The following is a 72,089-nucleotide window of genomic DNA, read 5'->3' as shown; positions in this document are numbered from 1 at the left end:
CATTTAAAAAGTTATGCTCCATAGCGTATTGTTTAGCGTGTCCATAACAAGAAATAATGTTTGCATCCGTGTTATGTACAGAAAATAATGTTTATGTTGTCAGTAGTGTTTACACGTGTATACAGTATAGGGCCTCACTTAAGTTTGTTGGTCTTCAGATATGAAAGTGATTAGGATTTAGAATACCGACGGGCAACCATTAATAGTGCAATACTGACCTCTAGGGGACATTTTTTGTAATTTACTATTTGTATTGTTTATACCAGAGGTTCTCAGTGTCGGTCCTGGGGGCCCACTGTGGCTGCAGGTTTTTGTTCCAACCAGCTTCTATTTTTATTTGGACTCCTGGACTAATTAAGTGAACTGTTATTTGTCAAATTCTGTGTTTTGGGAAAAATGTAGAAATTAGAAAACTAAGTTTGGTATATTAAAATGTACCAAGCAGTTATATTAGAATAATGTTTTTTATTTTCTTTTTAACAATATTTTCATCTTGATTTTCATTCTGTTTTTTGCAGTGTTCTAATTGTTTAATTAATTAATTAATTTCTAATTAGTGGGTCTAACGCTGAAGTAGTTGCAGCCTTTGATTATTCATTGTTGTTAACCTGGCTGTCTGCTGCTCTGCTGGTTGTCATTATTAAGATACAATGAAGGGAGCAAACTACACAAAGAAGGGGCAAAATATAATGAAATCATATAATGCTATAATTAAATCTATAGCAAAAATGGAAATATTCCTAAATGTCTTATTAATGAAAAAATCATGCTGTGGTGCTTTCTTAATGTAGAATAAGATACGAGAAATAAACAGCTAATTAAATGAGATCAGTGTTGTCTGGTGTTGTCACTGACTATGAATCTGGTTGGAACAAAAACCTTAAGCCACAGTGGGCCCCCGGGACCAACTTTGAGAACCTCTGGTTTATACCAGCGGTTCTCAACCTGTGGGGCGCGAATGTTTCTATATGTGGCATAATAGTGACATAAAAGTGACAATGACAATAAAGATCTATCTTCAATTTCGTTGTTCCTTTGTAAAAGTGACAATGACAATAAAGATCTATCTATAATAAATCCATCCATCCATTTTCCAACCCACTGAATCCGAACACAGGGTCACGGGGGGCATAATAAATTCGTAGGGAAATTTTAAACTTGTAGCGGTGTATCGACAGCAAAAAATATATGAATACATTTTATCAGGGTTTCAAAAAAACGTTAGGGGGGCGCGATTAAAACTGTTATGAAAACTCGGGTCGCAAATACTTAAAGGTTGAGAAACGCTGCTTTATACAGTATAACCTGCTTAATTGTGACCACTCAAGGGACAGACCTAAAATGGTCCCCTTAGGCAGGTGGTCACCTTAACCAAAGAAGGACATATGGAAGGAAAAATCAAGACTCTACGGAATAAAAATTCGAAGGGAAGCATGAAAACATTATTTATTACTTACAACAAGGAAAAACATAAAAGTACTTACTTTGAAGAAAAAATTGGAATTTTCCATTATACAGGGAAAATTTCGAGAAACCGTATTGAACAAATCTTATGTATTATGAATTCAATATGTATGTGACTGGTAGTAATAACAATTATTAAAAAGATTAAATATTAGCGGGGTGGTGCAGTGGTAGCGCTGCTGCTTCGCAGTAAGGAGACCCGTCTGGGTTTGCTTCCCGGGTCCTCTCTCCGTGGAGTTTGCGTGTTGTCTGCGTGGGTTTCCTCCCACAGTCCAAAGACATGCAGGTTAGGTGCATTAGCGATCCTAAATTGTCCCGTGTGTGTGTGGTGGTCTGGCGCCCTGCCCAGGGTTTGTTCCTGCCTTGCGCCCTGTGTTGGCTGGGATTGGCTGCAGCAGACCCCCGTGACCATGTGAGTTAGGCTATAAAGCGGGTTGGATAATGGATGGATGGATTAAATATTAGGTGCAACAAACAAAGAAAAAATATTTAAATTTTAATTCTTTTTTTAGTGAAAAGTCAAGCAAAATGACGCCTTTTATTGGCTAATTAAAAAGATTACAATATGCAAGCTTTTGAGGCAACTCAGGCCCCTTCTTCAGGAAATTTTTGTTTGAAATAAAATAAAACATTCAAACAATATTTAAAAAAGAAAGAATGCACAAGTCCAAATCAGGTCACAGAAGCCTGTGATGGCACTGTCCGGGAAAGATACGATCCTGGTGTGTCACATTCTAGGAAGCTTGCAGCAGGGAAGTCCAAAAAAGGGAAATGTTCACTAGGTACCTACATATCATGATGAGGATCTAGGAAATTAATGTTCATAATTATTAAAAACTGTCATCACGTGCCTATATACATTTTACTTACACTAGTGCTTCTTTACAACAAACGTGTCCATGGTTAATTGTCTGAATGGTTTTGTATTGTAAGAAGAGAGGCGGGGAGTTAGGGCTATTCCAGATGTTTCCTGGAAACCTATCCCTTCCAGAAGCTGATTTATTACACCTACAGAGAATAAAGGGACCAAATTTTTATGCTTTCCCAAATTATTATTTTTTTATCTGGTCATTATAGCCAAGATGATTTTCTTCCTAGGGATCAAGGAGAGGTGGTCACGTTATACAAACATTTTGCCGTATAAAACTCTGTTTCTGAAGGGACCAAGGAAAAGTGGTCACCTTGACCAGTCGGTTACCTTACACGGGCGGTCACATTAGCAGGTTTTAATGTACAGTATTTTATTTGCAGAGGACACGCGCATAAATCTGATTAGCTCTAATCAAGTTCTTCTTGTCTACCATTCGGTAAATCCTCCTCGCGTCCCTCCTGAACTGCTGTGTCGAGTCCTCCGAATCCTCGTCAATTATTCTGACTGACGCCACGAGTCCTGCATTCCCCGGAAAGTGTGCAAATCCCTCTTCATCACCTGTGTGGATCCGAAAAATAAGTCCTTAGACCAAAACACTTTGGGTAGATATATTTTGATACACTCTATGACACTGCCTGCTATAAGAATCCTCCATCGCCCACCTTATCTAATGACATCCTGTAATCACATCAATCCATATATAGAACATTTAATACATTGAATGACCAAAAAATGATAATCCTTTTCGCTTTTTTAAGAAAATGTTCTATATATGGATTGATGTGATAACAAAATTAACAGTTAAGGGGGGGTGTTACTGCAAGCAGTTTCATAGAGTTGATTTTTTTCTTACTCGTGTCTCAAGTAAAATAACCTGAAGTGTCTAGGAGACGGGCTAGTGGGAAGTGACCGTGTGACGTCATCATAAAGCGACGGAAACTAAAGCTACGCTGCCTGGAGTGGAGCTGTGTAGTGGGCGGTCGGGGACGAGAAGAAAGGCTGCTGCCGAGGGAGGTAGGAGGGCGAAAAGGTTTAAAAGAATTCCAATAGCGAGAGTCCTTGGTAAGGGGACGCCACGTTATGGACGCGTATGCTTTCATTCGTTTCCCTCAGAGTAACAGTACGCGACTTGAGTCAGAGGCGAAGAGCAGTAGTCCATGTTCGTCCATCCAAATCGCCGAGCTTTGCTCGGGTGAATCCTTTTGTATCCCGCATGGCTTTGCTGTTTATTGACGAATGCGGTTCACTTGAAGTTTTCGGGTTTCGTTTCAGCTTCAAATTGCCCAAACATCTCGCCGCCACTGCTCATTCCGTCCGTCAGTCGTGTCCTTCTGAAATCGACGAGTTCAGGAAGGCAGACACACACACACACACACACACACACACACCGCTTTAATATATTGTTTCTCTTCTTCATTCCATCGGCGGTTTCCAACATAAAGACGATCGCGGTGTTTGTGTCCATTAAAAGAGTTAAAAGGGTAGCGAGGAGTCTGTCCGGCTTTACGAGTCCAAGTAGTTAGCGAGAGAAGCGAAGTGAAGGAGCTCGAGTCTGTGACCGTGGAAAGAGACGAGCTGAGCACGAATGCAAATGGCGAGAGAAAACTGAAGTGCCACACTGCCGCTCCTTCATTAACTTGACTGTAGACGTATACATGCAGTGTCAATGACTGGAAAAGATTAAACACCACCACCATCATCATCATCAATATGTGTGCATACACTGAACATATAAAATGCTTAATCCGATTTAATCAGCATGCATTTAAATATATTGCTTGGGTGGAATATTATGGATTTTATTTTTTTTTTTCATTAGCATATATCAGATATGGCAGAATCTTACCTTTTGGGGCTAAAGCTCAAAGCAGCAATTCTTCTTAATGAGTAGAAGAGAAGTTAATAACGATTGGAGGTCAGTGTTATTGCCTCAGAGCTTCAGCAGACCAAATTTGAACCTCTGCCTGGTTAAGATCTCTGTTCGGTTGCCTTGTTTGTCTTACTGTTGTTGTTTCTCTCCCCCTTTCTAAAGGTGCACAGGTTTACTGGACGGGCAAATCTAACTTGGTTGGTGTGGTCGTGGACATGAATGAGTGTATACTTATTGATGGCCTATAGTTGGACTCCTGTCCTGTGTAGTTATTATGGTTTTCTTTCCATATCCCAATGACTTCCAGTTGTGCTGGTTTTGTACTGGATTGTGATGGTCATATGGAGGCGGCTACACATGGTATCCCATATGGTGACTGGGTCTCCCCCGCTGTACTATCAGGCACACTTAGGCCGGAGTTATACTTCACGTGACGCATGCTGCAGCGGACGCTCCTGCTACGCAAGCGTTGAAGTGTCTATACTTTTGCGCGTACTTTATGTAAATATGGAGGAATCTGCCAGGTAGCAGTGCGAGATATTATCACGGTGAGAACATGTTCGGCTTCTCTGTGTTGTGAATTGCCTAGAACACCCATTAAATTTCGATGACACCTTACCGCAATATCTCTGAAAATGATGTTTATTGATTAAATCCAGGGAGGTGTCCATTCCAGCAAGCAATGGGGACGAGGCCTCAGCTCGTCGCAAGGTGAGTACAAGCACACGCATACACTGGCATCATTTTAGTGGCACCAAATTCCCAAATCTGCATATCTTTGGAAGGAAACTGGAGCACACTGAGGAAACCCAGCAGGAAACATGTAAACTCCAGGCAGGGAATATCAGCGACGTGACTCCCTGCAAGACACCAGCGCCAACGCTCCACCACTGTCACCCCCATGTGTGTAATTATTAACAGTATTCATTACATAAACGAAATTACCGATTTATCTGTAAAATGTAATATACATACTTTAATGCTTTTCATCATGAAAGTGATATCAAGTATAAATTTAAGGATTCAAAATGTTCAGAGAGTTGGAATTACATACATTTAATGTGCTCAGTTTGGCGATCTATTGCTGGCGATTTGCTGCTGTCAGGAGCAGAGGAGGCCCTAGAAAAAAAAAAGACGGCACAGAAGACGGTATGTGAGAATTTTAAAACATATCGTGTCATTACAATCGGGAATATGCGACGCTTTAATATAAAAGCACCATGAATACATCTGTATGTCGGCATTTTGCTTCACCACATCAAACCATTTATCAAATAGCAAAATGGCTTTCTGTCACATATAGATAGTAAACAGAGACTCTGACATCACATTCCAACTTTTAGCACACTGCGCCCCCCCGACTTTTTGCTGGGATTGCAACTCGCGCACGTGTTGCGTTAAGTTCTGAGGACCTGCTCAGAGGACACATCAAATGAATGCTCAGAATGCGTGGCGGCCATGATGCGGTCTCATACGCATTCTGAGTGTGAAGCATAAATGAGCCCTTAGGTCAGGGGTTCTCAAAGTCGGTCCTGGGAACTCCTTGTCGCTGCAGGTTTTTGTTCCAACCAGCTTCTGTTTTTAATTGAACTCCTGGGCTAATTAAGTGAACTGATATTTCCCAAGTTCTGTGTTTAGGGAACAATAAATTAATTAGAAAACTAAGTTTGCTAAAAAAAAAAATATTAAAATGTACCAAGCAGTTATATAGGAATAATGTATTTTTTTTCTTTTTAACAGTATTTTCATCATGATTTTCATTCTAATTTTCTAGGTATTCTAATTGTTTAATTAATCCATTATTTACTAATTAGTGGGTCTGACGCTAAAGTAGTTGCAGCCTTTGATTATTCAGTGTGTTGTTTGCCTGGGTGTCTGATCTGCTTGTTTTAAGTTGTCATTATTAAGATACAATGAAGGGGGAAAAACTGCACAGAGAAAGGGCAAAGTATAATGAAATCAACAAAAGAAAGTTAAGCATTTAAATCTATAGCAAAAGCAGAAATTTTATAAATGTCTTATAAATGTAAAAGTCATGCTGCTATGCTTTTCTGAATGTCGAATAAAAGAAAAAAAAACATCTAGTTAAATGAGATCAGTGTTATCAGGTGTTATCACTGATTAGGAATCTGGTTGGAACAAAAACCTGCAGCCACAGGGTTTGAGAAACACTGCCTTAGGTGAACACTGCTACAATGTCCGGCATCCCTCTTCCATGCAAAGTCTTCTTTGGTTTAATTAGAATATTCATAAGGGTCAATTATTGGATGCTCTTTGTCTGACCCCCTCTGTTTGGGGGGCTACCCACAGCAAATTGATCAAATTCAAAGCATGTGCACCAATTCAAACAAATACAGCTAGCAAATCCAGATTTTTTATAAAATCTGATACTATGATCAAGTCAGTAGCTAATTTGGAGGGGGGTCTGCTGGGTTTTTACGAGTGGTTTACCAGGGAAAGGTTTCTAACCTACTGACACAAATGGAAGACAGGCATCACCAGTTACACCTGTCAACCTAAGATGGTAAACCCCTTAATTCATTTGCTCTTCTTTTTCTGTTGCAGGCTGAACTATTCAACATTGTTAGGTTCCTCATTCGCCTTCCTGACAGATGTCTGTTTCTTAACACAATCCTGAGGCTCTACTTGTATAAACATTTCTCAACATAACTGATAGCACAATTCTGGGACCCCCAACAGCACTGAATGTTTAATCCCAGTAGATTATTCTGGCCAGCAACTGTGTAAGATGGTCTCTTTGTTTGTGCCTGTTGGACCTTCACTCTCCTTCCGTATGTGTTCTGCATCTGATAATTTGATGTGAGGAGCAATCAGTTACTGTCAGCATGCTATAAACCGACTGACCTTAACTGCGAGGGTGTCACAAAATGAAATTCAAATGTCTTTAGAGCTAAATGATGCCATGTTAATGAAGCTGAATCTCGTTCTTTCCGCAGAGAAACGGAAGAAGCTGCTGTGTGTTGTAATTTCTTAGATGGATGTGAGGCTGACACACACATCATGGACAAAATGACTGTGTGCGTTAAAGAGGAGGACTGTGAATGGGAGTGTGTCCACCCAAAAGAGGAGAAAAGTGAACTGGGGTCAGGGGGCATTAAAGACGAGTCCGAAGAAAAGTCTGTCAGTATTGAGACACACAAACCAAAATGTGTGGACAGTGTCAAGGAAGATGACCTTCATGATGGAGCAGTGACTGGGATGGGCTCTTCTCCGAGCAGACACTCTTCATCTCCAGCCTCAATCAATTTGAAGTCTGAATCTTTACAATGTGAAACAAAGAGGACTGAGGAACTTCCATTTGTTAAAACTCGGGAAAAGCCACCACCACCACCACCACCTACAAATAAGTCTGGGAAAAGTAAGTGTAAAATAAACCTGTGTAAGCTTTAGGGTCTGGTTAATGGGCCTTAAGGTGGGGTGTCTTGTGGGCATTTTAGGAAAAACTTGAGAATGTGCTGAAATTGCTGTTGTTGGATTGAGAATTTAGCTTATGTTAATACTAGCAAAATACCCGCGCTTCGCAGCTGCGAAGTACTGCTTTAAAATTTTAAGTAATAAACTGAGGGAAAATGTACCAATAATTATTTGTTAAGGATCTCTTTGTATACCACGTTGTCAGTTCGCCCCTCCGGTTGTAATATGACCAAGCTGTGCACTGAGCTTACTCTTGAGCATGCAACGTATAGTTGGCCATGTGAAAAGCAATCTTGACTCAAATCAATGCCAACCTTTTGTAGGGTCTGTCCCTGAGACTTATTAATTGTCATTGCGAAGCAGAGCCTTACTGGAAATTGGAGGTGTTTGAATTGAAATGTGAGATCAGAGGGTATAACGGGGATGTGAGGAATAAAAACTCTCTCCCCTGAGCCACCGCAAGTAAAAATAGTTGCCTCAATTAGGTTTTTTGCAGGCATGTGACCTGAAGTCTCGTGCCATTACAAAGTTTCAGTGGCTGTAAGTTTCTCGGCCCCAACCTTCAAAATTATATTATGCTCAGGAGTGCCTGGAAGATTCAGAATGTGGACCAAGCTGCAGGCTATGGACGTATATATGTACGTAAGTAGGATTCAGTTATCGTTGAGAACCCGCGTACCAAATTTCTTGAAGATGGGCCCATTAAGTAACAAAGACTGTTGGAAAGTTCAATATGGTGGCCGACAGTGGTGTCATACCACCGAAATAAGTACGTACATCGGTTTCGGTTAGCGCAGGGAAGCCGCCTACCAAATTTCTTGAAGATGGGGCCATAAATAAAAAAGTTTAACATGGCGGACGTTGTCGACCGTTATGACCGTTACGTGTAGAATTTCGAAATGCAACCTGCTTAACTTTTGTAAGTAAGCTGTAAGGAATGAGCCTGCCAAATGTCAGCCTTCTACCTATACGGGAAGTTGGAGAGTTAGTGATGAGTGAGTCAGTAAGGGCTTTGCCTTTTATTAGTATAGATGTATATGTGTGTGTGTGTGTATAGATATATTCTCTCTCTCTCTCTCTCTCTCTCTCTCTCTCTCTCTCTCTCTCTCTCTCTCTCTCTCTCTCTCTCTCTCTCTCTCTCTCTCTCTCTATCTCTATATATATATATATATATATATATATATATATATATATATATATATATCTAGCTTTGGTGATTTAAAGAAGCCATTTGAATTTATATTTTAGAGTCCAGTGGCTTTAGTGTGAAGTGTGGGGAAAGGTCAGGTCACATTCTGATCATTAAAGGTAAATTTCATGTGCTTGTTATGATGCTCTGTTTTATAAATCAAACTCTCTTCAATGTCTTGATAACCGAGGATCATCACTTTTTACCTCTGCTAATCAAATAAAATAAGAACATAATACATTTTAGTAATATTTGAAGAGTTAGATGACAAAATATCAATGCAATTCATTACAGTGGTTAATAAAATGTGAGCAATAGTCCTGTCAGTTGTCTGTCACACACTGTTTCAACTCCAGTGATTGTGCTCATGTGGTGAGTGATTGTAATTTTCAAGGTAAAATGATCTAATCGAGTGCCTTTCCATGTGCAATAAGTGTTACAATGGCTTACATGTATCAAAGGTTGTTGCTTATTGCAACCAGCATTTATTTAATGTTATTGCTTAAAGTGTATAGAAGGTCGGGGATTGAAAATAAAGCTTGTATTTTTTTCTTTGAATCTTTACACAGGAAACAAATGTCACTGCTGTTCAGAGTGTGGCAAACAATTCTCTCGCAGGAGTCTTCTTCAGAGACATAAAAGAATTCACACGGGAGAAAAGCCATATTGGTGCCATGAATGTGGCAAAACATTCGGTGACAAGAGTACGCTTCAGAGCCACGCTAGAATTCACACAGGAGAGAAGCCATACTGCTGTTCGGAATGTGACAAACAATTCTGTCACAGGAGCCCTTTTCATAGCCATAAAAGAACTCACACAGGAGAGAAGACGTATTGCTGTAACGAATGTGGGAAAAAATTCTGGTACGGGAGTGCTCTTCGGATCCACACTAGAATTCACACCGGAGAGAAGCCGTATTCCTGTAATGACTGTGGCAAGCAGTTTTCACAATTGGGCCATTTTCAGAGCCACAAGAGAATTCACACAGGGGAGAAGCCATATTGCTGTAATGAATGCGGCAAAAATTTCTGTGACAAGAGTACTCTTCAAAAACACACAAGAATTCACACTGGAGAGAAGCCGTATTCCTGTAATGACTGTGGCAAGCAGTTTTCACAATTGGTCCATTTTCAGAACCACAAGAGAATTCACACAGGGGAGAAGCCGTATTGCTGTAATGAATGCGGCAAAAATTTCTGTGACAAGAGTACTCTTCAAAAACACACAAGAATTCACACTGGAGAGAAGCCATTTTGCTGTTTGGAATGTGGTAAACGCTTCTGTCGCAGGAGTACTCTCCAAAGGCACGCTAGTCTTCACATGGGAGAGAAGCACAACGGAACTGTCATTTAATAAAGAGTGAAGCTCACTCCTGTCTTGATAGTAAGCCCACCATGAACATTTGGAGAAATGAACCCATATTGCCGTTCTGAATTTGTAAACGATTCTCACAAACCAGCAGTCTTTCTGGGCCACAAAAGCTTTCACACTGATTACCACCTCTAGATGCCCTGAACAGTACATTAGTGGGGAAATTAGAAAGAGAAGAAGTCAAAATTTGCCCCCTAACTGATCAAGTCTTTGAGTATCTTTTATGTGGTGGGCTTAGTTCGATAAGATATATACCAGGGGTTCTCAAACTTTTTGTCTAGGCATGTCACCCCTAGAATCTAAAACATTCTGAAGTTCAGGAATCTTGTTTAGCTAAATTGTTCAGTACCGAATTGTTATTGGGTATACTAAAGGTGGTGTTTCTTTTTACGCCCAGAAATAATAATACGAAAACTACTTATTTAAATTATTGAACAAAATCTCACTTGCCTCTCTGTTTTGAAAAATGTCCCAGTCTTCCCACAGAAATTGTTCAGAAGCCTTTGACTCACTGAAACAAAAATCGCCAGAATCTCAAGCAGACACCAGAGTGTTGGGCTCCAGCTGCTAGGAGATGATTAAAGATCTCCTTATGGAATATACAAATGCTCTTGTCAGCTATATGTAAGCTCACTTCATGGAACTGTGAGCCAACATGTCCAGCATTAACTCAGATCAATCCCAAGTCAAAAAAAGAGGTACACTTTGCTGCTACTCACCATGTTGATAAACTTGGAGCACTCTACAGAGAGATTGGTACTTTCAAGTTGACTAACCAAAAGGACCTGGGAATTGTAGGACTGCCTGCAAATTCTGAGAAGGACCAGTTCATTTATTTCCTTTCCAAAGTTTGCTTAAAGTGTTTTCCACAATTAACACTAGAATTACCATAGCCTGCGAAAAAACTCGTAAATCTGGCCCACCTTAAATCCCTTCGCACCTCTCCGTCAGCGTCTTTTGTCTTCTAAATGTGTCTAAGCCCAAGCAGCAAGCAGCCTGCTATACCATCTCCCCCACCACCTCAGAACAGGCAAGAAGTTCTCCCAGTTCCTGCGTTGATCGATTATCTGGGAGTGAGCTACCCAGAATTGTAAGGGGAAATAATTTGATGTGTGTTTTGTGTCTACAACAATCTATGTAAACCCATCGTTAAAACGGAAATGTTTTTCATGTTTTAGTAATAAATGATAAAATGTAGGCATGAACTGTATAACGTGTGAAGGCTGATGGCCAAATATCAAATAAACACTTTCACAAATAACCCGTTATAACCCGTAACGGCGGAGTGGTGGCTCTGAGGCTAAGGATCTGCGCTGGTATCCCGAAGGTTGCCGGTTCGAATCCCCGTCACTGCCAAAAGAGATCCTACTCTGCTGGGCCCTTGAGCAAGGCCCTTAACCTGTAATTGCTCCAGGGGCGCTGTACAATGGCTGACCCTGCGCTCTGACCCCAAGGGGTATGCGAAAAACTAACAAATACTGTTGTAAGTCGCTCTGGATAAGAGCGTCTGCTAAATGATGTAAATGTAACGGACATTTTAAGAAAGGGGGCCCAAACCTTTGCATTTCACGGTATCTGTACTCTGCAAGGTTCTTCTAAAAACTGTTACTCATACTACACATGGTGCAATGTTCTCCTCAGTAGTTCTAATACTCCATTTGTTCTTTCTGAATCTAGTGGAGGGTTACTACATGCACACTTACTTGTGCTCCGGTTGATGAGGTGGGGTGACCTGTGCTTGGAGTGCTTTGCTTGCCGTCTCTCTCAAGCTGTTTGGTGTTTATGTTAATTCTAACCTGTTAATTTAGTGCTGACTTTTGTATTTATATTTAATCTTTTGTTTAGCTGTGTTACATAATTGCTTCTCGGTGGAGGTTTGGATGTTCCATGGGTTATTTCTCTTTTGTATAAACCTTTGGTGACCCCTTTGGTCCTGATGTGTGACAGGAGGCTTACATGGAGTGGGTTTTAGGAGGTTGTCCCTGTCATTTTTACTTACTGCCTTGACCCTGAGTGGGATGGCCACACACCCCAGTGACTGCTCCATACTTTCCCTTTATCTGGTTTCCTTTCTTAATTTTTTTTTTGCTTTCTATTTCTCTCACTATATCTTGATGGCTAATCTCTCAGTATCCTTGTAGGACGTCCGAGGTCTGGGATTAAACATTGAGAGGGTGGGTGTCATTGATTACCTGCGGTGGTGCTAAAGAGTGGATGTTGCTTTTTGCAAGAATCCTAAGTTGCTAGAGAGAGATGCAATAATGGAAAAAGTGATGTGTTGTTGGTGCCTTGACAACTACAAGTTCTAAGAAAAAAAGGAGAGTGGTCTTTATGGAATACTAGCCGCGTGAGGTCTTCGGGACAAAAACCAACCCATTGAAGGCCTAGCGGTGTTACTGTATATGTAAACTTGGAGAAGCGTCCGCTAACTCTTAAGAATGAGTGCAGAGGACATGGACCCTCCTGTGCTTGCTGCCCCACTGGCATTCGTAAGAAGACCCTGGCGATGCCATATCTTCGCTGTGTCACTGGCATGAGTCCTATTAATCTTTGTCTGGAGATAGACAATGTTTTTAGTGAAAACGTCAAGCCCTGCCCTCCTTCGCTGAGGTGTTTCACTTGCACGTTGTTAGCAATTGCTTCATTTTTACATTGTCTCTTCATCTGTGTCATTAGCACGACGTTGTTGTTGTGCGGTGGTGTTGGCTGCACATGGGTCTTTCGTAGTGAGGTGCCATCTAGTGGCTGTGGTTAAGCGTGAGCAGAGCCGACTGCTCCACACACACACACAGGTCTTTCATAATGAAATATTGCAAGTGTGGTCTCATTGATTATGTCGATTCTGTTATGCGCTAATAGAGATCAGTGGGAAAAAGTATGTTTGGTGTACTGTTATCAATCATGCTACCTAATGTTCAAAAGTCAAATTCTGACGGTGTGAGATCGTCAGATCATTTTGAGGATGGGCACACATGGCTTTATGGAACCTGCTGCTCAATAAACTCCCACCTGCTATCTGCCACCACGGTTGTCATTCCACCTGTTTGTTGTGCAAGTTTGCCTCTGATCTGAATTTGGTTAATTCCTTCAGTTTACTTAATATTTTTTCTCATCATCATTTTATTTATTCTTTCTTTCGCAGTTGTTGGCTCCTTTCCTCTCTAGAGGAAGTTCACAAGTATCACTGGGTAGCAGTCATCTTAACCTACCGTTGCTTCCCATACATGCCTCCTTACTTTAAAATTCAGAGTTTATCCATGTTGGAAGAGTTCATTGCAATGAACTCTAATCTGGTAGAAAATCTTGCGTATGGATGATGTTAAAGTAGCCATAAGTGACTTTTGTGGAAGTAACCCCTGAGGAAGACAGGAATAGTTCAATCAATCAGTCTTTATTCAGTCAGTGATGAGTACATAGGATTCGTGTGTTACAAGGCAGAAGAGCAAAGTTCCCTTTTTTGCGATCGGCTTTGACTATCTTTCCTCCCTCCTCTTCCCCTTTTTCTTCTTTTGGCTGCTCCCATTAGGGGTTGCCACACCGGATCATCTTCTTCCATATCTTTCTGTCCTCTCCATCTTGTTCTGTTACCCCCATCATCTACATGTCCTCTCTCACCACATCCATAAACCTTCTCTTAAGCCTTTCTCTTTTCATCTTCCCTGGCAGCTCTATCCTTAGCACCCTTCTCCCAGTATACTCAGCATCTTTCCTCTGCACATGTCCAAACCAACACAATCTCGTCTGTCTGACTTTGTCTCCCAACCTGAGCTGACCCTCTAATGTCCTCGTTTCTAATCCTGTCCATCCTCATCACACCCAATGCAAATCTTAGCATCTTAACTCTGCCACCTCCAGCTCTTTCTCCTGCTTTCTGGTCAGTGCCACCGTCTCCAACCCATATAACATAGCTGGTCTCACTACGTCCTGTAGACCTTCCCTTTCACTCTTGCTAATACCCGTCTGTCACAAATTACTCCTGACATTCTTCTCCACCTATTCCACCCTGCCTGCACTCTCTTTTTCACTTCTCTTCCACAATCCCCATTACTCTGTACTGTTGATCCCAAGTATTTAAACTTGTCCATCTTCGCCAACCATCCTCACCATTTCACTGACCTCCCTCTCATTCACACACATGTATTCTGTCTTGTTCCTACTGACCTTCATTCCTCTCCTCTCTAGAGCATATCTCCACCTCTCCAGGGTCTCCTCGACCTGCTCCCTACTATCACTACAGATCACAATGTCATCAGCAAACATCATAGTCCACGGGGACTCCTGTCTTCCCCTTACTTATCTATAAGCATAATATGTTTATCTAAGCCGGGGGGTCCTCAATCACAGCCCTGGAGGGCCGCAGTGGCTGCAGGTTTTTATTCCAACTCGTATCCTAAGTAGAAAGCAGTCCATGCTGATAATGAAACTCGGTGTTGAACCGTTTGGCTTGTTAATGCTTACATTCATCCGAGAGCAATTTGAATGGCACTGTAGAGTTTCTTTCTCTGAGAACATTATCCAAGTGTTTTGTGGACCAGAACAGATTTAAACTTAATGGACCTTCCAATTCCTCTCTTCTTTTATTTTATTTATTTATTATCACAGATACTTCATGGTAAGCACGTGAGCTGCTGGTTTATTGGTTATCTAATGTCTGATTAAGAAAACCAACAACAATTAAAACTTAAATGCAGCTGCTAAAATCTAAAATAGGAAATTAAGAGTTGTGAATGGTAACAGGCAAGAGAACTAAAGTTAAGCCCAAAAATCATTTTGCTTTAGTAGTAAATAAAAGGATTCTAATGAAGAAAATTGGTTTAAAGTGAAAACCTGCAGCCACTGCGGCCCTCCAGGACTGTAATGGAGGACCTCTGATGTACAAAGTAACTAAAACTTGTCTTTGATCAGCGAAGGCACGAACAAGGCATAGAGTCAAACACTAACTATATCAGATAGGACTGAGTTCTAATTAGGACACTGGCTGGAATGAAAGCCTGTAGCCAGTGCGGCCCTCCAGGACCGTGATTGAGGACCCCTGATCTAAGCATTCCATCTTACGTTGCACAAATCAGCTAACCGTTTCTGTTTTGTGTACGTGTCGGATAGACCCTAAAGTGTCTAACAGACGCGTTCCTAAAGAAGGAAGTTGTCCTCGCTCAGCTTCTGACAGACGCCTGTATGAATAACCTGCCGTTAGAACAAAACAGCTTTGCCAGCGTTTAACCCTTAGTAGCTTGCGAGCAGTTCATTTTTGGAAACACTCCGGGCGAAGCTTGTAAGAGCAGCAACGTGAGGCTCATCTCGCATCTTTGGAAGTGGTCCATCCTTTGTGTGGTAGATGTGGAAAATTAATTCCCGATATCTAATACAAGGCCGGAATTAAACTCGCTGCCCTTTTAAAACAAAACTGAATTTGAAACTCGCCACATCAGATCCTGATATTTATGTTTCTAGTGCTATGCCTGGTAAATTATTAGCTTTAAAGCTGCAGAAATATCAAGAATTCATATCTATCCCTTCCATTAAAAGTGAACTCTTTAAATTAATTACTAACGTTTGGAGTTCTACTCTGCTCATTTATCTAGGACTTCTAACAAGTGACTCACTGAGATGAACTCTGTCCTAGACGGACCGTCTCTGCCTGGTGAAACAACAGAGGATGTCTTGTGTCACAGGTGTCTGGTCACACTTACAGGTAATCTAACTTAGACACCATTAAAATATCCGACTACGCCACCCAGTTTTATTAAGAGAGTGGGAACTCCTGAAATTTACCAATAATAGCACACAGGTTTCTTTAAATTGGGCGGTGAGTAAACAAACAATGAAAGACACAACAGTAATTTTAGAAAAAAGCAACAGTAAGTTCTATTACACAAAACAATATAAGGTACATTAAAAAGATAAACGAACATAACAAAAACTAAACATATCAGGAATCAATTTCCCTTTTTTTTAAAAAAAGGAAAATACACAGTCCACCTTCTAAAAGTCTGTTAAAAACAAGAATTGGAGGATACAACCTTTAGTGGTGCAGAGTCCAGTTTGTGCACTGTGTTACCCCAACACTTAATTGTTCAACTGTCCATGGATGCACTCTGTTACCCGGACACTCGTTCCCTTACAGACGTTGTGTCAAATTGTTGAATCCCTGTCAGCGTCTCTTCGTTGTTCCTTGTTCTTCCCCTCTGGGCTCCTTGTGTGGCTGGGACCTAGGCCCGCCTCATTCCTTGTCTGTCAGCTTCGCTTGGTCCTTTCATGCGGATTCCCTCTCTCGCTGAACCCACATCCGGCGTCTCTTTGTAGAACTGTCTCTTCCTCCCTGGAAGTGTTGCCATCCTTGTACCTCACGTCGTGCCAGCCAGGTACCCTTGTCTGCCTGCAAGCCCCAGTGCTCTGTCCGAGTGCCTTGGCAGCGTTTTCTGTGGACTGTCCCCCGTTGCCTTCTGCTGCCCAGGAGTTTTAAATCTTTTCCAGTCCCTGCCATTATCAGTTCTGGACAATCAGATTAAAGAATGGTACATCTGCATTTCCTGGGTTTAACAATTAATGAAAACACAAGTTAAAAAAAGGAATTGTTACCAATCATGAATAAGTACAGATATGCTGATTAGAAACCAATATTTCCAAGTCAGGTAAATACAGACATCCTCCAAGGCCAGACTTCAAAGCGGCGACTCCTTTGCAAGATAGGAAATACTTACACAAACAATCCTGACACAATCAGTAACTGGATTATCCAGGATCCTCCAAGGAAGCAGCAGTTCTGTTATCACACGTGGTATTGTTTGTAAATCTCAACCAGCCATAAACTTCAAAGTGGTGACTCCTTTGCAATACAGCAAATAAATACATCCTGCAGACAGCCTTTTAACTTCTCACCCCCCAGTCCCAACAATGGGTGCCTAATGGAACCACCCAGTGCAGAAAAAAAAATGTCCCCCTCTGACACTTGTCACTGGATTTCCCCATAATGCTGTTGATTCGATGTGTTCAGAAAAGGCCCCCAGTGTGGACGGTTTGCCCCCCATGAACGACTCTCAGATTGTTTTTTCCATCCACTCTGAAAAGTGATGAACTGTGCTAGCTCCACTCCCAAAATGAACCCTTCGATGAACCCTATGATCAAACTCCTATGTAAACGGGGAAAAGATCCTGCAGACGTCTGCAACTGTCGATTCATCTCATTGATAAATTCAAATGCTAAGCATTTGGCCCGACGTCTTCAATGTGTCATGTCCATTCTGATCACTCTGGCTTGATCTTCTTCCATCATGCAGCACATGTCTGGAGACGTCTACCGCATCTTTTTTGACGTAGACCCTACTTTACCTCAATCGGCGGTAATTCTCTCTCCATCGATGCTGAGAAAGCTTTCAATCATATGCATTGGAATTTTCTCTGGTGTATTATATACGTGATGGGTGTTGGTGATCAATTTATCAAAATGGTTAACACTTTATAGTCTTTCTCCACAGCATCAGTCCTAATTGATTCCAATGCATCTCGAACTCTTCAGATATTCAAGTTTGCTAGGCAGGGCCTGTTCGCTTTCTCTATTACTTTTTTAACTAGCTCTTGAACCTTAGTCATCGCCTTCCATTCTCAAGGTTTGATTTCTTCTGTTGCAGCCCGTGAATCTCGACATAAAATTTCTCTTTGCGCTAACAATATTTTGCTCTTTCTTGTGAATTAAACCCTTCTGATTTCCCACATGTGCTTCGGTTTTTTCCTGGTCATTTGAACATCTTTCCGGTTATAAAATAGACAGGGTCTAAATTTGCTGTTCTTCCCCTTTAAATCTTCTTGATTTTCTGGTCTGTTTCTATTAAATATCTCGGTGTGGATGTCTATTCTCTACGACAGTGCACCAAAAAAAATCAAATTATTATCAGATGTTTAAAACTGTTAAGGAGTCTCTCACATCTTGGTCATCTTTCCGTTGATCAGTGTGGACCAGACTAGAAATCATTAAAATGAATGTTGGTTCTTCATTAAATTCTATTAGTTTGATGGCACCCCTCTCCCCTCCTACTAGATACCAGGCTGATGTCAGGCCCTTAGGATGATGCTTCTTGTGGAACAAAAATACCTTCCATGAAACACCAATCTCTAATTCATAACATATCTTTGCTAGACCAGTAATGATATCATTGGGCATTTACACTTCTCCCAATTTGGACCTAGTTAGACCCCTCCAGAAAATCCCACCCCTTGAACTTCCATAACACAGAAGCTTCTTGCTCCCTCACTGGTCTTCCCTTTTCTATTGTTAAACTGAAGTCAAGATTGAAATTTGTCCTCATTATACACTTTGAGGACATGGCACAGGGTTGGGGGGCCATCATGGCTGATGCCCTACTTGGTGCTCACATACTCCTGTTTTCCACAATTCAGCTCTGTGTATTGGTGGTAGCCTCATCACTTTCCCACTTTGAATACGTCCAGGTATTCTCATTCTTGGGGTTATTTATGTCGACACTGGGATGTGGACTAGTCATGGAGGACCTGGTGTAGTATTCCCTGTTCCTCTTTTCTTTCTTCTATTTACAACTCAGATTTGTCCTTAACGTGACTGGTGTACCTCCATCATCCTCTCCACTTCCTTCCCTCCTTCTCTAGAAACTTCCTTTCTTCACTTTTCTCCACCATGAAGCCACAGGCTGTGATTCTTTTATATGGAATCTCACAGGTCCTTACCCAGTCCGGCAGCACAATCTCCTCTATCGCATGGAAATCGTTTTTTAATCAGATTACTAAGAACCCAAGCTACCAACATGCTGAGTTCAAACATGTATATTGTTGACATTTGACCCCTCTTAAGCAATACGTGGGCAGCACGGTGGCGCAGTGGGTAGCGCTGCCGCCTCACAGTGAGGAGACCTGGGTTTGCTTACCGGGTCCTCCCTGCGAGAAGTTTGCATGTGTCTGTGTGGGTTTCCTCCCACAGTCCAAAGACATCATGCAGGTTAGGTGGCAATCCTAAAATTGTCCCTAGTGTGTGGGTGTGAGTGACCTGTGGTGGGCTGGCACCCTGTCCAGGATTTGTTCCTGTGTTGGCTGGGATTGGCTCCAGCAGACCCCTGTGTTTAGATATAGCAGGTTGGACAATGACTGACTGGAGACCCTCACTGTCATCTTTGTTCAGTCTAAGCTGTTGGTACTTTTTTTGCATATGTCCTGGGATGGCCCGCCAGATCATGCTTTCTGGCCTACTGTTTCCAGCTGTCTGTCCTCCATTCTTTTTACCAATATTCCTCCAGTACCTCAAATATTCTTTTTCCTGGACCTCTCTTTTCTTCTCTTCCTCTTACTGTTTTCCAGCAGAGGTTATTCTCTTTAGGAGCAATTTCGGCAACAACAATGTTAGCTTTCTTTTTGTAATTCATTTGTACCTGATCTCTCTACACTGTGGTGGGTTGGCACCCTGCCCGGGATTGGTTCCTGCCTTGTGCCCTGTGTTGGCTGGGATTGGCTCCAGCAGACCCCCGTGACCCTGTGTTCGGATTCAGCGGGTTGGACGATGGATGGATGGATCTCTCTATAGCATTGATCAATGGGTCATCTGACCTCAGTAATGAAAGGTGGGTGGTGGTAGTGAAGTGGGCTCAAGATCAGATGTGGGTGCCCAGCGCACCGACCTCATCCCAAATGCTGGATTTTCTCCTTTTTCAATTTATCCCTTCTCGTTCTTCCCACTCCCTCAGGGTAGCTCAGGCAAAATAGAATTAATCATCTGCTTAAAGCTTCAAGTTCTTACTATATCTGCATCTTCATTCTTCACAAGCTTTTATAAATATTCTGAATTATTCCCTTAGATTCTATAGAGAAGCTTTCCCCTTTCCACAGCATTATTTAAGTAACGTTTATCTCATTGGCTTGTTGGTAGGTAAATGTAACCCCTGCATATGAGGTTCATAGCACCACAATATTTTTCAGACTATCTCAAACCAGACCATGTTCATGGAGAGTACTGGGGCTTATCCCAGCTAGCAGAGGGCACAAGGCAGGAACAAACCTGGACTAGAGCGCCAGTCCACACACAAAGAGCCAATTTCGTTCTGCGAATCCACCTAAACGTGCATGGACAGCGAGAGGTAACCAGATCACCCTGAGGAAACCCACAGAGGTAAAGGAAAAACCCAGGATGCAAACCTTGGCCTCCTTAGTTCTGAGGCCAACAAAGAAAAGTCACCATGTTTATTTGCTATAGTGATTAAAACCTACAGTTCACAGGCCTTATGGAAAAGATCATCCTCATAGTCCATGCCTGGAAAATGGCAAGCGTTTAAAAGGGTTGGAGTTACACTTGGAAATATTGATGACCACTCAAAGTTCAAAATACCTTACATAGAGGCCATTAATATCAGAGGAAAACCCTTTGAGAATAGTTGGGTAGCTCCTTGCAATGGGTTCTTAAGTCTTAAGTACAAGTGCCATATAAAGACTGAAATATGCGCTCGTGTTAAAAGCATCAAGTGTTTATTAAATTATGCACATAAAGGTCACAATTCTATAAATAAATACTAATAACTGAGACCAATGCACACATATTAAGGTCAAGCAGTTCCTGGATTACAGATAATGTATGTTAACGCACCAGAGGCTGGATGGTCAGGTCAAGTTGGAGAGCATGCACTGGTACAGCGTGTTGCAGACACACACACACCACACAATGAAACCACTGGGGATCTTGGTTGGTAACCCCCCATGCAGACACACGGTCCAGTTCCAACCTATGGAAGTGACCTTCTATCTGCCGCAGCCAGGTGTTACATGGCATCCCCGTGGCCTGGTCCAGCCACCTGAGTTCTTAACAATGAGGATTCTGTGAACAGGATCACCCTCTGGGATTCATGACACATGGCCGTGGTGCCGTAACTGACGCTCCCACACAATGCAGGTCATGTGCCTCATTCGGGACTCTGTGAGCAACACAAAGTCAAACCAGTGGTACCCAAGGATTCTCTGTAGAGACACAAGGAGTCCAGTCTTCTGGATGGCGTCCTTATCTCACAACCGTATAGCAAGACAGGAAACACCAGAACTCTAAAGATTTGGACCTTCGTTCTTTGGCAAGGATACCGGGAGTGCCACACCCCCCTTTCTGGTGACCTCATGACCCCCCATGCTCTCCCAATCCGTCTACTGACTTCAGGAAGAGTCACCAGAGACATGAATGTCACTGCCAAGGTAAGTAAACCTCTCAACAAGGTCAACACTCTCTCCGCAAACAGACACACTGCTGATGGCTGTGCCCAAAAGGTCATTAAAGGCCTGGCTCTTGGTTTTTATCAGGACATTCGCAAGCCCAGACCCTCAGACTCCTCACTCAGTCTCTCCAGCTCCCCGATCAGAGCCTCTGTTGACTCCGCGAAGATCACAGCATCGTCAGCAAAGTCAAGATCCGTGAACCTTTCTTCGCCAATAGATGCCCCTGGATGCCATGACCTTGCCCAACACCCAATCCATACAAGCACTGAACAGAGGTGGAGCAGAACACACCGCTGATGAACCCCAGAATCAACTGGGAAACACACAGAGGTTCTGGCTCCACTCTGAACAGCACTCACAGTATCAGCCGGCAACCTCGAGGGGATCCTGTGAAGTCTTAGGATGTCCCATTAATCAAGCTGCTGCCTGGAGAATCTTCTATATAAACGTTTACATGTGGAAGTGTGTGTGTGTCTGTTTGTCCAGCCCGGAAGTGCGAGGCTACAGCATGAAGCTGAAAGAAACTGACTGTCACCAAAGTGAAACCGCAGAGAAAAGAGGAAAGAGAACCTCGCTTAGCCGCTAATGCACAACTGATGCGATTGATTAATTAAAGTGGCAGAATCCATGGTTTCTAGGAGCACGGGACTTTTACAGCAAGGGCTTACACAGCTAGTTTTTAAATAAAAAATTTGTGGATAATCGCACAATAACACAAGACTAGCTATTCATCCTCCAGGTGAGGATCCTCCAGACAATGTCGTGTCTAATCCCGAAGACTTACAGTAAATGATGAAGCCAATGAAACTGCTCATAGAATATCATCTCTCCTGCCTGCTTCTTCTTGTTCCTATTCACCTTTTTCCACCTCTATGCAAGGCTGATGTGCTTGATCAGCCCTCTCCAAACAGCTTGGTCCTGCACCTTCATGCCAGTCAGGCCCTTTTCCTTCAGATCTTCTTTTACTTTATTTATCCACGTCTTCTTTGGCCTCCCTCACTTTCTCTTCCCCTGGACTTCCATTCCCATCACTCTTTTACCCATATCTTCATTGTTTCTCCTCATTACACGTCCATACCACCTCAACCTCCTCCTTTCCTGCACTTTCTTAGATATCGCTCCCATTGTTGTTGAACCTCTGATTGTCTCATTTCTTATTCTTTCCTTTTTTGTATCTCCACACATCCCTCTCAACATTCTCATTACTGCCACATCTGACTTCTTCTCATTTACTGCCCATGTCTCAGCTCCATATGTCACTACTCGTCTTTCCATTGTCTTAAAATCCTCATGTTTAACCTTCTCCTTAATTTTTCAATCACACAGTGCTCCTGACACCTTCTTCCAATTGTCCCATCCACACTGTACTCTATGGATTGTCTCTGCACCCAGTTCTCTATCTTGGGCTACCACTGATCTTAGATCTTTAAACTTCTCTACTCTTTCCAATAGCTCTCCCTGCAGGCTAACTTCTGAATCCTGATCATCATTAAACCTCATATACTATTAATCTTCAATTCTCTATCTTCCAAAGCCCTTCTCCTTTCTTTCCACTTCCTCTTCACTTGCTTCTGGTGCTACACAATGCAATGTCATCAGCAAAAAGCCTCCACCAGGGGGACTGGACTTTTATCTCACAAGTCAACACATCTGTAACCAAACCAAAGAGGTAAGGACTTCAAGAAGATCTCTAATGCAGACCTCCTCTAACTGGGATCATGTCTGTTGCCCTTAATTCGAGTCCTCACTCCCTCATAATTATCCGGAACAATCTTCACACAAGATCCGGCTTCGCTTCCCGGGTCCTCTCTGCGTGGAGTTTGCATGTCCTCTCCATGTGTGTGTGGGTTTCCTCCCACAGTCCAAAGACATGCAGGTTAGGTGCATTGGTGATTCTAAATTGTCCCTAGTGTGTGCTTGGTGTGTGTGTGCCCTGCAGTGGGATGGCACCCTGCCCGAAGTTTGTCTCCTGCCTTGCACCCTGTGTTGGCTGGGATTGGCTCCAGCAGACCCCCGTGACCCTGTAGCTAGGATATAGCGGGTTGGATAATGGATGGATGGATGGATCTTCACACACTTCTCTGGTTTCCTTTGTCTCTCCTGCACCTCTAGACCTCTTGAGGTGGCACTCTATCATAAGCCTTCTCCAAATCAGTAAACACCATATGCAAACATTTCTGCTATTCTCAAAGCTTCTCTATGAAATGTCTCAATGCAAAGACAACATCAGTTGAGTGCTCCTCCTCTATTGTGCTCACTTCCCTAAGCCTTCTTTCTATAACACATTTCCCAAATTTTTATTGTGTGTGACATCAGCTTTACCCCTCTATAATTGCTTGATCCTGAATATCACCCCTCTTCTTATAAACGGGTACAGTCACACTGTTCCTCCACAACTCTGATAGTCTCTTCTACATTAGACCCCACAACACATCTTCTCACTCGTCTCATAAACTCTTCCACACATCCACCGTCTGAAACCCCAACTTGTTAATAATGCAAACAATTTTGAAGTGAACTGAAAATGGAGGGCTTGGCAAAACATTTAGAGAGGCAGCCAAGCAACTTGGTTCCTTGGTTTGTGGTTGCACGATGTTATGTTAGCAGACACAGTGGTATTTAGTGTGCGTAAAACATTGTGGAAACTTTATACCTACAGTCATATGAAAAAGTTTGGGAACCCCACTCAGCCTGCATAATAATTGACTCTCCTTTCAACAAAAAAGATAATAGTGGTATGTCTTTCATTTCCTAGGAACATCTGAGTACTGCGGTGTTTTCTGAACAAAGATTTTTAGTGAAGCAGTATTTAGTTGTATGAAATTAAATCAAATGTGAAAAACTGGCTGTGCACAAATGTGAGTCCCCTTGTCATTTTGCTGATTTGAATGCCTGTCACTGCTCAATGCTGGTTACTTGTAACACCAAATTGGTTGGATGAGCTCATTAAGCCTTGAACTTCATAGACAGGTGTGTCCAATCATGAGATATAAAGATATTTAAGGTGGTCAATTATAAGTTGTGCTTCCTTCCCTGTGACTCTCCTCTGAAGAGTGACAGCATGGGATCCTCAAAGCAACTCTCAGAAGATCTGAAAACAAAGATTGTTGTGTCTCATGGTTTAGGGGAAGGCTACTAAAAGCTATCTCAGATGTTTAAACTGTCAGTTTCAACTGTAAGGACTGGAATCAGGAAATGGAAGGCCACGGGCACAGTTGCTGTTAAACCCAGCAGGTCTGGCAGGCCAAGAAAAATCCAGGAGCGGCATATGCGTAGGATTGTGAGAATGGTTACAGACAACCCACAGATCACCTCCAAAGACCTGCAGGAACATCTTGCTGCAGATGGTGTATCTGTACATTGTTCTCCAATTCAGAGCAATTTGCACAAAGAACATCTGTACGGCAGGGTGATGAGAAAGAAGCCCTTTCTGAACTCACGCCACAAACAGAGTCGTTTGTTGTATGCAAATTCTCATTTAGACAAGCCAGATTCATTTTGGAACAAAGTGCTTTGGACTGATGAGACAAAAATGGAGTTATTTGGTCAGAACAAAAAGCGCTTTGCATGGCAGAAGAAGAACACCACATTCCAAGAAAAACACCTGCTACCTACTGTCAAATTTGGTGGAGGTTCCATCATGCTGTGGTGCTGTGTGGCTAGTTTAGGAACTGGGGCCCTTGTTAAAGTCAAGGGTAGGATGAATTCAACCCAAATTCTTCAGGATAATGTTCAAGCATCAGTCACAAAGTTGAAGTTATGCAGGGGTTGGATATTCCAACAAGACAATGACCCAAAACACAGTTCGAAATCTACAAAGACATTCATGCAGAGGGAGAAGTACAATGTTCTGGAATGGCCATCACAGTCCCTGACTTGAATATCATCGAAAATCTATGGGATGATTAGAAGGAGGCTGTCCATGCTTGACAGCCATCAAATTGAACTGAACTGGAGAGATTTTGTATGAAGAATGGTCAACAATACCTCCATCCAGAATGCAGACACTCAAAGGCTATAGGAGGACAGCGTCTAGAGGCTGTTAGATTAGCAAAAGGAGGCTCAACTAAGTATTGATGTCATATCTCTGTCGGGATGCCCAAATTTATGCACCTGTCTAATTTTGTTATGATACATATTGCATATTTTCTGTTAATCCAATAAACTTAATGTCACTGCTGAAATACTACTGTGTCCATAAGGCATGTCATAAATTAAAAGGAAGTTCAGCCAATGAGAAACAGAAATCCAAAGAATTAAGAGGGGTTCCCAAACTTTTTCATATGACTGTATATCTGCGTTTTATGTTCTTCATCCAAACCTGGTAAATGATGGAATCCAGTCAAATCTCATATGATGGAAGGCTATTTCTTAAGATTACAGGACAAGAGACACTTACTCTACATGGATGCGATGCTCACACTTTAAACTTTGCGATCCTCCATCAAACCTGCTGGACATCCCACATATTAAATTTAATGCAATAAATGAAACACACTTGGTGGATAAAATGTCCACTACACTGCAGTGGCACATCTTTGATCCAATTATCAATGCAATGAACGATACCCGCTCCACTCCTAAATGCTACTTTTTGGAGGGGGCTGGTGGTAGTAAAGCATACTCCCCATATATTGTGTCACAAGGGCATCTTCTAGGGACATCAGCGTTAAATACTACCACACCAGGACACAAGGGGGTGCTGTCGCTGACAGAATCATCTCCTTTTCCTCCCACAGCCCTGAGAACCCACCCACTAAAGAACAACTGACTGCATTCCCCTCCGGACCATCCGCTATAAAGAGAAGGTGCGTCCATCAAGGTGATGTCTCGTACCGAAGAACGGAGCTCCTACCTGAGTACTGATCACTCCTAGTGAACCATGAGTCCTCTTATTTACTCTTTGTTTATGTGCTGCTTTTTGCTTGAGCGTCTGTTTATTTTGAACATTGTAAATATTAAAAAGGGGCGACTGTGATATATAGCGGGTCCACGGCTCCAAACGAATGGGCAATTTTTAATAAACAATCCTTTTCGCCACGACACTTTCTGTTGGCACGCTCGCATAACCACGGGGAGTTGATGAGGTAATTGGGGCGAGACGCACCTGACATGAATGTGCGATTGTTCTCAATTGCTTCATCGGCTTCCTGTGGTGCGTGATTGAGAAGCTGAGCCCACAGAGCCGTACAAATACGAACTGGCACACAGGAGACGTGGAAACAAAAAAGAGAGAACGGAAGTTAGAGAATGAAGAGAGGAAGCCATAAAAGCCGGTGCGGGAGTGAATGAGTGAGAGAAGAGGGTCGATGTAGCAAAGGCAGGCAGCTGGAAGGAGGGCCCTGATAAGTGTGTATGGCCGACACTCGGAGGCGAATGCGTTGGGTCACTCCTACTGAGTTTTTCGGAGGAGCAGGAGTGACCAGGATTATGGACGGCTGTCCATGGAAGGCAGTGGAAGTTGAGAAGGCTTGGGAGGGAGAGCCCCAGCTTAAGTGCCCTGGTTGTGGGGGACCCGAGTCGGCTGTACGTAAGCCAAGGGACGGAAGGCAACTGGACCGGTGGAAGGTCACCTACACCTACAGATATGGCGACTCCCCTGTTGCAAGGCCCTTATAGGATAAGCAGGGGAGCTGCCAGCTAGAATGAAGAAGGTACCTGGTTTTTAAAAAGGGTCAGCTTCCAGCCCGCTGATTTTAGTCTCGTTTTAAAGGATTTATTTGTTGAATTTTAACCTCCACCTATTGCACAGGTTGTTATAGATTATTTATTAAGTTTGTGAAGCAATGCACTGCTTATTTGAATACTGTTATGGTCCTTTTGTTAATAAAAGCACTGGACACTTTTACGCCATCCCCTTTGCTCCAAATGTAATTTGTCTTCATCCGACAGCTCATTCGGTGACATTATTGACAGTGTTGAGTTCTAGAGGCTCCCAAAACTGGGAGAGGGAGCAAGGAGCTGGACCCGCACAAATGGTGGCAGCGGTGGGATGAGTTGGTGATGGGGACTGAAGAGCAGGATCCATGCCATCACCAGCATGTTGCCTTGGCTGACAATTTAAACTGCTCCAAAAAATTAAAGGAATACTTTTTAACGAGAGTATAGCATCAAGTCGTCTGGGCTATTGATCTGGTCAGTTAAGTAGCACAGGGGCTTGTTAATCAGTTTCAGCTGCTTTGGTGTTCATGAAATCCTTGATTTCATTACGATTTGGAGTTGCTGCAATGAAATTTCGGCCAAATGGACTCGCCTGCCTGCCATATCATTTTTTCCTTTTGATTTTTTTGAGGTGTCTTTGAATTCAGCCCTCTGTAGGTTGATCATTTTCATTGCCATCAAACAATGTGGCTGCCATCCTTTTGTTCCTAACACATCACCATATCAGTCCATATCAGTAGAGATAGCCAGCAGCATTTTTTGTTCCCCATTGAGATCTGCTGGGTTTGCAAAGTGTTCCTTTAATTTTTTTGTGAGCAGTTTATGTAAAATGCTAAGGGTTGTCTGTCTGTCATTTAAAACCGGTGAACCACTGGACCTTGAAGCTCAATCTTAGTCTGGATGGAGAGTTTAACATAACACGACCCATGAATTTGAGGTTTGGGTTACCCTTTGCCACATAATCAGTCCTTCTCATGGCTATTGCCAGCATGCCTGACAGGAAAAGATCTCCCATACATCAGTGCCATGTAAAGGACAGGAAAAAAAAAATGCGGTGACAACTGCTGATGGTGAAGCGCATTTCACAGGCCGACTGATCGTTTTTGTCGCACACACGCAAGACAATGCCAATAGTTAATCAGATCATTCAGTAAGGCTCCCTCTTGATTTTACTTACCTTTCTCCGTAGGTGGGGTTTCAGGCCACGAGAGGGATTTGAAGCCCTCTTGCTCTAAGAAACAGAAGAGTACCATTTATTAATAAACACAAGGATTACAGAATATGATAACACAGAAGACGAGACACAAGACAGACAAGACAAAAACATAACACCGAACAGGCCGTCTGCTCTTAGTTCATTTGCAGGCTCTCTTGATTTTCTTGGTTTTGCAAGCTTTTCGGTTTACGGGTCCCCTTTTGAATTTTAATGTGACGTCACAGTCAGCTCAGTCTTGAATGACAGAGGACTAAACCGCTATGTTGAGCGTCAAGGCTTTTGCTTCCAGTTTTGTTAAAAGCTTGTAGAAAAAGAACAATCAGAGGTTTACCGGACACCATCATGAACCTGATAGACAGAGACAACCAGACATGACACTGGTGGTCTTTAGCCGGCTCCTTCCTGGCTATCCAGAATTCCAATTTCTCGTTGGCACAGACTAACAGCTTTATTGATACGCCAGCCTTTAAAGAGGATGTCCGACGTTGTGTGGAGTTACACGTCGTTGCTCCGAGTTCAAGTGGAGGACTTGCACTGGAATGCTAAGTGGTCGCTTTGTCCACGGTGTGGCTTTGCCTTCTCCATCTCACTGTTAAGCTCTTTCTGTACTCCTTTGCGACATTATAGGGGAAAGCGGAACTCCTCCTGGCACAAAAGCTACGATGCTGAAATTCCCTTCTTTAAGGCCTGCTGCTTTTTCGTTGTCTCACACTGGACTCGGTCGCTGCCACACTGCTTGGGCTTGGAAGAGCAGACCTTAGAGCTTATTCAGGGCTTCCAGGCCCTAAGAAAATTCGTAGCTTCTTTGCTTCATGGACACTGGGTGGCTTTCAGCTACAAAGAGGCTGAAGAGATGCATGCAATGTATTTTAAAGGAAGGTGCAACCTTTCATGTTTGGGCTAAAGTCCTCTCCAGTTACAGATCCAGTACTTATTTATCATTTTGCCCCTTTACATTCAGCCACAGTTCAATTTGTGGTTACAAGTCTTTAATGAGTGTCCTTTTCATTTGAAGGAGTTTCTGCTGAGGTGCCAGCTAAACACCGATTAACACCTTTGTCATCAGATGAACTGTGGAGTTCACCAAACTGTTTGGTAGAGCCTTGGTGTAGTGTTCAAAGTGGATTGCTGTTGGAGGGGTAGCCATGTTAAATCAGACATCTGAAACGGCTTTGTGTGCCACTATAAGTCTAGAAAAATGAGCAATGCCCCCTCGGTCCTATCAGGGCTTTAACTGTAGATTAGAACATTAGAACACTCTGGACGAGAACAGGCCATTCAGCCCAACAAAGATCACTAATCCTATCCACTTAATTCTTCTAAAATAACATCAAGTCAAGTTTTGAAAGTCCCTAATGTTTTACTGTCTACCACACTACTTGGTCGCTTATTCCAAGTGTCTATCGTTCTTTGTGTAAAGAAAAACTTCCTAATGTTTGTGTGAAATTTCCCCTTAACAAGTTTACAACTGTGTCCCCGTGTTCTTGATGAACTCATTTTAAAGTCACCATCTCGATCCACTGGACTAATTCCCTTCATAATATTAAACACTTCAGTCAAGTCTCCTGTTAATCTTGTCTCGATGCATGCTCAATAATCCAGGCAAGGAAATTCTAGGAAGTTGATTCAGTTCATCTAGACATAGTTCTTTTCCAGGGAGATACGTTAAGTCACTCATCCAAGTGACTTCCTCAGTCTCAGTTGACTGCAGGTTTCTCCAGCCTCCAACAGTTAAGTGCCAAGAGGATTTGCCGTGAATCATACATCGGGGAAACCAAACAAGCACTGGTGAAGTGGATGGCACAAAACAGAAGAGCTACCTCGTCAGGCCAGGACTCTGCAGTCTATTTACACATACAGGACAGTGGTCACTCTTTCAGTGATGAAGATGTGCGCATCCTGGACAGGGAGGAACGCTGGTTTGAGAGAGGAGTCAAGGAAGCCATTTACATGAAAATGAAACGACCATCTTTGAACTGAGGAGGGGGTCAAAGGGTACATCTTTCACCATCTTACAATGCTGTGATTGTAGCCATTCTCCAACTCTCTGTGAATGGTACTCATGGCCATTGATCAATGGACAATTTGCATATCATTGCTCACACGGCCCATTGTTGTCAATGGTGCTAGTTTTGGTCATTATGCAAAGTTTGGAGAAACCTGCAGTAAAACTGAGACTGAGGAAGTCACTTGGATGAGTGATGTAACGTATCGCCCTGGAAAAGAACTCTGTCCAGATGAACTGAATCATCTTCTTTTGCTTAAACTGTAAAGGCTCAGCTCTTGTCATCTTTCCTCCTAACTCATCCCCTGTAGCCCCTGAATCAGCCTAGTCGCTCTTCTTTGGACCTTCTCTAGTGCTGCTGTGTCCATTTTTGTAGCCAGATGGTGGACAGGTGAGCAGATGAGGTATAGCCTGGTAGTTTTTGCTTTGCTCTGCTGTAAATAGGAATGGCATTCCTGTGGTGCCATTTTGTGGATGTTTCATGTGTTTAGATTCGGCATATCCTGGTGCAGTTCAGTGAGTTGTTTGAGCCAAACATTGTGTGCACCATGTAGACCAGGCATTTTCCAGTTAGAACTGGTTTTGGGAGTGGCTTCTATTTCTTCAATTGTCACCTCAGACCATTCCATTTCTTTGTTTTCCATGTCTCTCCGGAGTTTGCTTAACCAGCTGGTTTCTTTCTTGTGGCTTGGAGCCTCCTCATGTGTGCTTCCACAAAAGGATTTCGATATTTTTTTTTGTGTGTGTGTCTGGTGGTGTAGTTACTTCCAGGGTGACCCAATCCAACATTTATCAAAACCTTTTTGAGTTGTCCCCATATAACTGGAATCTAAAGCTTTTCTAAATCCTTTTTCTTTCTAACTTCTTAATTTTTGAACTTTTTCCAGGATTTTGAGTTTATTTGCCAGTGTGAACTTAAAGTTTCACAACAACAACAATGATGATGATTCAACATTATTGTCCCTGTATAGGTACAATGAAATGCAGTTATCGCATACCCCTTGGGGTCAGAGCACAGCAGTGTGATCTCAGATGATGTTGTATTTTGACCTTGTGTGATTTCACATCTTCTCCATAGGCCTTAACTAACAACACTTCCCTATGTAGATTTGTTAGTTTTCTTCAATTCATTTCACCCCCCCTTCCCCCCATTGGCTGAAGTTTTGTCACTTTCTCTTTACTTCCATTTTTCTTTGGTCTGTTAGTTAAGAAGCCATGAGCTCTGCCTCACAGTACTGAGGCTACAGTAGGGCTGTGTGATGTTCTGATGTTGAAAAAGTAACGAGAAACCCAAAACGGTATGAACTAGCATTTCTGTAAATTTGGTTCCAGAAGTAAGCAGGAGCTTTAGGCTCAGCTGTTTGTTCTTCTGCTCTCTCATGCACTCTACACACAAACCCCACCGTTTCGATGCATTCAAGGCATGTGTCTTAAACTAAGAGTCACCACCCACATTGAGTTGTGGACAGGTCTGTGATGGGCCACCACGCGATTCTGTAGTAAAACTGCAGAGTTCAACCATGTGCGAATTCTGGGTCGAATGATATGGTTGCTGCTGTTCAGCATATTATTTATTCTGGTAGTACAGTACATCACACAATACTGTTGATGCACCAGTTTTTGTGGCATGAAAATATAATAAATATTCTCCACCTCCCACGTCACAACCTATTAAACAATCAGTCTGAGAAGACACATATAAGAAAGAGGGCGAGAAGAGGTAATGACAGACGAGCTTGTGAGACCGTGGCACTAGTCTGAAATGCAAAATGAAAACAGCGGGACGTGACGGATTTTAGGGTGTTATGAAGGACAAGTGAATTGGATGGGCATATGTACTGTACAGTGTGCTGTGGCAGTGGTAAAGTACAACTGTTCAGTGCCTCGATGTTAGTTCACCGCTATGACATACATTGAATCTGCAGTACATCTGCAACAGATGTGCAAAAATTTTGCATAAAGTTTTTAACATGCCTTGGCAAGGAATAATTCCTTCTTGCCATAATATTTTAAAGTGGCTTGATAAACGTCCATCATCTGGTAGTGTTGGACCACTGGGGGCCGTAAGAACACCACAAAGTCTGAAAAGGTGGAGGTAAGCAGTAGGCATCAAGCACAACGTCGCTCGGTATGGTTAAAAACTTCAAACTGGACTGACTGCTGAAGTATTCAGCAAGGTTTATACCATGTAAAATATAAGTAGGAGATACTGTTTTTAGAATTTTTTTTTAAAAACCTGGTTAATTATGTTGTTAAATGAAAACCTGGATACATTAAACTATGAGCTAAGCTAAGCTTAGCTAAGAAAAGATAAGAAAAGCAAAGATAATAAAAACTAAGTTAAGAAAAGCTAAACTAAGATAAGAAAAGCTGAGCTGAGATAAGAACTGCTAAGCTAATATAAGAAAAGCTAAGACATGATGAGTAATGCTAAGTTAAGCTTAGATAAGATGGGAAAAGCTAAGCTAAATTAAGAAAAAATAGGATAAGAAAAACATAAGAAAAGCTAAGCTAAGAAAAACTAAGCTGAGATAAGAAATGCTAAGCTAATATAAGAAAAGCTAAGACAAGATGAGAAATGTTAAGCTAAGTTAAGAAAAGATAAGAAGCTAAACTAAAATAAGATACAAAATGTTAGGCTAAGATAAGGTTAAGAAAAGCTAAGCTAAGATAAACTAAACTAAGAAATCCTAAACTAAGATAAGAAAAGCTAAGCTGAGATAAGAAATGTTAAGCTAATGTAAGAAAAACTAAGACAAGATGAGAAATGCAAAGCTAATCTTAGATAAGATGAAAAAAGCTAAGCTAAGTTAAGAAAAGATAAGAACAGCTAAACTAAAATAAGATATGAAATGTTAAGCTAAGGATAAGAAAAACTTAGCTAAAAAATGTTAGGCTAAGATAAGGTTAAGAAAAGCTAAGCTAAGATAAACTAAACTAAGAAATGGTAAACTAAGATAAGAAAAGCTAAGCTGAGATAAGAAATGCTAAGCTAATATAAGAAAAGCTAAGACGCAATGAGAAATGCTAAACTAAGCTTAGATAAGATGAGAAAAGCTAAGCTAAGTTAAGAAAAAATAAGAACAGCTAAACTAAAATAAGATATGAAATGTTAAGCTAAGGTTAAAAAAACTTAGCTTTTCTTATCTTAGTTTAGCATTTTTAGCCAAGACCCTGTATACACATGCTCAGGTATTTTTTTTAAACTTAGGCTTTTGTATGTGTTTTGGCCTTTCGTCCACACACAAACTGCATTTTAGGTCCCTGAAAATTGAGCTTTTGAAAAACTCCTGCCAGGGTGAACATGTTTAAAAACTCCATTTTCCCTGTTTATGTGTAGACAGGTAAATCAGAGTTTTTGGCTTGTAACGTTAGAGTGTGCGTCGGTATCCTCTCTGCTTGATGTCACAGTGTGTGACAAGTACTGCTGGTGTTAATGGGACTTTTTACATTTAAAACATACAATTACTTTATCATTACATTGAGCAACAGAGGCATCAGAATGCACTATGGAAGCCTCTGCTACATTGAGCACTCTGTAGAAATAAAGCAGCCATCGATGAATTCCATGGATTATTTAAACAGAAAGGAGAGATTTTCTCTTAACAGACAAGCCACCTGTGATCACACGTGTTAATTTATTGACATCATAGTAAAGTGGCCGGGTAATGTTCATGATGTCCATTTTTTCGCAAATTCCATACTGAACATGCATTTAAAAAAAGGCGATGGACATTAATCTAGATGACATTTGTTATCTCTGTTATCTATGCCTGTTTTGTGCTCTTGATAGCAGACTGTTGCGTTTTCATGTGGATGGGATTTAAAAAAATAAAAAAAAAAAACAAAGGAGGAAAACTCCCATTTTTGAAAACCCCCAGGTATGTGTGGACAAGGCCTTACATAAGAACAGATAAGACAAGAAATGCTAAGCTAAGATAAAGTTAAGATAAGCTAACACAAGAAATAAGTAAGGTTGAGAAACGTGAAGGAAAGCTAAGATAAGATAAGCTAAGAAATGATACGATAAGGAAAGATAAGAAAAGCTACTCTAAGTTAACATGAGACATATTAAAATACGCTTTATTAATCCCATGGGCAAATTCAAAAATGGATTATTAATGGTTGAGCGAATTTTTTTTTAAAAAAAAACATTACTTAAAAAAGGAGTTATTTATGACAAGGTGAATATGCAACATTGATTTTGAACTGTTTCAGTCCTTATCTATCTACGTGTCAAGTGACTAAGTTAACACTAGAATCCATGAAGCCTACGAAAAAACTCGTAATCCCGGGCCACCATAAATCCCTTTGCACCTCTCCGTCAGCGTCTTTTGTTTTGTAAATGTGTCGATCAGCACACAGTAGGCTTCAGGGATTCTAGTGTTAAGTGACTTTTTGTAATGTCCTTTTAAAAACCCTCATAGCCTCCCACTGCATCCCAAGAATAGCTTTCTCTCAGCTTTACTAAACCTTATATTATATCCACTGGCAGTGACATTAACTATGGAATTGATTCCTGGTTTGAATGTTGATTACGGTTTTCGGTTCAAGCCCCAGGTGCTCCCTGTGTGGAGTCCACATGGTCTCCCTCTGTGTGAAGTGCTCTGCTTTCTGCCAAACAGTTCAAGGACTAAACCAAGTGTTAAATTTGCCCTCTTGTGTCTGTGTGTTCACCCTGCGATGGACTGGCACCCCTAACCAGGGAATTTTCCTGCCTTGCACCCAGTGCTTGCTGGGATTGGCTCCTGCTGCTCCATTACCCTGCACTGAGTAATCAGGTTTGGAAAATGGATAGATGGAGTTTTCTTTTAACAATGTGTTTTGTTTCCCACTTTTCTCTTTCAGTAATATTCATGTGAGAAATATACTTGAAGGGAAACACAAAAATGGCTATTTTTTTACTGTCATTGTTATTTGTCTCTTTATGATTCTGATCATTTTCATATTGGGTTCCAGTATTTTCTAATTTTCTAAAAATTAAATAGCCCATGCAATAGAAGATTCAAAGGGGAACTGCTGCTTGTACCAAGACATGGAGTCACACTGTAGACTCCGTGGTGGATAATCCCCTTTACCCACCTCCTCCCCTTTTGACGTGCTGGAGACTCTGTGGGGGTAATCCCCTTTAAATACCCCCTCCCCTTTCACACACTGGACACCCCCATGGAGGATAATCCCCTTTACCCACCCTGTCCCCTTTGACATGCTGGAGACTCCAATGATGACAGCCAACATTGATGCACTGGAAAGTACTCAAAGTGAAACCATAGCTTGTAGAAAGGCAGGGAGGCAGGCGTGCGTTTATCAAGAGGTGACACGTGTGTTTGTGCACCCCACCAGGAAGGAGCTTGATTGAGCGACTTTGAGGGGAGTTATCTGTTATATGCTTTAGTACCATTCTGGTACTGGTATAGAAGTTGGAAAGCTGGTATCAACACAGAGGTCAAAAAATTTAAGTATTGACCCAACACTAGCCTGTTGACTGCTTATTACTGTATATCCACCCAGGTTGGCCATGATGTGAAGGATCTTGTCAGTACTTTAATTAGGAGGATTACATTTTATTCCATCCCACAGTTCCTCCTTCTTCACCGGCTAACTTACTCCTTCAGGGTTTCCTCCTTCTCTCCTGTGTGAAGTGTAAAGTGTCTATTAAGGCTCTTCATCTGCGCAAATCGTTTGCCACATTCAGAACAGCAGTATGGCTTTTCTCCTGTGTGAATCCTTGTGTGCCTTTGAAGGTTACTCCTTAGAGAGAACTGCTGGCCACATTCCACACAGCAATATGGCTTCTCTCCAGTGTGAATTCTTGCGTGGTTCTCTAAACGGCTCTTGTGCGAGAATTGCTTGCCACATTCAGAGCAGCAATGCGAGTTTTCCCCTGTGTGAATTCTTTTGTGGCTCTGAAGATTGCTCCTGTCAGAGAATTGCTTTCCGCAATAAGAACAGCAATATGGTTCCTCTCCAGTGTGTTTTCGTTTGTGGATCTTAAGATAGGTGGTTCGCGAGAATCCTTTGCCACATTCAGAACAGCAATATGGCTTCCCTACAGTGTGAATTCTCTTGTGTCTCAAAAGGTTGCTCCTGTATGAGAATTGTCTGCCGCATTCAGCACAGCAGTACGGCTTCTCTCCTGTGTGAATTCTTTTGTGACTCCGAAGATGCCTCCTTTCAGAGAATTGTTTCCCACAGTTTGAACAGCAATAGGGTTTCTCTCCTGTGTGTATTCGCTTGTGGATCTTAAGATAGGTGGTTCGGGAGAATCCTTTGCCACATTCAGAACAACAATATGGTTTCCTTACAGTGTGTATTTTTTTGTGCCTCAAATAAGTACTCCTGTGAGAGAATTGCCTGCCACATTCAGAGCAGCAGAACGGCTTCTCTCCAGTGTGAATTCGGTTGTGGATCTGAAGACTACTCCGGTCAGATAATTGTTTGCCACATTCCAAACAACAATATGGCTTCTCTCCCGTGTGAATTCTAGTGTGGTTCTCGAGATGAGTCCGGCGACAGAATTGCTTGCCACACTCAGAACAGCAATGACGTTTCTCTCCTGTGTGAAGTGTAAAAAGAGAAATAAAAGCTTATTTATAATCCACTGTCTTCTTAGTGACATTACCTCACAACATTAAAGAAATGCTGGTTGAAATTATGAACACCTTTTAAGGCAAAAGCAATTGTATAACTTTATTTGCACGTGGAAAGATAATTTGATAACTTTGCTTTTTTATTATAACTATTGACCACATCAGCACACTTAAGAAGTTGAAAGAGTAAACTAAACAGATGACATGTGACAGGCCCAATTCAAACCATTACTGGTCACATTTTGTTAAACACATTACAGAACTGCATAAAACTCTTAAATTATTATTCACGTTTACATGTGGATCTTATTTTACTTGATTAATAGTGGTAAAAAGTGATAATCTTCAGTTAGCATAATTACTTCAAAGCAAATCTTTGATAAAACAGAAGCACCAAGCAAAGTACGTGAAATGCACCTTTAATGCTGAAAGTACAGTGCATCTGGAAAGTATTCACAGCACATCACTTTTTCCACATTTTGTTATGTTACAGCCTTATTCCAAAATGGATTAAATTCATTTTTTTTCTTAGAATTCTACACACAACACCCCATAATGACAATGTGAAAAAAGTTTACTTGAGGTTTTTGCAAATTTATTAAAAATAAAAAAAATTGAGAAAGCACATGTACATAAGTATTCACAGCCTTTGCCAGGAAGCTCAAAATTGAGCTCAGGTGCATCCTGTTTCCCCTGATCATCCTTAAGATGTTTCTGCAGCTTAATTGGAGTCCACCTGTGGTAAATTCAGTTGACTGGACATGATTTTGAAAGGCACACATCTGTCTATATAAGGTTCCACAGTTGACAGTTCATGTCAGAGCACAAACCAAGCATGAAGTCAAAGGAATTGTCTGTAGACCTCCGAGACAGGATTGTCTCGAGGCACAAATCTGGGGAAGGTTATAGAAAAATGTCTGCTGCTTTGAAGGTCCCAATGAGCACAGTGGCCTCCATCATCCGTAAGTGGAAGAAGTTTGAAACCACCAGGACTCTTCCTACAGCTGGCTGGCCATCTAAACTGAGCGATCGGGGGAGAAGGGCATAAGACAGGGAGGTGACCAAGAACCCGATGGTCACTCTGTCAGAGCTCCAGAGGTCCTCTGTGTAGAGAGGAGAACCTTCCAGAAGGACAACCATCTCTGCAGCAATCCACCAATCAGGCCTGTATGGTAGAGTGGCCAGACGGAAGCCACTCCTTAGTAAAAAGCACATGGCAGCCCGCCTGGAGTTTGCCAAAAGGCACCTGAAGGACTCTCAGACCATGAGAAAGAAAATTCTCTGGTCTGATGAGACAAAGATTGAACTCTTTGGTGTGAATGCCAGGCATCACGTTTGGAGGAAACCAGGCACCGCTCATCACCAGGCCAATACCATCCCTACAGTGAAGCATGGTGGTGGCAGCATCATGCTGTGGGGATGTTTTTCAGCGGCAGGGACTGGGAGACTAGTCAGGATAAAGGCAAAGATAACTGCAGCAATGTACAGAGACATCCTGGATGAAAACCTGCTCTAGAGCACTCTTGACCTCAGACTGGGGCGACGGTTCATCTTTCAGCAGGACAACGACCCTAAGCACACAGCCAAGATATCAAAGGAGTGGCTTCAGGACAACTCTGTGAATGTCCTTGAGTGGCCCAGCCAGAGCCCACACTTGAATCCGATTGAACATCTCCGGTAAGATCTTAACATGGCTGTGCACCGACGCTTCCCATCCAACCTGATGGAGCTTGAGAGGTGCTGCAAAGAGGAATGGGTGAAACTGGCCAAGGACACGTGTGCCAAGCTTGTGGCATCATATTCAAAAAGACTTGAGGCTGGAATTGCTGCCAAAGGTGCATCGACAAAGTATTGAGCAAAGGCTGTGAATACTTATGGACATGGGATTTCTCAGTTTTTTTTATCTTTAATAGGTTTTCAAAAACCTCAAGTAAACTTTTTTACGTTGTCATTATGGGGTGTTGTGTGTAGAATTCTGAGGAAAAAATGAATTTAATCCATTTTGGAATAAGGCTGTAACATAACAAAATGTGGAAAAAGTGATGCGCTGTGAATACTTTCCAGATGCACTGTATGTCCCAACATTCCTCCAAGTTAGACTAAAGCCACTTGACTCCAAAACAAATAGATAAAGGGCTTACTTAAATCACTAAAGGAAGAAAGAGGAAGGAACAAAGTGATGTATTAATGCACAGGACTCCAGGAGCTGCAATGATCTGGGAGACAAAAAATTAGAAAATGAGAAAATGCAAGAGCAGTGCAGTCGTTGGTGTCAGGAGTGGCAGGAGACACCAGGACTTGTGACACACCGGTGACATTTATAAATTCTATTGTTAATAGACTTGTGCTGTCAGGATTAATTTATGCTAATCAAACTGATTTTTTTCTCCATTTTATGATGTATTTAATTGGTGTGTTCATGTACACTCACTGGCCACTTTATTAGGTACACCCCTTCAACTGCTTGTTAACGCAAATATCTAATCAGTCAATCACATGGCAGCAACTCAAAGCATTTCAATATGCAGATATTGTCAAGATGAACTGCTGAAGTTCAAACCGAGCTACAGAATGAGAAGAAAGGGCAAAGACTTTGAGCATGGCATGGTTGTTGGTGCCAGACAAGCAGAAACTGTTGATCTACTGGGATTTTCACTCACAACCATCTCTAGGGTTTACAAAGAATGGTCTGAAAAAGGGGAAATGTCCAGTGAATGGCAGTTCTCTGGGTGAAAATGCCTTATTGATGCCAGAGGAGAATGGCCAGACTGGTTTGAGCTGATAGAAAGGCAACAGGAACTCAAATAACCAATTGTTAAAACTGAGGTATACAGAAGAGCATGTCTGAACACATAACACGTCAAACCTTGAAGTAGGTGGGCTATAGCAGCAGGAGACCACACCGGGTGCCACTCCTGTCAGCTAAGAACAGGCATCTGAGGCTACAATTCACATGGGTTCACCAACATTGGACAACAGCAGATTGGAAAAACATTGCCTGGTCTGATGAGTCTCGATTTCTGCTGTGACATTAGGATGGTAGGGTCAGAATTTAGTGTCAACAACATGAAAGCAGGGATCCTTCCTTCTTTGTATTAGCAGTTCAGGCTGGTGGAGGTGTAACGGTGTGGAGATATTTTCTTGTCTCATTTTAGTATCAACTGACTATTGTTTAAATGCCACAGCCTACCTGAATACTGTTGCTGACCAAGTCCATCCCTTTAGGACGCCATCTTTTGATAGCTCCTTCCAGCAGGATAACGCGCCGTGTCACAAAGCCCAGATCATCTCAAACTGGTTTCTTGAACATGACAAGGAGTTCACTGGACTCAAATGGCCTCCACAGTCACCAGATCTTCAATCTAGTAGAGCACCTTTGGGATGTGGTGGAACAGGAGATTCACATCATGGATGTGCAGTCGACAAATCTGCAGAAACTGCATGATGCTACCATGTTACTATGGAGCAAAATTCCTGAGGGATGTTTCCAGCACCTTGTTGAATCTACGCCATGAAGAATTACAGCAGTTCTGAAGGCAAAATAGGGTCTAACCCAGTACCAGCAGGCTGTACTTAATAAAGTGGCCAGTGAGTGTATAGGAATGATGTCTGGTTTAATTATTTCAATTACAGTATCATAGCTAGAAAAATGAAGCTTGTACTTCGTGAAGAGCACTACACAAAAATAAACTAAATTGAGCTAAGAAGTCAAAATGAACAAAGCCCCTTAATTGCAGTATTATCTGTCATGCACTCTTTTTGTATGCTTTCCTTAATCTAAGACAGATGCTCAGTAACAATTCAGCATAGCATGTGGGCTAAAATTATACAGGTGGTTCCTCCCCATCGCGACCGAGGTCCACACATCCATCTGAAGTCTCTTCAGTGAGGCAACTTCAGAGCAAACGTGTTATCGAGAGTCTTCTTTCTGGAGCTAATGCTGTGTGTACAAGCGAGTCCTACTACATCTCGCCTCCTCCATGAGCTTTAGCATCTTCACCACCACACAGAAGTAACGTTCCATGCGTCAGGAGCCAGTTTTCATCATGAAGGTCAAGCATGATGGGATTCATCCCACTCTTGCTCATACCCAGCTGTCATTGCCAGTATATGTTGTGTGACTTTCATATTATTATAAGGAATCCGACAGAGACAAAGGACTCTGAGCAAATCTGTATCCTAATATGTGATATCATCTAGTCCTGCATTTCGCTCTGTGCTTGTACTATTACTACTGTACTGTTGTATTGTATTCCTGAGGTGGCCATGATAGATTGGCCTTCTAACTCTGTGAAGAGGACTACTGTTTTGTGTTCTGTATCATATTTACCCTATTTTTCGACACCCACTGCACACTCAACCATTCTGAATCGCCTTTCCCAAGATTTCATCCATTTGTTTCCCTATAAGTGGTTTTCTTGTGGCAGCACAGCCCAGTCGGGATGCCCCTGAAATGGGAGGATGGGGGGAAGGCAACAACTTGTGGACACTGTGTCCCCCAAAACTTTAGATGGCAGCTCCAATGGAGTGTATCGGTGCCCCAGATTCCCACAGGGCATCCTAGGACTTGGAATTTGGTATCTCAGCCCTGTTGGGTGCTGCCAAGGGGTGCTGTGAAATGACCTGTGGAGTCATGCTTTCCTTAAAGCCCAGAAGTACTAGGAAGTCCCGAGGATGGAAGCCCTTAAGTACTTCCATGCTGATTAGAAACTTGGAATTCTCCATCTGACCCAGAAGTGCTAGCAAGTCACTTAGAAGGAAAAACAGAAGCATTTCCAGGTCAAGAACTTTATAAAGGACTGCTGAAGACCCAGCAAGCGAGCCAGAGTCGGGTGGAGGTGGACGAAGCTTGCTGGGAGGTGTGGAGGATATATAGAGAAAGAGAATTGAGATTATTGTATGTACTTGATTGTGTCATTGTGGCTGTGGTGCCTAGGGGGCACTGTTTAGGAGAAGAAAATAATTAAAAATCTTCTTGGTGCTTTTAACCTGTGTCCAGAGTGTCTGTCTGTTAGGTTTAAAGGGGCAACAGTGCCACCTAGTGTTCACAGAAGTCAAGGCTGGGGGAGCTGTCAAAAAACAATGCCTATTAAAGCCCATTGCTGCACTCCTTGTGTGATTTTGAGCTATACAAAAAATAAATTGGTGTTGTTAAGGACAGGGGATGATTAAGAGGCCAGAATGACTAGGCCAGGATGGGCAATTAAGCCAGGACATTAGGATAAATACAGTCTACTCTTTACGAAGGATGCCCAGGATCTTTATGACCACAGAAGAGTCAGGACCTCCATTTTGTGTCTCATCTGAACGATGGTGTCATTTTTACTGCACGGTGTCCCCATCACTGCACTCGGTTGTAGGGATCCGCACCCAGACCTCAGTAACACCTCTTCTAGCAGCAACCCCAAGCTTTTCTGCGATGGTCTCCCCATCCAAGTATGGGCTGGTTAGTTTCAGGTGGATTGCCTATTGTAAAATGCATTTGGCATGGCTGGTGGTATTGTAACTTTAATAAGCACCAGTAGATGGTAGGTGGACATCAAAAGACTCCCGTTTGCAGTGTATATTTGATTTTATTAACCTTCTTGGCCTTCACCAAGCTTGGAATTCTACATACTAATTATTTGTGAATTTCCCCTTGGGATTAATAAAGTATCTATCTACTAATGATATTCCCGAGTTAGACTTGGGGTGCCATGTAATGATCCGCTTTATAGCGTTAAGCCTGAGTACTCTGCTGCCATCTAGTGGTTGAAGTAACATCATGCTACAAAAAATCATGAATATTTCTATGCATTTTACCACCTTAACTCATCAATATTCATGAGTGGGGTGGAGCCTAGATCCAAAAGCACAATTGCAAAATTAAAGCCATAAAGCCTAACTGTAGTTGCATTATTGTTCAACTTAAAATATAGCGATGACCATGTGAATCGATCTTCAGACATTGACATAGGCAGTAAAAGTGACATCTGTTCAATAGTTTCCAACTGGCCAAGTTTCAGTGATGTTCATGTTTGGTATTGGCTTTATAGAACTGCTGGCAATCCTGCACCTCCTCATTTACAGGTAACTCTGGTCTAAAAAATGCCGGTTGATCAGGATTATCTGGACTATTTACAGTTTGTTAGTGATGAAGAAAATTAGTCTGGTGCAGAAAATAGTGGTCAAAATGAACTGCGATGTTGGCCGGTGTCTTTAAGGTCACAGGAAACCATTTGCTTCTTGCAGTTGTTGGCCGCCTGTTGTCGCAGACAATATGTGGGTGGTTTTCAGTCTCCTGACATTGCAAGGCATAGTAGGTTAGCATAGTCCAGAAATGTTAGGGCCGCTTTATACTTCATGCTCAGAACACATATGCGCACACATCATGGCTGCCACACGTTCCCAGCGTTCATTTGACGCATCCTCTGAGCAGGTCCTCAGAAATTAATGTGACGCGTCCGTGAGTTGCAGTACCAGTAAAAAAAAAAAAAATTGGGGGGCGCAGTGTGATCAAGTTGGAATGTGACGTCAGAGTCTCTGTTTACTATCTACATGTGACAGCAAGCCGCTTTGCAGATCCTACATGGTCGATGTGCACGCTTCGATGTTTGATGAATGGTTCAATGTGGTGAAGCAAATCATCAAACTTAAATGCTGACATACAAATGTATCCGTGGTGGTTTTATTCATCTATTTCTCGCACAGGCAGTACAAGCATTTAAAGGTCTTTTTTTTGTTATTTTCTCACACCTTCGCAATAGCATCAGAATGTATGGAAGCGTATTTGATTCACAGAGGGAAAAAAAAAAAAATTAGGGACACGGTGACGAAAAAAAAGGTCTATTTTGTGATTAAAGTGGAAAATTCAACAGTTCAAACCTTCTTTTAATTCCCATTGGCTCAGTCAACATCACCCAATCCCCCAATTCTCCAGTTTGAGTATCTCTTCGTTATGCTTTCCCAAGTGTCTCTGTATCACTGTTGGACTACACATCACAAGATCTGTCCTTTCAACCTGATTGTTACATGTTGCAGACGCTATAAAACTGACCTGCCAATTAAACCTTTTAATTACTTCTGCTCAAGGATCTTCTTGTAGACAGCTAGATAGGGGGCACAACCGAGCACCCAAACTCTTGGGCACAACCAGCACAAATACAGTCACAAGTTCAAAACAGGACTTTTTGATTATAAAAATACCTCATAAAGGGTGCTCCAAAAAGTTGCACAATCATAATTAAGAACAAACGTTTCCTTTTCTTCCTCTCCTAACTCCATTGACTTCCTACTTCCTTCCTCCCATCCTCCCAGATGACTTCCTTATATGTCGGACCCAAGACTAGTTCTGGTGCAGGACACAGCCCGATGGAAGCACTTCTGGGTCAAGTGGAAGTTGAGACAAAAAAATAATGATCATGAATCCCTGCTGCATTCCCTGGTGGCACCCATGGGATCCACCAGGGCCAGTTCACAGCACTACAACTCCCATCATGCCCTGAAGGCATCCACATGGTTACCAAGGTCCTGGCATGCTGCCATCTAGTTGATTAGGGACAAACATATTCCATAAAAGGAGCCTTCCCCCCTTGCTCCTTTGTTTTGTCCTCTCATCCGAGTAAGGGTCCCATACCTATCCTAGACAAGATGCCAGTCCATCACTCTCCTTCCATTCAAGCTTCTTCTCTCAGCATGGGTCCTCCCCCCCCCCCCCTTTTTCTTCCAGGTGGGATGTCAGACAATCCTGCCTGACCCTCATGACTTGTAAAAGATTCATGTGAGGTAGAATTCTACACTCCATACCCCCCATCTAACATTTTGTTACTCCTAGGAGGAGTCATATTGTACATTTAATCATTGAATTCAGATAAAGAAGACCATCTCAACACCTTCAGTTTTCAAGCAATCCTGCACCTGTTTCCATTCCTTCCTCTTCACCAGTTTTGTAGGCCAACAGCCAGAAAGCCCACTGGTGTATAAGACAAGCAGGCCTTGTGTGTGTTTTGACCGTTCATTTCACACTGTGGCCCAGTTTTGCTGTGTAATGCAAGAACAAAGGTGTACAAGTCAATAAAAGACAATTTCATTAAGAGAGATGGAAAGCCGAACACCAAAATGACCTGCCCTTCTGTGAGTACAGATAATGAATTTTTAAAAAGTCAGCCCACGGACACCTCAGCAACATGAAATGGTAAAGTGGCCCCTTGATCTTGTGTGTCTGTAGCTGGATCCCTCACATTTGATCTGAGGGGACTGAACACACAGCTTCCCAACATTGCCCTTCACACCTTCATTCCTACTTCACACACTCTTCAGTCCATCTTCTCTGTTGATCCTCACTGACAACACTTACATACCCATCTTGGAAAATCCAGAGTTTGGGAGTGAATATAAAACTGACTACTGTACTTGACAACTTGTGACACTTGAGAAAGCTTTTACAAAATGTCAAAGTATTATGGGAATTGGACACTGCCAAGTTTTTCTTATTTCCTTTATACGCATTTAAATTACATACAATCATGTGAAAAAGTTGGGAACCCCTCTTAATTCTTTGGATTTTTGTTTCTCATTGGCTGAGCTTTCAAAGTAGCAACTTCCTTTTAATATATGACATGCCTTATGGACACAATAGTATTTCAGCCGTGACATTAAGTTTATTGGATTAACAGAAAATATGCAATATGCATCATAACAAAATTAGACAGGTGCATAAATGTGGGCACCCCAACAGAGATATGACATCAATACTTAGTTGAGCCTCCCTTTCAAATACAACATCCTCTAGACGCTGTCCTCCTATAGCCTTTGAGTGTCTGGATTCTGGATGGAGGTATTTTGACTATTCTTCCATACAAAATCTCTCCAGTTCAGTTAAATTTGATGGCAGCCTGCTTCAAATCACCCCATAGATTTTTGATGATATTCAAGTCAGGGGACTGTGATGGCCATTCCAGAACATTGTACTTCTCCCTCTGCATGAATGCGTTTGTAGATTTCCAACTGTGTTTTCGGTCATTGTCTTGTTGGAATATCCAACCCCTGCGTAACTTCAACTTTGTGACCGATGCTTGAACATTATCCTGAAGAATTTGTTGATGTTGGGTTGAATTCATCCAACCCTCGACTTTAACAACGGCTCCAGTCCCTGAACTAGCCACACAGCCCCACAGCATGATGGAACCTCCACCAAATTTGACAGTGGGTAGCACGTGTTTCTCTTGGAATGCGGTGTTCTTCTTCCACCATGCAAAGCGCTTTTTGTAATGACCAAATAACTCCATTTTTGTCTCATCAGTCCAAAGCACTTTGTTCCACAACGAATCTGGCTTGTCTAAATGAGCATTGGCATACAACAAGCAACTGTTTGTGGCGCGGGTGCAGAAAGGGCTTCTTTCTCATCACCCTGCCATACAGATGTTCTTTGTGCAAATTGCGCTGAATTATAGAACAATGTACAGATACACCATCTGCAGCAAGATGTTTTTGCAGGTCTTTGGAGGTGATATGTGGGTTGTCTGTCACCATTCTCACAATCCTACTCATATGCCACTCCTGTATTTTTCTTGGCCTGTCAGACCTACTGGGTTTAACAGCAACTGTGACTGTGGCCTTCCATTTCCTGATTCCATTCTTTACAGTTGAAACTGACAGTTTAAACCTCTGAGAGAGCTTTTTGTAGCCTTCCCCTAAACCAGGAGACTCAACAATCTTTGTTTTCAGATCTTCTGAGAGTTGCTTTGAGGATCCCATGCTGTCACCCTTCAGAGGAGAGTCAAAGGGAAGCACAACTTGCAATTGACCACCTTAAATACCTTTATATCTCATGATTGGACACAACTGTCTATGAAGTTCAAGGCTTACTGAGCTCATCAACCAATTTGGTGATGTAAGTAATCAGCATTGAGCAGTGACAGGCATTCAAATCAGCACAATGACAAAGGGACCCACATTTGTGCACAGCCAGTTTTTCACATTTCATTTAATTTCAAACAACTAAATACTGCTTCACTAAAAATCTTTGTTCAGAAAACACCGCAGTACTCAGATGTTCCTAGGAAATGAAACACAGACCACTGTTATCTTTTTTGTTGAAAGGAGAGTCAATTATTATGCAGGCTGAGAGGGGTTCCCAAACTTTTTCATATGACTGTATAGAAACTTGTTTTGGGTTCTGCTTACTTTAGCAGTTGTTAAAATCCCATTACTGCCAGAAGGGATCCTACTCCTCTGGGCCCGTGAGCAAGACCCTCAACCTGAAAATTGCTCCAGGGACGTTGTACAATGGCTGACCATACACTCTGAATGCTCATGCGAAAAGACAACTCCCCCTGGAGACTAATAAAGTAGATTAAATAAATAATAATAATATTCACCCCCCTCCCTTACACTTGCATTCCCATGCACACAGAAAACACTCCCCTTGAACACTAGTGCACTTAAAAGCGATGCCTTTAAGAATAAGGTCAACCATACTGAGCCAAACTAATCAAATTAAGATCCCACCGCCATCACATAGGCCTGAACCAACACAAACCAATGAACTCTGCCGGATTATGCCAGTGGAGGAGAAGAGGAGAGGAGTGGAATGGGGAAAAAAAAAAATTTTAATGGAGGAAATAAAACGGGGCAGTCTGTACTCCGTATTAACAGACACAGTTCTGATGACCACTGGCTTAGCCCAAGGATATTCTACAATATCACAAATACATGTTGGACAGTGTAATTCAGTCACAATTAAATCCCAGAGACCCAGAATCCCTGGCGTTACTTTAATAAATAATAATAGTAATAACATATTATTCATATAGCAACTTTCCCATGCTCAAGGGATAAATACAAACGCGTTCTTAAAGCGTCCCAAAGCAGTTCATGATATTCTTGCCACCTCAGTAATTTACTTTAAGTAACACCCAGTCTTTTTACCATAAAATATGACACCTCACTGAACTTTCAAGTTTCACATAAAACACACGAGACCTCCCTTTCAGGCACATAATCCCCACCCTAAAATGTACAAGTATTTTGATTTGACGCTTACCTTTTCCAGACTGATTTGAAGGGGATGCCTGATCTTCTCGAGTCACACCTTCCTCAGTCCTCTTTGTGTCAGGCTGTAATGATTCAGACTTCACCTTGAGGTCGGCACACCCCACAGATTTAGGTTTCTGTTTCGCAGTGCTGACAGGTGTCTTCTCGCCGTCTTCTTTAATGCCCACTGACCCCAGTTCATAATCCTCCTCTTTAATGAAGAGGTTCACCGGGTAAAGGTGGAGGGACTCCCCTTCACAGTCCTCCTCCTTAATAGTTACTGTCCTTATCTCCAGGGTATTTGTGTCATCCTCACACATCTCCTCTTTCACGTCCATCCAGACTTTACAATAAATGGCAGCTGTTTCTTCCTTGCTGTTGAAAGAAAAAAAATGTCATTCCATTCAAAACAGCAACAACAGGATCAAAAAAATATTTCAGTTTCTTTTTTTCGCGCCCACTCAGATAATGTTTACGCCAAGTCAGACAAATCACACTACAGGGTATTGTCACACACATGCAAATGGGAGGCAGCTAATGGGCCTGAATAGTGATAGTTGCACGGCAGACAAGGGGGTGGCGAGGTGGACCGACTTTCTCTCTCAATCCTCTGCAGACCATTCACGGGAAACCCCACCAGGTCCCGGCAGGCCATGATGATGTCATTTCAAGTTCAAGAGTATTTATTGTCATTTCATCCATATACAGTAGTACAGCATACAATGAAACAAAACAACGTTCCTCCAGGACCATGGTGCTACATAAAACACAGGACAACGAAGAGTCCATGACACATAACATATAACAAGGTGCATGTGAGTCAAATGTGCAACACTGCAGAACAGAACACAGATATCAGATCGGTCCATGAGTGTTCAGGAGTCTGACTGCTTGGGGGAAGAAACTGTTACACATTCTGATGGTGAGCGCCCGAATGCTTTGGTACCTTTTTCCCCAATGGCAGGAGTGTAAACAGTGCATGTGAAGGGTGTGTTGGAACATTCACAATGTGGGTGGCTTTGCGGATGCAGCATGTGGTGTAAATGTCCATGATGGAGGGAAGAGAGACACCGATGATCTTCTCAGCTGTCTTCACTATCTGTTGTAGGGCTTTGCGATCCCTGACCGTGCAATTTCCAAACCAGACAGTGATGCAGTTGCTCAGGATGCTCTCTATGGTTCCTCTGTAGAATGTTGTTAGAATAGCTGGTAGATAAAGGCTTTTCTCAGCCTACGCAGGAAGTAGAGTTGCTGCAGGGCTTTCTTGGCTAAAGAGCTAGTGTTGTGGGACCAGGTGAGGTTCTCTGCCAGGTGGGCACTCAGGAATTTAGCGCTATTGACGACCTCCACATGATGACGTCACTTCTGGTCCCGGTGTCCACGATGACGTCACGTCCGGTTCTGGCACCCATGATGACGTCAATTTCGCTCTCGACCTTTAGAGCTGCTACCTTTGCACCTATGAATTAGTTCTGTTTTGGACTTTATACTGAACACAACTCTACAAAATTTACCCATTTGCAGCCTGGGCATATTATACTGCCCCAAACCTTTGATGTCTCCTGTGTATTCTTATCACAGTATTCAACAGCAAGATAATACACACTTCACGTCAAATTATCAGGTGTAAATCAAACTTTGAAGTGTGGAGGACCAACAGGCTGGAGAAGGACCACCTCTCACATGTGTGGGCCACCACTACTCGCTGCTTGGCTTACACAAGAGAGAAAGTGCTGTAAGGCAGGTCATCAGATTTGTCTCATGCATTGGTTTAACTTGAGGAGAGATAGTTTCCAGTAAGTTGTCATAGAAATTCAATTAAGTAATAGTATCAAGACAAACTGATGGTGCGAAAATCAATCAATCCTTATTTTAGAAGGTATCGTTGACAGCAGGAGCAAGCATATGGAGAAAAGATTACAATACCGGGTGAAACAGAACTGATTAGTATGATCAGATCAAATCAAATCAGCGAATGTAAAAGTAGTAATAAAGACAAGCATGAAGAGAACTTGGAATTCTACCTCATAGATTTAAGCATCCAGCAACAAAGGAGTTTTATACAGTGTATTAGTTAGAGGACATTTTGGATGATTGAAGGGTTTGTACTTCATTGGCTCAAGAGCTACATGAGGATTTGCTGCCACTATGTTGTGTTCCCTACTCCTTGCTTCTATTTTTAATCGACCTGCTCAGCATCAACGCCGTCATTTTTGCATAGAGAACTGAAGACTCAATGGAGAACACCTCCAGTCCTGGGCCTGAGTTGAGTTAATTAAAACTAAGGCAAAAGAAGTTCATGAGCAGCAAAAATGGGTCACTAATGAAAAAGATGATTAGAATGAAAACCTGCAGCCAATGTGGCCCTTCAGGCCCAGAGTTCAACACCCCTGCTGTAGATGATTGTAAAGTCATCTTGCGATTGTTCTCACCTTGTCCCAGCCTCCCTATTCTTGAAGCACTACTGGCCAGTTTTGATAAAGATTTTTACATTCTAAACTAGATTATAGTAACCCACTCCTCAACAATCTCACGGGATAATGAACAAATAATCTTTAGTTAGAATCTCAGATAAGGAACGAGGCAATCAATAAATTCTTTTTGAATTTCCTATGAAGTCAGGGGTCATGAGGTCACTGGAAAGGGGTGTGTGGCACTCTGGATATCTCTGCAAAAGGACAAAGGTCCAAGTATTTAGAGTCCTGGTGCTTCCTGTCTTGTTATATGGTTGTGAGACATGGACGCTATCTAGTGACCTGAGAGGAAGACTGGACTCCTTCAGTGCTGTGTCTCTCCGGAGAATCCTTGGGTACCGCTGGTTTGACTTTGTGCTGCTCATGGAGTCCCGATGAGGCACATTACCTGCATCAGTTACGGCACTATGGCCAAGTTGCGCGATTTCCCCAAAGGTCATCTGGCTCATTGCTGAGGACTTTGAATGGCTGGATGAGGCCAAAAGGTCGCCCACGTAACACCTGGCTCCGGCAGATAGAGGGTCATTTCCGGAGGGTGGGACTGGACCACGTGTCTACCTGGGGTGTTGCCAACCAGGATCCCGAGCTGTTTCATCATGTGGTGGGCAGCAACGTGCTGTACCAGTGCATGCTCCCCAACTTGACCTGACCGGATAGTAAAACATGTATATGGAGTGCACATACATCACTGAGACTTGTCTAAAATGTACCCAGGACACACCTTGTACAGTAATCCCTCCTCCATCTGTGGGGGTTGCGTTCCAGAACCCCCCGCGAAAGGTGAAAATCCGCGAAGTAGAAACCATATGTTCATATTGTTCTTTTTATATATTTTAAGCCCTTAGAAACTCTCCCACACTATTATAAACATTTCCCGCACAATTATACAGCATAAACCCTTTGTATTCTCTTAGATATTAGGTAAGATTCGTTGAAATTATGTATGTAAACACAGTTTATATACAGTAAAACCTAAATATTATTATAAAGATATCGAGCGTCTCCGATATCACATATGTTACAGCCATTACGACAGACAGGCCACCAGCAATAAATACGTACAATGCAAGAAAAATTGTATACAGTAAAATGTGTGTACAGTGACACTAAACTATGTGCATGTAATAAGTACTGTACATAGTAATTAATTATGGCTACTCACCAACAATGACATGACGACTTGTCCGATAACGATGAGTTTAATTTTACTGCACAACAAAGGATAGCGTTACAGCTCTTCTAAAGGAGCCTCTTCAGGCGACTGTTTAGCACCGCTGTTGTTCTTCTTCCAGCACTCTTCAATCCAAATCCCTAAAGCAGATTCCATCCAGACTACTGCCTTATCATGTACACTTGCAACTCATTTTGCGCCCTGGTTAAAGGACACTGCGGCCGTAGATCTTATATGCTTTTCCTCCTTTTTAAATAAAAAGAATCGTGGACTCATTGATGCCGTAATGGTGTCCTGCAGCGGTGTAGCTGTTTCCTTCCTTCAACATATCCAAAACTTTTACCTTTTCTGCAATCATTTGCATCTTCTGTTGGTGCTTGGACACGGCCTCTGAAGCAGTAGCAGGAGCACGTTAATGCTGAATGAGTGATATGAGACTTCCTGGTTAATGCAGCACTCCATCGCTGAGCCAATCAGCACACAGGAACTTTAACTGTGTGCTCTGATTATGTAGCTTCTCAGCCATCCACCAATAGCATCTCTTGTATGAAATCAACTGGGCAAACCAACTGAGGAAACAAGTACCAGAAGTAAAAAGACCCATTGTCCGCAGAAACCCGCGAAGCAGCGAAAAATTTGTGTTATATATTTAGATATGCTTACATATAAAATACGCGAAAGAGTGAAGCTGCAAAAGTCGAAGTGCGATATAGCGAGGGATTACTGTATCTCTCTAACTGAACAAGTTACACCACCACAGTCACAGGCCATCCCTACCTGGACATTGAGTGGGATCTTTCTCCAAACAGGGAAAAGTTTTAGTATATATTTCTTCCACACTATCCAAAATTTGATCCCTGTCTGGTTTACTTGACTTGAACAGAGAGAGAGAGAGAGACGGCATTGGCATTTTGTTAGAACATTAGAACAATCTCGACGAGAACAGGCCACTGAACCCTTGCCAGTCCTATCCACTTAATTCTCCCAAAATAATATCAAGTCGAGTTTTGCAAGTCCCTCAAGTCTTACTGTCTACCACACTACTTGGTCTCTTATTCCAAGTGTCTGTCGTTCTCTGTCCCTAATGTTTGTGTGAAATTTCCCCTTAACAAGTTTCCAACTGTGTCCCCGTGTTCTTGATGATCTCATTTTAAAGTCACTGTCTCGATCCACTGGACTAATTCCCTTCATAATTTTAAACACTTTTAATCATGTGTAATAGACAACTGGGGACCTTGCCCCACCGAGACGTCTTGAGAAGGGAAGGACCAGGACAGGGGTAGTATCTTCCCTGGGATGTAAGAGGGCAGCTGCCCTGGATTGCATGGGGGCCACGGAGCTTGGAAGCTCAGCCTTGTGGGGGACCATGGCCACTGCCAGGGGGGATGCCTGGATGGTTCCAGAGCCAAGGACTGCAGCACTTCCACCACACCAGGAAGTGCTGCAGAAAGGCCATCAGGGAGCACCTGGAGCACATCTGGGTGCAGTATAAAAGGAGCTGCCTCACTCTATTCGAGGAGCCAGAGTCAGGTGGAAGGTGGACGAAGCTTGCGGGAGAGGAGAAGAGGCGGCAGCGAGAAAAGAAGAGAAGAGAAAAAGAGAGGACTGAGAGTCTATTGTAGCGGTTGGTGCACTGCGTGTTGTACAGAAGAGGATAAAACGAGTGTGTTTTGGATTTGGCTGTCTCAGTGTCTGTCTGTCTGTGTATGGGCTGGTCATTTCACACATCATCTTTTGCTTAAACTGTAAAGGCTCAGCTCTTTGAATCTTTCCTCATAACTCATCTCCTGTAGCCCTGGAATCAGCCTAGTCACTCTTCTTTGTAACTTTTCTAGTGCTGCTATCACAAAGAACTGTTCATAAAAAGATCTTACGACATTTTAAAACATTATGGACAACGTCAATGTGAAGGGGCCATTCTGTCCAACAAAACTCGCCAATCTTATTCTCAAAAATAACATGGAGTTGAATTTTTTTTTGTGCGTTTGTGATCAACTTTTTATGAATCAAAAACAAACTGACGGGAATAAATGGACATAACATACAAAGTAACCCAACCCACCCACTCCCACCCAGCCTGAGCCAAGGGATGATTTAATAAAAAAAAAATGAAGGAGTTACACGCTGAGATTTAACACAGTGGAACTGCAGCAGAGCAGGATTCAATTGCATTACTGGAAGCCCCGTTACTCCGTGCCGCAGACAACTCCAAATGTATTAAGTTGTAGAAGGAGGCCTGCCAGTTGTCGACAGTGACGTGTTTAGGGGTCTTCCAGCGGGAATCAATAATTAATTTATCTGCCAGGGTACCCAGAGAGAGTTTGAGCGGAAGCCTAGAACAGAAGTTCAGTCTTGAAGTTTAATAAACAACTACTCTATATGGCACTACTAGGAAATGTATTCCATGTGTCACAGACAGACAGACAGACAGACACTTTATTAATCCCCAAGGGGAAATTCACATACTCCAGCAGCAGCATACTGAGAAAGAACAATATTAAAGAGTGATAAAAATGCAGGTATAACAGACAATATCTTTGTATAATGTTAACGTTTACCCCCCCAGGTGGAATTGAAGAGTCACATAGTGTGGGGGAGGAACGATCTCCTCAGTCTGTCAGTGGAGCAGGACGGTGACAGCAGTCTGTCGCTGAAGCGTCTCCTCTGTCTGGAGATGACACTGTTATCCCTAAACCCCTTACATTTCTGCAATATTTTCCCCATAACAAATGCCCACCTCTACCACCCTGTGTGCTTGTTGAAGGATTAATTTTAAAGTAACAGCCTCAATCCACTGCATTAATTCCATTTAGAAATTACAAAATGCTCTTAATCTCCATTTAGCTGGTGAACACTTTAGTTTAGGTACTCAAAAGCTGTGTCTATTCCTTAGTATCTCTTCTGTAACAAGGCCTTAACACTGGCTTCTCTTTTGGTATTAACGACACTTACAAAGCGTCAGTATAGGGGCACAACGCAGATCTGACTGTAATGCTAGTGGCATCACAAATCTCCTTTCATGTGCGTGCCCCGTGTTTCATTTTCAGAAAAACTTTTCAAAAAGTAAAGATACGGGACACAGAATAAACCTAAAACATTCTTAAATCGATTCCCTAGTTCATCGAGAGACCTTATGCATTTACAAATTTGAACTCCAGAATGACGAATCATCTCTCCTGCTTCTTACACAACAGGACACAAGATGTTCCCCTTTTCCTTTTTCCACTTTTTCAACATTGCCGACACTGGAGTTAGCCGTGACAATGGCATTTCCAGTTTACACAAAAGTCACAACGCTTGCTATTTTTTATTACTGAAAAATTTTGACTACTGATTGATGTGTGGGTTCGCATGCAACTGTGTCTGATTTTGTTCATTGCCGTTTACCCCTGCGGCGTACAGCCACCCTAACCCGACACGGATTGCCACACAGCACGTGTTTACTTACAGATGGAGAAGCGTTTCTTCTTCGCTCCCCCAAAGTACAACACAGTCCTTTCTTCAGCTGCCAATTCCCAGTCCTTCCGCCTCCACTCCTCCCTCACAAGCTATATCCTTCTTCCTCCCAACTCTGGCTCCTTTTATAATGGACCTGGGAGGGTTCCTGGTGGCTTATTAATTGGACCTGGAATCACTACTAGGTGTGCCGAGAGCCCAGTGTAGGGCTCTGCAGCTCCCCCTGGCAGTCCCCATGGAACCCAACAGGGCAGCTCTAAACTCCAACTCCCAGCATACCCTGCGGGAATCCATGGTACCACAGCCACCCAGGAGAGCTGCCCTCTAGCGTCCCGGGGAAGGTATTGCGCTGCTGATCCTCTCTCGCCCGGTCCTGCCATGCAGTTGGCGTCTCTTATATATCGGAATGTCTGACACCTTATATTACAAATCGCAACCTCAGATCCTCAACTGAGTGTCTCCTTAGAATTCCAAGAGCAAAACTTAAAAGAAGTGGTGAGGCGGCCTTCTGCTGTTATGCACCTAAAATCTGGAATAGCCTGCCAGTAGGAATTCGCCAGGCTAATACAGTGGAGCACTTTAAAAAACTGCTGAAAACACATTACTTTAACATGGCCTTCTCATAACTTCACTGTAATTTAATCCCGACACTCTGTATATCCAATTCATTATAATAACTATTCATTCAAAATCTGTACTAACCCCTACTCTCTCTTCTGTTTCCTTTTCCGGTGTCCTGTTGGTGGTGGCTTGTGCCACCACCATCTACCCAAAGCACCATGATGTTCCAACAATGATGGATGGATTAAAAGCCAGAAGTCTGTATAACCATCAGCATCAAGTGACTCCGTGCGAACAATAACTACAAAGAGGACTATTTCATTTATGTTAGGTAGAATGCCCAGAGGGGACTGGGCGGTCTCGTGGCCTGGAACCCCTACAGATTTTATTTTTTTCTCCAGCCTTCTGGAGTTTTTTTTTGTTTTTTCTGTCCACCCTGGCCATCGGGACCTTACTCCTTTTTATGTTAACTAAGGTTGTCTTATTTTAATTTCTTATTTGTCTTTTATTCTTCTTTTCTTCATTATGTAAAGCACTTTGAGCTACTTTTTGTATGAAAATGTGCTATATAAATAAATGTTGTTGTTGTTGTTGTTGTCTCAACCAGGTAATGACTATCAAAGTCCTCCACTCTCGCCTTGTGTGTTGTCCCAAGAGGGCTATTCCAGGTGCCCCCCCAGCAGGGTTGAGCTTCCATGCTCCAAAGTCGTGGCACTGCTGCACGCCAGGGGGGCTGCCCCCTAGAGCTCTGGGGGAGGTAATGGTCTTAATTTGCTCTCTGCCCAGCACCTTCCATTATAGGGGTGTCCCAGCCAGGCAAGGCTCCCGGTCGTCCGCCACACCCCTCATGAAGTGATTGTTTCTTTATTAGTTAATTCTTTATATAAAAAAGAATTGCAGAGGTGAGGTTCATATTTATTCTGTTCTCTTCTACTGATATACTTACCCAATTTACTATTTAGATGCACTCCTTTTCTTTAATATTTTATTTTGCAGTTTAAAGGTAGAATACCCAACAGAATAACTCTTAACTTTTGAGACACACTGCAGTTAATCCTGATAGTTCATCTATATGCATGTCTATAGGTATACAGTATATATGCGTAAGTACATACTCTGTACATTCATTTGTATTTAATCATGGTGGTATTCTATTATCTCAAAAACTATGTAAAGAACATTGGTCATTATTTTTCAGTTTTCAAAATATTATCATCTTGACCCATTCAGGGAGAATCTTAACTTCCTGGCCCTGAAGAAGGAATTTTCCAAAACGCATTGGCTCTTGTGCTGGACAGCTAGGACGCCTTATTAAGGGAAGGAGCTTGAACGGGAATATACCCCTCCGGGATGAGGCTTGCAACGGTTCCACAGGGTTGGAGCGTGGCAGCTCAACGCTACCAGTGCCACCGCCAGGGGGCGCATGGAGAATGGCTGAGCCCTCCTCTGTAGAAGGGAGGCCGGAAGGATGTTGTGGAACACCTTGAGCACTTCAGAGTGCTCAATAAAAGGAGACAGAGGCCGCTCAGTGACAAGTCGTGCCCGACAGAAAGACATTCAGCCGAGCAGGGTCTTCAAGAATGCGCGTGCCGGTGATTCATTGCACGGAACTCCGAATGAAGCGAAATCACTTACCTTCTGCCTGTGGGGTGATGTGATAAAACCGACTCACTCAACGGCAAGAGCCAGCTTCTCGTGCACTGCTCATTTGTTTTCGTCGCTCTAGGTGACGTCACAGACAATCTCTCGCAGGCCGGCTTTTACGTGCACGCTCTCGTGGGCCTGCGTGCTGTGTGTCGTCATCACGGGCGACAGATGCCAAAGCAGTGCTGCGGACTTTCTCTGGCTGTACGTGAGATTGAAAGCTGTTGTCAGGTGTTTGCAAGTGAAATTGAAGTGTGAACGATTTTAGAAAAAGTTCTATCACCGAGAAACTAACAGACAGAGGGTAAGAGGGGTTTGGGGAAGCCGCTGTGTGGATGTGTGAGGTTTCATTCGCTTCAGTCTCTTTCAGTCCCTTACAGCCAGCTACATATTCTCGCAGCTTGTGCAAACGAATTACTTTTTAATGTTAATAACAATTCGGTGTCGTATTATGTCGCAGAGAAACTGAACTTACAATGAATTAGAACAAATTTCGGAAAGATGTTGGTATATCTGATGCAGCAAACTGATAAGATTCTGACCTTAGATTGTGACTTGAATCTTAACATACTTTCAATTAAGGGCGGGGTTTCTGTCTTAGAGTAAAATAAAATGTTCATATAGATTATATTATATTATTACTTCTATAGCACATCTACGACACTTTGCAACCGAGTTTTCCTAGTCATTCATCATTCATATTATGGGAGAGCGGAGACTGAAAAGACGGGCTAAATGTAAACCAGAGCGAACGTGCGTGCATGTGAACGAGACTCGTCGTTTAACTTTCCCCAATACAATACACTCTGGCTGCAATCCAATTGGCTGTCCAGCGGAGCTACTTAATCAAGGCGCTCCGGAGGTCTTTCTGCTGGACCCATCTCCCCCTATAAGGGCGTCACAGACGGCTGTTGGAGTCAACAAAAATATATTTTTTTAAAATATATATATTTCTTTACTGCCTATTATAAAATTAACCATCTGAATCATAAGGACGTTACTTATATAAAACGCAAGAATAAGAATGAATATAAACAACACAGAAATCTAAGTAATAAAATACAGTAAATTACATAAGAGCAAAGGAATTACCAAATATTCGTTAAAACGTAATTCTTAATTACATTTAGTAATTTTTCAGCACTTTTTCTTCATATACTTCAAGGTAGAAAAATATTTAATTCGTCATTTTGGCAAATTGAAAAAGAGGAGTCATTCTAAGATGTTTATTTTTATGAATAAAAATGAACCTAAAAACAAAAGTAATAAAATCTCTAGAGAAACTGGCCAGGTGAGACCTGTGTGAAAGTGTGGGTCCGCTCCATGCAGCTACTCTTGTTTGGGAGCCCCTTGTACCCGACACAGTTGATAGTCATGACTAGAGGAGTAGGTGCAAAAGTGCTTTTATTAAAAGAAATCAAAACAATCTTCAAAAGTGCAGTGCTTCCAAGTGTCAATAAATATATACCAAAGTGAAACCAATGGGTTAAAATCTAGATGTAAAACAAGAAATGAAAAACGAGGATGACACAGCCATCGGGTCCTTAATGTGCAGTCAGACGAGCCCAGCACAACTCCATCAGTGATTGTTCTCAACCGGCGGAGACGCCAACAGCTGCGGTCTTCACTGCCTGACCCCCTCTTAGATGCCTCAAACGGCTCCATTCAGGGTCAGTTGTCCTCCTGTCTTCCTTCATGCTCCTGCAGTTGTACCTCGGGTCCCTAGGGAAGACTCCACCGTGCTCACACCCACTCCACACCAATGATCAGTGGGGCGAACCGGCCCCTGGAAGGCTACTCCATGGCTCCTTCACAGGGCCCTTGATCATGCTGACTGGCCCGTCTTCTCTCCCCCCTGATTCTCTCTCTCTCTCCTCACCCGGTTTCTGTTCTTTCTCGCCCCATTTTTTTTTTATTTTCCTTGGCCCATGCAGGCTCTTTATACATTAAATCTGATGCCTAATTAAGTACAGGTATGAGGAGCCGCTCCCTCCATGGCATCACCTGGCCAACCTGCCCACCTCTGCAGTGCTTCAATTAACTGCAGAGCGAAACACACTTATGCGCCCTCGCACCCGCTTACAGCCTGCACCCACATGGGGCGCGATAATTTATTTAAAATTGGTGCAGCACTACGGACCACACATCGCACAGGGACATAGCCTAAACTGGTGCTGGTTTCACATTCAGCCTCTTCCAGGACAGAACACGACATGAAAGGCTGATGTCAAGTGTTTACGAGCAACTTGAGAAAGAATCCCATCACCAACAGAAAGAGGGAAAGCACTCGGGATATGGGAATGCCACGCTGTGGATGGGACTTTCCATTCACTCCACGCAGAGTTAAGTGCACATGACTTGAATCCGAGGCAAGCCATGGGTCTGTATCCATCAGCAGACCCTGAACTTTGCTCATGTGATTCCCACTGTGCTCCAGGGGTCTTTGCTATTCATTGGTGTCTCCGGTTCACTTCTCCTTATCGAGTCCCATCTTTATTTCAAAGCGCTCAGACACACCACCACTCCTCCTATTCACTCCTTCACATATAATCTTTCAGTCGTGTTCTGAAATTGCTGAACTTGAAGTGCCGGCACACACTGCACTATGATTTCTGCCTTCCTTTCTCGATTAAGTCCATGGTGTCCTGATCAATGATGATCACAGAGTTGTTGTTTGGTCGGGTTATTGAAAGAGCAGTGAGGAGTCAAGCTTTGAGCATCAGATTAGTCAAAGAGAGAAACAAACTACAGGAACTGGAGGGCATGACTGGATTAGAGTTTACTGAGTACAAGCGGAGAGCTAATAAAATTACATAGTGAGAGAGAGAACAGTCTAGTGCACCACTCTTATTCCCCCGTTATGTTGATAGTGGAACTATAAATTAAATATTAACTGACAAACTTTGGACATCATCTTTAGTAGTGCCCAACATTTTCAAACTACGTCTAAGTTAGAGAGCATACAGTCATGTTCAAACGGTGTGTGTGTGAATGATATATATTGTCACAATCTCGACTCGGAGTCATAGAAAGGTTTGGAGCAGCCACCCGTATATTTGGTTTCCTGGCTGCAAAGTCGTAAATGAGGTACAGCACTGATGTGCACAAAACCGAGTCCAAAACAGAACTGAGGAAATAGGGCAAGGTGGAGGCTTTTAAAGGGGAAGACAGGAAGTGAGGTCAAAGGGGTCGGGCTCATGAAGGTCTCCCTCCATAGACTCGGTCCCAGAAGTGACGTCAAGAGGGCCAGGTGGAATCTCCTGTGAATGGTCTACAGGAAAGGGAGAAAAAGAGTCATTGCAGTCTGTCATATCCCATTATGCCTTGGAACTGCCCTTACTCAAGCCCTTTAGCTGCCTCCCATGCGCATGTGTGTGACAATTTATATATATTATATAATATATAATATAATATACACAGTCAAAGTAAAAAGTATGTGAAGCCCAGGAATTCTCTATATTTATGTCGAATTTCCATATAAAACATGGTCGTATCTTCATGTCAGTCACAATAATGAACAAACACAGTCTCCTATAACTAAAGATACACAGATTTTCAGAGAATTTATGACCATATTGAATAAATCATTCAAACTGTGAAACTGAAGGTTGGAAATAGTAAGTGAACCCTAAGCTAAGGACTTTTTAAAAAGCTCATCGCAGTCCGAATTTCGCCACCTGGTGTCCATTTAATGAAACGAGTTCAGAGGTGTGGTGGCCTGGAATGACTTTGATTGATCACAAACACTATAAAGTTTGAGTTGGAGATTTTGACAAGAAGCATATCCAGATAGGAATCACGCCTCGCACAAAAGAGCTGTCTGAAGAGCTATGATCGAGAATTGTTCATCTACATAAGGCTGGCAAGGGTTACAAAGTCATCTCAAAGATTTGAGATATTCATCAGTCTACTGTTAGGCAAGTTGTCTATAAATGGAGACAATTTGGTATTGTGGCTACTCTGCCTAGAAGTGAACGCCCTGCCAAGATGACCCCAAGAGCACAACGCAAAGTCAGCAATGAGGTAAAGAAGAACCCTAGAGTGACAGCAAAGGACTTGAAGAAGTCATTAGAACTGGCTAACATCTCTGTTCATGAGTCAACTATACACAAAACAGTGAACAAGAAAGGAGTCCATGGCAGGACACCAAGAAGGAAGCCACTGCTATCAAAAAAGAACATTGCTGAACGCTTGAAGTTTGTGAAAGAGCACTTGGACACTCCACAACGGTACTGGGAACATGGTTTGTGGAGTGATGGAACCAAAATTGAACTATTTGGGAGGAACAAGCAGCACTTCATTTGGCTTAAAAAGGGCACTACATATCAACATCAAAACATCATCCCTACAGTAAAGTATGGTGGAGGGAACATCATGATTTGGGCCTGCTTTGCTACATCAGGGCCTGGAAAGCTTGTCATCATTGAGGGGAAAATGAATTCACAAGTTTATCAACAAATTCTCCAGGATAATGTGAGGGTGTCTGTCTGTCAACTTAAGCTCAGAAGAGGCTGGGTGATGCAACAGGACAATGACGCCATACATCGCAGCAAATCCACAGCACAATGGCTTCAGAAGAACAAACTGCGGCTTTTGGAGTGGTCCAGTTAGAGCCCAGATCTCAATCCTTTTGACTTGAAGAGAGCCATACACAGAGGACAACCAAAGAATATGGAAGAGTTAAGGCAGTTCTGCAGGGAAGAGTGGGCTCAAATTCCCCCCGCATGATGTGCAGGTCTGATCTGCAGTTACAGGAAGTGCCTGGTTGAGGTCATTGCTGCCAAAGGAGGGTCAAGCAGTTATTAAATCCCAAGGTTCACTTACTTTTTCCACTACCACTGTGAAAGGTGAATGCATTTGTAAAATAAAGACATGAAAGAGTAGAATTTTTTTGTGTGTCATTGGCTTAAGCTCATTGTGTATATCAGTACCTGTGACTTAGATGTAAATATATAAATTTAAAGTTGAGATGTGATCATCACGGAGAGACACTTTGAAGTCCTGTGAGACTACTTGCACGTCACGCCCTACTTACAAACCATTTCTTGGAGACACTTTAACATCCCACGAGACAATGTAGTGAGACAAAAGGACAGCTGCTGTACAGGCTTTTAAATGATCGATGCACAGCATGACATGCAGATCACGCAGAGCGGCAGAGACACGAAGTGGCGAGCGTGAAGCATACCCCCAGGGAGGATTGGGGGTGGGCAATTTATTTAATATATAATAAAAAATTTTAATTTTAGGAACTTTAGTTTACAATTTTGTTTCTAGTTGCAAAGCTTTTTTTCTGCCTCAGGAAATATTAGAATTTGCTTCCTTTTATGATCTTCTGTAAAACAAGCCATATTGTTTAGGACAGGGTGAGCTCAAACCAGCTGTTATCTTCAGCTGTAGCTTTTGCTTTAAGTTAAAAGTTATAGGTGTGTGTGTAATATATGTAAAATTTTGGTGGGTATTGTATGGTGTGTGTGTGTATATATATATATATATATATATGTGTGTGTATATATATATATATATATATATGTGTGTGTGTATGTATGTATTGTAAAGGACTGGGTGTCCCAGCCAGGATTGGTTCTATTCCATTAACCGACTGGCAGGCCAATGTGACTAAATAATGGAGGGAGGCTTCATTTCAAAACTATCTGCCTCTCCAGCCCACTAGACGGCAGCATCCTTGGGCTTCAGGACCCATTCAAATACCCGCAAGGAATCTTGGGACTTGTAGTACAGTGAACCAGCCTTGCTGGAGTCGGTGTGCGCTATAGGGAGTTACGCTCCCTGCTTTAGGGCACGTCTGACTGACCTAGATGTACTCCCATCAGGCAATGCCCTGGCACCAGAAGTACTCTCGGGTCCAAGATAAATGAAGCTGCTCAACCTCATTCAGGAAATAGGAGTTAGAAGAGAAGAAGAACAAGAGAAGGGAAAGAATTCATTGTTGATTTGTGATTGTCAGGTTGTTTAAATGTACTGTGAAGAATAAATATCCTTTGAGCCCATGACTGTATGCACGTCACTTGTGTTTGGGGCTCAGGAGTGCCCCCTGTCTTCCACAGTATGTATGTATTTAGGTGGAACCTACCACACTGTTAAATACTATGCTGCTGAACATAAAAGTACCATTCGAACACCATCTTTAAAACACTTTGCTTAACGACATTTTGCTGAAGCGTGTCTTCTAATCTCAGACCTGTCATACAGGATCAGAGGTAGAGGAACCAAACCCCTGAACAAGGGGGCTTCAGGAATTCCCTCCTTCGGTTCAAAGCCTACTGGATTTGCAAGTTAAAATCCCAACACCCGTTTGGCTTAAATTTTGCACACAATTTTACTTGTTGTCCATGAACCACTTATGCCATCATTTTTTAAGCCGTCATCTTCTTTCCCTTTTCCTCTTTTATTTTTTCTAGTTGTGTAGGTTGATCGTTTACAACAGAATACAGATTCATTTGACCTTTGTTTAAACCTGACAACACACACGGGTCCTACTAATCCTCTCTCTTGCTTTATTTCCTATCATTTACTATCCATTGGGCTGCTCAAATTTTTTCATTTGTTTTTGTTTCATTTACTGTATTTTAATTAAGTTACATCTTTTTTTTGTTGTTCTGCTTAGTTTTGTATCCTTTTTCATCCAAAATAACACCCCCGGTAGAATTCTGTTCATCCTTTTGTACACCAGCTATCTGTCGTTCATTGTTCCTTTGTTGTTTTCCTGGCACATTAGATGCAAATTTTTTCTCTGTCCTCTCTCTTTAGTAAACGTGTTGCACAACCCTGAAGAAGAAGGGTCCTTAACCCTTGAAGTGTGTTGACCCCCATCCCATTTCTCTTAAAGGTTTCAAAAAAATACATGAAACAATTTTTCTGGAAAGGATGTGCATACACAGATGTGTTTGTTTTCACTTATATTTTTGTCATTTGTATTTATAAGGCCATTTTCTCTGTTTCTGTGCCTTTTTTTTTCTTTTTTGTGCCATGTACTTGAACTTCTTGATTACTTATTCATTTAAATTATTACCACATCTTATTATCCGATGATTTTTCCATATATTTACTTTTATTATTGTATATTTTGGTATCTTCCATTTTTGCATTATTGTTTCATTTTTAATTTTTGACTTGTGATCATATACATTTACTTCATGGGATTCTGACTGCAATGTGTTCTATCTAAGTACAAGTTCTTGATTATCCCGTATTTTTATTTTTCATACTTTTATTATTTTTTTTATTTTTGCTTCTTTATTTTTTTACTTTAAATATGACTAATTTATAGGATATTGTTACCTCCTGCTCATATTACTACTTCTTCTTATTATTATTAGGTGCAATGAAGGATATCATAGGAGCTCAAGTCAGGTAAGTCAGCTGTTTATTTCTACAGAAGGGAAGTCCACAGTTCAACGGGACAAAACACTTTAAAACTTACAGAAATGAACAAGAGGTTTTTTCAAATGTGATACTACAATCAAACGTGATTGACTCAGCAGGTATTAGGACCGGTGGCAGGTTTCTAATCAGTTACCCTGCCAATGCCTTTGTCTAACCATTCACCAAAAATTGAAGGTAAGCATCAGTAGTTTCACATCTCATCCTAAGATAGCAAACCCAATACAGTCAGGTCCATAAGTGTTTGGACAGTGACAAAATATTCATAATTTTGGCTCTGTATGACACCACAGTGGATTTGAAATGAAGTCATTATGATTGAAGTGTAGACTTTCAGCATTAATTCAAAAGGTTTAACAGAAATATTGTAGGAGCTGTTTAGAGAAAGACGGCCATTTTTATACCTGGTCTTCCCAAATTCAGGGGCTCAAAAGTAAGTGGACATTTAACTGGGAAGCTGTTCCATAGCCAGGTGTGTGCATGTCCCCCGTTATTTCATTAACTATTAAGCAGGAAGAAGGTCTTCACTCGATTCCAAGTTTGCATTTGGAAGCTGTCACTGTGAATGCTCATCGTGAAGTCCCAAGTGCTGTCCATGCAAGTAAAAATCGGCCCCTGGAGCCATCATTAGGGTGAGAAAACAAAACAAACCTCACACACAGAGAGAGAGAGAGAGAGAGAGAGAGAGCAGAAACACCAGGAGTGGTCGAATCAACTGTCCGGTACATTCTTAGATAGGGAATGCACTGGTGAGCTCAGCCACACCAGAAGATCTGGATAACCACAGAAGACAACTGTGCTGGTTGATCTCAGAATTCTTTCCAAGGCAGACTTTCCCAGAAAATATATTAAAAAAAAAAAAAGTCCAGTTTTTGAACAGTTTTCTTTTGACAAATTAAACTAAGATTAATAGCACCAAAATGATAGGTACAGAAGAATATGGAGAAGAAAAGGAATGGATCATGATCTGTAGCATGCCACATCATCTGTGAAACATGATGGAGGTGGAGTGTTACGGCCTGATCATGCATTGCTGATATCAGAAGTCAGTCACTGGTGTTTATTGATGATGTGATTGCTGGCAGAAGTAGCAGGATGATATCTGAAGTGTAGAGGGCGTTATACTGTCTGCTCAGATTCAGGCAAATGCTGAGGAACTGGTAGGATGAAACTTCACATTACAGATGGACAATGAGACAAAACATACTGAGACAGCAAACCAAGTGCTTTTCAACACAAAGTAGTGGAATATTCTACAATGGCCGGGTCAATCAACTGACCTCAACCCAACAGGACAGACAGTTCACTTGCTGAAGGCAGAAAGTCTAACAAACAAGCAGCACTGAAGACAGCTGCAGTAAAGGCCTGGCAAAACCAGCACTTGGAGATGGCCAGGGGTTCAGACTTCAGACAGTCATTGACTATAAAGGATTTTTAACCAAATACTGAAAATGATCATTATATTTATGTTAATTAGTTTGTCCAAATACTTTTGAGCTCCTGGAAATGGGGGAGTATATACAGTATAAAAATGGCTGTCTTTTCTAAATGGCTCATACAATGTTTTTGTTAAGTGCCTTAAATTAAAACTGCAAGGGTACACTTCAGTCACATCTTAATTGCTTCATTTCATATCAATTTTGTGTACAGAGCCAAAATTATGAATTGGATCACAGTCCAAATACTTACGGACCTAAGTGTATGTCTTCTCCTTTTGCATATGGAGGAATATTTCAGACAAAAGAAATGAATAAATATGTAAAGTACAATAAATAAAAATAAAAATTATATGCAAGCTTAAATAATAAACTTAGTCATGGAATATGTACATTTTTAAATGTTTATTTCTTTATACAGGGAGATTCACTCAAAAGAGGCGCCGAATATTCTGTTGTAACTCCCGTTAGGATGAAGCAATCTGAATGAAACAAATCCGCTCTATATCTTGATGCATGTGTAATCGATTGCATTACATGCCATGCTGGAAGTGGTTTCTGTTTTCTGCCAGACATATTTTGACACGGCTCTCCATGTTCCTCAACATATCGGCAAGCGTCTCAGGTGGGGAATAGCAGCAATTTCATGTTGGATGTTTTCCTTCAAGTCTTCCACAGTGTGAGGCTTGTTTCGATAGATAGAGCAGACCCCAAAGGAAGAAGTCTGGTGGTGTCAGATCTGACAACCGTGGTGGCCAAAGCCCCTGTTGCCAAAAAGGACTCCATTTCTGCCATGCTCCTTGCTGATGTGTGACACGTTGCTCAATTTTCCTGGAAATAACCTTCTATTAACTGATGATCATCCAGTTGATTCTGACATCTCTTAAACGAATTGTTGATCCAATAGGTTTGCACCATGAAGACGTGCTGCTCCATACTGTACACCACCATCCTGATGATGTGACTGAGTGAAGGTATGGACGGTATGCACCCAGAAGTTGCAAATGGAGGTTAAACGTTGCAACGACTGTCCAGTGCCTACCTCCTCAGTCTGACGCAGGGGCATCCCGGCTTGTGTGAAGCTCCATATATTGAGGGGCACATTGCATGTTGTTTTGTTCAGATTGCTTTGTCCTAGCGAGAGTTATTGCAGAATATTCAGGGCCTCTCAAGTGAATCTCCCTGTATTTTATATATGTGGTCATTTATTTATTTCACTAATATGCACACAACAGGAAATGAGATCTCAAATGAAAACTGTCGCTTTCATTCGTCAGAGTTAAGAGGGCAGGCTCTAGCAACTCCTGTTTATTGATTGGTGAATTGTCCGCAGAGTGCATGAATGCACTCGGCTTGACTTGGGAATCCTGTGGCTCTGGCGCATGTTCAAAGGTGTGACTGTGCGCCTCGGATACGAGTGCAAGGAAAAGTAGCCCATCATTGCTGTGTGCAGTGGCCACCTCAATTCAGGAATGTCCAAATTCATCATTAGGAGTGTGTGCTGTAAATGTGGCACTTGATGGCTGAACATTTTATGTCCACTCTACTACCAGTTAAAAAGCTAGACTCGCTATAGAACCCACCTTCTCAACTTTGACGAGTGAAGTGACAGTTTTCATTTCAGGATTTATTTTATGTGTGTGTGTGTGGTGCTACTGAAATACATAAATGATGAAATAATTAAACACATATAGAGTTAAGGAACAAAAATGGTTTGTGACTCATTTAATATTTATACTCCCATTTTATGTTACTTATTTGTCCTGTCTGTCTAATCCTGCCAACTACACCAAATACTATCTATCATAGATAGTATTTGATGTAGTTGGCAGGATTAGACAGGTAGATAGATATGAAACGCAATACATCTGTGTCTGTCTAATCCTGCCAACTACACCAAATGCTATCTATCATATAGTGCATTTCATATCTATCTGTCTGTCTAATCCTGCCAACTACACCAAATACTATCTATCATAGATAGTATTTGATGTAGTTGGCAGGATTAGACAGATAGATAGATATGAAACGCACTATATCTGTGTCTGTCTAATCCTGCCAACTACACCTAATGCTATCTATCTATCTATCTATCTATCTATCTATCTATCTATCTATCTATCTATCTATCTATCTATCTATCTATCTATCTATCTATCTATCTATCTATCTATCTATCTATCTATCTATCTATCTATCTATCTATCTATCTATCTATCTATCTATCTATCTATCTATCTATCTATCTATCTATCTATCTGTGCATTTCATATCTGTCTGTCTGTCTAAGTTAAGCTCCTCTTTCATCTCCCCCTTCCTCACAGTCTTCAGTTTTTTAACACAATCCTCTGACCCTACTTGTAGAAACATTCCTTAACATAACTGAAGACATAATTCCAAGACCCCAACATTACTGGGTGTTTAATCAGAATAATGAATACTGCTGATGTACAAATCTGTGAGACAATCTTCTTCTAGTGTGTTTGAGTTTCACTCCACACTTTCTAAGTTTGTTTTATGTCTGGTTGTTGTACCTGGAGAGTGATGAGCTTCTTTCAGCACGCTCTGAACTTTGACTTGACGTGAACCTTCACTGATATAGTGTTGTAAAATGAAAATCAAATGGCTTTACATCTGAATAGTATTAAATCACATCCCCCCCCCCCCCCCCCCCATCCCACAGAGAGAAAGAAAAAGTTGTCCTTTACTGTAACATCTAGATGGATATGATAGAGGAGACCTTGTGAGGCTGACATGAACATCATGGAGAAAAGGACCATAAATGTTAAGGAAGAGGACTGTGAGTGGGAGCCTGTCCACCCTAAACAGGAGAGTCTGGGCATTAAGGATGAGGACTGTGAACTTGGGTCAGTGGGCTTTAAAGAAGAGGATAAAGAGGAGTGTGTCGGCAATGAAATGTATGAACATACAAGTGTAGAGAATGTCAAGGAAAATGATGGGTGTCAAGATGGAGCAGTGACTGGATTAGTCTCTTGTCAAAGCCGACACTTCATTAATATGAAGTCTGAATCATTACAATGTGACACAATGAGTACTGAGGAAATTTCATCTGTCAGGACTCTGGATGATCAACCACCACTTTCAAATAAGTGTAGAAAAAGTAAGTATGAAATAAAAACATGCTCTTTTAGGTCTGGGATTATGAACCTGAAATGGAAGTTTTGTTTTGTTTTTTTGATTTTTTTAGGAAAAAAATGTACATTTTGTGGAATTATTGGGTTTTACTTTGTTTTTGATGTAGTTGGAGAGATCATCTATGTTAATGTAGTAAAGTTTACCCATTTCATGTTCTGTAGTTATACATTTGTGCAACCTCCCTAAGCCTCTCGTTAGGTAAACAGTGCTGTACCAAAGTTAGAGTTGTAATAAAAAAAATAATAATAAAGTTGCATTTTTGTGTTATGTGGACTTAGCTGAAGTTCAGAACACACTGTTAGGAGAAATTAAAGCAGAAACCCAGGGAGTTCCAAAGGGTTCACAATCATCTCAAACAGTTGTTGATTAAGCATTGTTAGTATAAAGATTACTATTTCTAGTTTAGTTCCTTTAATCAAATTTAGATTCTGTTAGTTTGTTTTCTTATATTCTCCTAAGTGTTAATGTTTCTATTTTTCCCTCTGTTGGTTCTTTTTAACTTTTGTTAAAGTCATCTTACCTTTGTTTAATTTAAGTATCATTAATAACTACAACTAAATGCAGAATTAGTGGCTGGTATATTGGAGGGTTTTTCGTGGTGTAGCCTCTCATGTAGCCAAAGTCATTGCGACCTCGAGCTGTGGAGTGCTGCATTTTTTTACTTTGCTACCTCTGCTATCATAACCTATCATCTGTGGGGGAGAAGCAAAAGCTTTCGATTCGTCAAAAATTTCGATCTCCGGTTTTCAACGAATCTCAACATTTTAGAGTCCCCTGATACCGAAACGACCAATATCTCGATGATGGCTGTGTGTGTGTCTGTGTGTCACAGTTTCTTCAGGACCATCGAGAGCAAAACGAATGGGCGGAAAAATACCAAACTCGAAACTCAAGTCTGTTATGAGATGACGATGTGCTGATCAGCACGCTAGAGGAACCCTCAAAAGGATTTTTGATAATACTTCGAGAATGATGGCAAATATCGTAATTTTGTAATTATGAATTCTTCTTGTCATTTGCTATCGTAATGACATTTTATGATTGGAAAGATCAGCATCAGAGCGGTATATAATTACTGAATTGTTGTGGAATAGTTTGGGGAACTTGGTTCCTACTGATGCTCATGTACAAATTTTTTTTTATTTTGCTTTTGCAAAGCTGTCACATGATGACAACAGTCATTAGCACTTTAATTTAAAAGGGCTGAAAACAAACCCACGAGGCTGATATATATATTCCTTTGATATATATCAAAGAGGAGTGTGTCGGCAATGAAATGTATGAACATACAAGTGTAGAGAATGTCAATCATATATATCAAAGGAAACGCACCCAGTGAAATTATTCATTCAAGCCAGTTTGGTTCAGGGCATTTAATTTAGTAATCCACTGTGCTTCTCTGGGTAGCAATAATTTATTTAGGGTTACACCGACTGGAGTGTGGTTTTACAATTTTCAACAACAGGTTTGCCATGATAAAGCGCCTTGATGCAAAACGTTTAATTGAACGGGTCCTACTATTACTTTAATGCTGTGAAATGCAATAGTGTGCAGTCTTCCTACATCTAGCAAAAGGGCAAGGAGAGAACAGTAAAAATGACTGTGATTAGTAAAATAAAACTATGGAGAGAGTGCAATACACAGGTTAGGATTAAATGTGGAGTTAACCCGATTTCCTTTTTTGTTTCAATCTGTATTTTTTGTATAGTGCTCTTCTTTGAGTACAGGCTTGGAAAGCTATGACGGAAATAATTAAACCAGCCATTATTTATATACATGAATGCTCAAGTTAAATAAAATATACAGCAAAATAGAGCAAATTTCTATTTGAGTAGCTTAACACTAGAATTCCTGAAGCCTACGAAAAAACCCGTAATCCGGGCCCACATTAAATCCCTTCGCACCTCTACCATCAGCGTCTTTTGTTTTGTAAATGTGTTGATCAGCACAAGCAGCATTATTTTGGGAAGTGGCCAGGATCAAACCCACAACCTCTTGGTTATGAGTCAGCAGTTCTTACCACTGTACTACCAAAGCCATGAATAATAGTCATGAATAAAAGCGCACTTATTCTGTTATAGTCATACCTTTTGTTAAAGTGCTTATTTGATATTTGGTCTTCAGTCTTCACACATTATACACTTCATGTCAAAATTTTGTTGTTAGTAATAAAACTTGAAAAAAGTTTGTCTTAGGTATGTGTTCAACATTTCTTGCATTTCCTGTCATGCTACACTTACGTAGAACGTTGTAGACACGGAACACACGTGAAATGCATGTGTTCCAAATAACTTTTTTTTTTTTTTTTTGTTTTTAGCGTATGCAGCTCCAGGTACCTCACTCCCTGATAAACAAGGCTTGAGCTGAGAGCTTTCTGCTCTTTCTGCATTGGTGTGGTGATGGGATAGCAGGCAGCTTGTGCTGATCGACACATTTACAACACAAAAGACGCTGACATAGAGGTGCAAATGGATTTAAAGTGGGCCGGGATTACAAGTTTTTTCGTCGGCTTCAGGAATTCAAGTGTTAAATGAATCCTAATCGTTTACATACAGTCATGTGAAAAAGTATGTACGCCCCAAGAAAACTGCTGACTTTTTCAGCATATTTCAACTGGCAAACATAGGATCTTTATGCAAAGAGTGCTAACAGATCAAGGTGAAGCACTTGAGTTAAACCACAAGGAAAACTTGCCTTTTCTGTACCAATACCAGTAGATGTAATGGTATGGGGGGGGGGGGGGGGGGGAGTCCACCCTTAGCCTCAAAAGCTGGCATTGCCCTCTGTTTTGTCTAAGTTAGAGTAATATATATTGCTCTTCTTTCCCCTAATGTAGCCTCTGCCAGAACGCCTCAAATCTCACAGACTTACCACTGTTTATAAGGTGTTA

General features: G+C 41.9%; 2 protein-coding genes across 3 annotated transcripts; one reads left to right on the top strand and one right to left on the bottom strand.

Annotated features, from left to right (window-relative positions):
* The first annotated feature begins 3,278 nt into the window (after positions 1–3,278).
* Positions 3,279–11,746, top strand: LOC114642342 (zinc finger protein 501-like). Of its 2 annotated transcripts, XM_051927031.1 has the most exons (3): positions 3,279–3,349; positions 7,163–7,584; positions 9,399–11,746. In XM_051927031.1, exons 2-3 carry the CDS (start codon positions 7,227–7,229, stop codon positions 10,181–10,183), a joined length of 1,143 nt encoding a protein of 380 aa, XP_051782991.1. In that variant the 5' UTR covers positions 3,279–3,349; positions 7,163–7,226; the 3' UTR covers positions 10,184–11,746. The 2 variants fall into 2 exon arrangements, with proteins under 2 accessions (XP_051782991.1, XP_028647129.2); XM_028791296.2 differs by lacking the exon at positions 3,279–3,349 and having other exon boundaries at positions 6,519–7,584.
* Positions 11,747–35,790: 24,044 nt separating this feature from the next.
* LOC114668981 (gastrula zinc finger protein XlCGF26.1-like) lies at positions 35,791–57,270 on the bottom strand. Its single transcript, XM_028825043.2, has 3 exons — positions 57,195–57,270; positions 47,908–48,272; positions 35,791–36,850 (listed from the first exon to the last, which is right to left on the bottom strand). Exons 2-3 carry the CDS (start codon positions 48,233–48,235, stop codon positions 35,898–35,900), a joined length of 1,281 nt encoding a protein of 426 aa, XP_028680876.2. The 5' UTR covers positions 48,236–48,272; positions 57,195–57,270; the 3' UTR covers positions 35,791–35,897.
* Between the last annotated feature and the right edge of the window lie 14,819 nt (positions 57,271–72,089).

Source organism: Erpetoichthys calabaricus, chromosome 1 (assembly GCF_900747795.2).
Source record: "Erpetoichthys calabaricus chromosome 1, fErpCal1.3, whole genome shotgun sequence".
Classification (NCBI taxonomy): Eukaryota; Metazoa; Chordata; class Cladistia; order Polypteriformes; family Polypteridae; genus Erpetoichthys; species Erpetoichthys calabaricus.
This window is presented reverse-complemented; position numbering and strand designations above follow the sequence as displayed.

Bases quoted from the DNA above. Each gene is read 5' to 3' on its own strand.
- LOC114642342 (XM_051927031.1), top strand. From the start codon at position 7,227: ATGGACAAAATGACTGTGTGCGTTAAAGAGGAGGACTGTGAATGGGAG. The intron at 7,585-9,398 runs GTAAGTGTAAAA...ATCTTTACACAG, and splicing joins TACAAATAAGTCTGGGAAAA to GAAACAAATGTCACTGCTGT.
- LOC114668981 (XM_028825043.2), bottom strand. From the start codon at position 48,235: ATGGACGTGAAAGAGGAGATGTGTGAGGATGACACAAATACCCTGGAG. The intron at 36,851-47,907 runs GTAAGCGTCAAA...CACTTCACACAG, and splicing joins TTCAAATCAGTCTGGAAAAG to GAGAGAAACGTCATTGCTGT.